This window comes from Crinia signifera, chromosome 6, assembly GCF_055691185.1.
Source record: "Crinia signifera chromosome 6, ASM5569118v1, whole genome shotgun sequence".
Classification (NCBI taxonomy): domain Eukaryota; kingdom Metazoa; phylum Chordata; class Amphibia; order Anura; family Myobatrachidae; genus Crinia; species Crinia signifera.
In genome coordinates, this window is record NC_139222.1 from 103,243,876 (window position 1) to 103,311,980 (window position 68,105).

Below are 68,105 nucleotides of genomic sequence, written 5' to 3' on the forward strand. Positions count from 1 at the left end.
TCATACAACCCTTACTTTACTCAAACTCAAATCATTGACTCCTACAGAACCAGCTCACTGATGCGCTGCAGTACTCTGTGCAGCCTATGAGAAACAAAATCATATGATCTGATTGGCTACGGGTTGTTCCAGGACACACAGACATACAGAAAAGGATGAGCTATTATATAAAAACTAAGGGAAGATTTGTGTAACAAAGTGTAAACTGTCATCTCTGAGCTAATCTAGAAGTAAATTTGACTCTTTAACATGCCACAGATGTGAGTATAAAAGTCACTGACATAGATTAAAATGTTTGTAACCCAGATGATATATCCTATTTTTGGAATTATTTTAAAATATTCATTACTATAGGTTTCCTTTTTCAACAAAAAAATCGTCCATTGGATCACCCCAATCCTTGCGGTCAGTAGCAGACTGTGTAAGCCACAGACCCTTCCCCCAATATGTATCAGTATGTCAGCCTTGAGCATTCTACTCTGACCTTGAAAGAGGAGTCAATTGCTGTTCATTTTCTCCACACTAGATAAACAGGACAGAGCAGAAAAATACACTGTATATATTGCATCAGGTAAAGCTTTCATATCCACCTCTTCTAGATTCAAAACCTATGTGTCAGCGTGCAGAGGCTTACCACAGGTGGGGGTCGCGCTGTATGTCCTGCGGGCCATGTGGTGTGGTCGGGATGTCGGGGAGCAGGGGCGCACAGGAGGCAGGTTCCGGGCAGCGTGGTGCGGCAACGGAGGCCGCCATTGTAGCACAGTGTTGTGGAGGGGCAGACTTGCTGCATGTCTGTGACTGTGAGAGGAGGTGTGCCTGGTTCTCTGCGGTGTCTCCGGTATAGAGGCAGCCATGTTGGAGACCAAGGCTTCTCCAATCCCCTTGCCAGGGGTTTCTCCAGCCAATCCGGTGTGTCTTTGCCTGATAAAAGGGGTCTGGCCCATGTCTCCCTGCCAGTGCTTCAGTCTACCTCCTGGAGAGTGGCTTTGTGCTCCACAGTGGTCCTGCCTGGCCTGCTGCCTGCTACTGGTGTTACTTAAAGGTACCAGTACCGCAGTCATCTACCAGCGTGCTGCAGGGGACCCACCTCTCTTCTGTTGGGATTGCCTTTCAACGCATCTCAGTTACCTCCAAAGTTCCACAGCGACTCTCAGCAGTTTCCAAGGTATCTCAGCTTTTACAAGTCATGTCCCAGAGAGTGCTAAAGTATCCAGTGTGTGCAAGTGCCACAGTTATTCAAAGTTATACCAGGGTGCTAAAGTATCCACAGTGTGTTCAAGTGCCACAGTGTGTTCAAAGTTATACCAGAGTGCTAAAGTATCCACTGTGTGTTCAAGTGCCACAGTGTGTTCAAAGTTATACCAGAGTGCTAAAGTATCCACAGTGTGTTCAAGTATACCAGAGTGCTAAAGTTTCCACAGTGTGTACAAATGCCACAGCTATCCTGAGTCATATTCAAGTGCCACGTGCCTCAGTTATTCTCAAGCTGTATACAAATGCCACAGTTATCCTGAGTTGTATTCAAGTGCCTCGTGCCTCAGTTATTCTCAAGTGCATATAAATGCCACAGTTATCCTGAGTTGTATCCAAGTGCCTCAGTCATACACAGTTTTTTCCCAGTGCTACAGCTTATCCCAGTCTTCACAGTAACCCAGTCTTCACAGCTCCCCATTCTTCACAGCTCCCCACAGTTGCTTCAAGTCTCCACAGTTGCTTCAAGTCTCCACAGTTCTTCACAGTTGCTTCAAGTCTCCACAGTTCTTCAGTTGCTTCAAGTCTCCACAGTTCTTCAAAGTTGCTTCAAGTCTCCACATTTCTTCACAGTTGCTTCAAGTCTCCACAGTTCTTCAGTTATCATCAAGGTCCTCATTGTCCTCTATGAACCTTTACAGTGGTCCCACAGCTCCCCATTCTTCACAGCTCCCCATTCTTCACAGCTCCCCACAGTTGCTTCAAGTCTCCACAGTTGCTTCAAGTCTCCACAGTTCTTCACAGTTGCTTCAAGTCTCCACAGTTCTTCAGTTGCTTCAAGTCTCCACAGTTCTTCACAGTTGCTTCTAGTCTCCACAGTTCTTCAGTTATCATCAAGGTCCTCATTGTCCTCTATGAACCTTTTGCAGTGGTCCCACAGCACCCCATTCTTCGCAGCTCCCCATTCTTCACAGCTCCCCACAGTTGCTTCAAGTCTCCACAGTTGCTTCAAGTCTCCACAGTTCTTCACAGTTGCTTTAAGTCTCCACAGTTCTTCAGTTGCTTCAAGTCTCCACAGTTCTTCACAGTTGCTTCAAGTCTCCACAGTTCTTCAAAGTTGCTTCAAGTCTCCACAGTTCTTCACAGTTGCTTCAAGTCTCCACAGTTCTTCAGTTTTCATCAAGGTCCTCATTGTCCGCTATGAACCTTTACAGTAGTCTCCAAAACTCTACAGTCATCTCCAACCTCTTTACAGTTGTTTATCCAAGTTCTATGCTACAGTCCATCTTTACTATACGAACTGCTACTGTTGTTATTATTTTTGCTTCATTCATTCCATTATCAGTATCTGTTGCTTGTTGCTATTTCAGTTTATTCGTGGACTGTACCGCAGACCTTATTACCATTAAAACTTCTAAACCTCACTCAACTCTCCTCCGTTTATCCTGTACTTTGGGTACATGTGAAAGCACTACATCCATCCACTCACTGCCTCAGCTACCTCTTCTCTGCCAGTCCCACCAATACCCCAAAGTGTGACACTATGCTTGTTTTATTTCCGCATTCATAAACTCTGCTTTATGAAGGAAATAGTGTGTAAAAATGGAAAGTCTGAGAGGTCCTCAAAGGGGACTATGTAAAAACTGGACCCGGACAAGACCCCGGACCATTGGACCGGACACAATATTCTGCAATCCAGAGCTTGTACTGTCCAGTCCGGGGGGTGTACCGTCCTGGGTGTGTCATGTCCGGGGGGACCCTGTGACACCAGGGACATGGGGAAGGGGAGAATACAGTCTCCCTGTGTGGTCAGGACCATTCCAGCTTTTGCTACATGCCCGGACCATACAGAGAGTCTTTATTCTCCCCTCCTCCTCTCTCTGGTGACAGCTGTAATGTGAAGCCCCCCCCCCCCCCCGGACAGGTCACCCCCCCCCCCCCCCGTGTTTTTACCCATACCCCATCAAAGCACACTGATCACTAATGCTGGATACACACTGTAGAACAGGGTAGCCTACTTTTAAAGTCCCCAGAGAGGAGACTGTCAGCAGTACTTGGGGGGGGGGGGGGCAGATGTAGAAATCAACAATCCACGCCCCCTTATTACAAGGCCACGCCACAATAATTTTGTGCGCAAAGGTCCCGCTGAGCCCAGGCACAGCAACAGGGGGGGTCAAAGGGGACAGCTGACCCAGGTCCCGACGATTGGAGGGGCCCCAGAATCAGCCACTCATCCCTGCAGTCAGCCGTCCGGCACTCGATTGCTGTGGGCGGCTGACACATAAACCAACCCCCCCTATCAAGCATTTTTGCGGCCGCGGCGCTGAAGGGACTTGGGAGGGGAAGCTGCCCCCTTCCTGGGGACGCCTGTCAGAACACGCAGCTTCCGGCTCCTGCTTACACACACTGACATGAGTGCCGCAGCAGCGGCGGCTCATGCCAGTGTGTGTAAGCGGGAGCCGGAAGCTGCATGTCCTGACAGGCATCCCCAGGCAGCTTCCCCTCCCGCGGCCACAAAAATTCTTGTTGGGGGGATATTAAGTGCCAGCCACCCACAGCAGTCCATTGCCGGGTAGCTGAATCAAGGGATGCGTGGCTGAATTTGGGGCCCCTCTGATGCACAGGCTACCCCTGGGCAAGAAGCATGTAAATTCCCCTGGGAGCAAACCTTTAACCCCCCCCCGGCAACAAGCATGTTATCCCCCTGGGCAACAAGCATTTAACTCATCTGGCAATGAGCATTCAATCCTCCCTGGGCATTGAATTGGTAAATCCCACTGGGCAATGAACATGTACTCCCCCGTGGCAAGGAACATAAAACCCAGGTAAGGGTAACCACCCTGGCACCGAGCATGTAACCCCCCTGGCACTGAGCAAGAAACCTCTGGCTTTGAGCATGCAAACCCTGGCAAAGAGCATACAACCCCTGGCAAAGAGCATGTAGGTAAGTGGCACTTATGTGGCATAATATGTATTGGGCATTATGGAATGTGGTATAATATGTAATGGCCATTATGGTGTGTGGCCTAATGTGTAATTGGCATTATGGTGTGTGGTATAAGTAATGGGCATGAACATGTATGGTATAATATGTAATGGGCATTATGGTTTGTGGCCTAATGTGTAATAGGCATTATGGTGTGTGGCATAATATGTAATGGACATCATAGTGTGTGGAAAAATATGTAATGAGCATTATAGTGTGTGTTATAATGTGTAATGGGCATTACAGTGTGTAGTAGAATGTGTAGTAGGCATTACGGTGTGTGGCATAATGTGTAGTAGCTGTCAGTTCAGAAGTGAGACTGTCTGCACTGGGGCCAGCTATTAAATGGGACTTCTTGCCACCAATATGCCCACCAACCCTCCCTGCTCCACACAACTACTAGTGCTTAAGTGGGTGGGGGACCCCCAGAAATATCAATGTATGGGACCCCAAGATTTCCATTGCCGGCCCTGGCTGAGCCACCACCGAAAGTTGGGAGATATGAAGTAGAGCTGTGTGGAGGGAGGGAGGAGGAGGAGCAGCCAGAAAGGTTATTATCCTCATTCTGACACTACCCATATTAAACGTAGATGGTGGCTGCACTGCACCCTGCGACCCAGTACCAGTACTTTGACTGGCACCTCTACAGTATTTTTCTTTTTTTTTTTATTGGGGAGGAGGAGGGGGGGATCGTCCCATTGCCTTCCCTCTTCCGGCACCTACTGAATGTATATAAGGACAATATATTTTTATGAAGATATACCGGCAAAATGCCACATATACTATACATAGAAATACAACCAGATATACACAGGCAAGACTCAAGAACTGTGGTATTCATTATATAGGCTTGCTATACTATTAATTTAAACTGGAACACAGGGTCTCTCGCTGCTTGGTTTCACGTCTGCATTTATTCAGCTTTTACATATGTAATGCATGAGTACTGGTTTAAATTAGGGGTGAGCGAGTTCGGTTTTACTCAGATCTCAAAACGGGTTCTTATTGGCTATCCAAAATATGTGAAACCAAAGAAAATTGAGTTTCTGGGCTACCTTAGAAATTTAAAGCACCATGGATGAATGTACTCACGCGGACACTCTGGATAATAATTAGTATATATTATATATATATTTATGAAAGATAAAAATTATAACACCACCTAAAAAGTTACAGTAAGTAAGTAACAACAGTACAATATAATACTAACAGGGGCGGATCCAGGATAAAATGACAGGGGGGGCACCATGATAAAAGAGGGTTTAGGTGGGGGGGGCGGTGTTAGTGGTGCCAGTGGAGAAGCAAAAAGTTCCCAAGGCCAAAGGTCAAGGGAAAGTAACAGGCGCTTGACAGGAAGTGTTTTTCGGGGTGTTAGCTGCTGCTCAAAGGGGGGATAGTCGGTCCCCACCGCAAGAAAACACAAAGACCAATCACGCCAAAGCGTGTGAGCAGCTGCTCACACGCTTTGGCGTGATTGGTCTTTGTGTTTTAGTGGTGCCAGTGTACATGCTAAGAGAGCAGCAGAGAGAGGGTGGGAATGGGATTAAAAATAGGCCCTGGCATTTAAAGTACGCAGGCCCACCATGGTGACAAAAGTGAAGGATGTAGTTTTGCGCGCGCTGAAGGTGCGCTCCGGAAAATGTGGTGTGGCCACTCAACAGGGGGCATGTCCTTGAGTGTAGTGTACAACACCATATACAACTTCTACACATTATGCAACAAAATACTAGACCCCATTATACTTGCCCCTTACACATGATACCAAATGGAATGAGCCAAAATTCACATAATGCCACACGGATTGAGTCAAAATTCACATAATGCTACATGGATTGAGCCAAAATCCAAATAGTGCCACATGGATTGTGTTAAAATTCACATAAAGCCACATGGATTGAGCCAAAATTTACATAATAACACACGGATTGAGCCAAAATTCACATAATGCCAAATGGATTGAGCCAAAATAAACATAATGCCACACGGATTGAGCCAAAATTCACATAATGCCACACGGATTGAGCCAAAATTCACATAATGCCACATGGATTGAGACAAAATTCACATAATGCCACACGTATTGAGCCAAAATTCACATAATGCCACACGGATTGTGACAAAATTCACATAATCCACACGGATTGAGCCAAAATTCACATAATGCTGTCACACGTAGCCGCGACGGAGCGCGGCGGGTACAGTACTCACCCGTCCGCGCCCGCCGCCGGCTAGCGTGTGCAGGTCCCAGGCTGCGGCGTGCGAGTAGGGGCAGCTCCAGGTAGGGATGGCAGCAGGGGAGGCCGGCGTCGCCATCTTGGTTGAGGGCAGGAGACAGATTGGCCCAGAGTGGAGGTTCCCTCCTCTTCCTGCGCTGACAGCCAATGGCAGCCGCCCCCTGGGGATATAGGGGATCTGCCTAGGCTGTTCAGTGTCAGTGCAATGAGTCTTTGGAGTCATTCACAACTCCTAGCTGTTTCCTGGATCCTGGCTCTTTCTCTCCTGACTCTGGTGCCTTGCTCCCTGCATCTTTCTACAAGGAAGTTTTCTCCTGACACCAATGCTGCAAGTCCTACCTAGTGCTTGTTCCTGCTTGTGTCCCAGAATTACCCTGCTCAGCTTTCCGCTGTCCTTCTTCATTCAACTCATTCAGTCCATCATCTTTCAGTCATCCGGATCCATTTCTTCTATCATCAAATCAACCTCTTTCCGGATCTTCCTCTATGTACTCTGGCTCATCAAGTATACGTTTCCAGATTTACCTGCCCGTTATTAGTATTGTGCTGGACTCTATTTAAGTTATCCAACTGTCACTTAAAGAAGTATTTGAGTGAAGTTTATCATTTATGAAATCCGTTATTAAACCGGCACGTTTCAATCCTACTCCTCCTGGTCCGTCTCCAGTTCCTGTGCACCACACGACTCCATCCAGCCCTTTAGCCGTGACAGTTTGCACTGACCCGATGGAATCGGGTGAAGCACAGGCCTCCATGACGGATGTTCTTCAAGGCATCATGGCTCGCTTGGAACAAGTAGAGGCTACCCAGCGTCAAGTGGCTCAATTCCTCCAGACCTTGTCACCACCTCAGGTGGCTCCCTCAGTTTCGGCAGCACCTACCTCCGGAGCTTCGGCCTCTGCTGCTTCTCCGGGGCCAGCTGCTCCTCACCATCTGCAGCTGTCAACCCCCAGTAAATATGACGGGTCCCCAAGGGGGTGTCGAGGATTCCTGAATCAATGTGACGTCCATTTTACCCTCCAGCCTTCCAATTTCCCCTCTCCCAAGACTCGAGTGGCTTACATCGTGTCCCTACTGGCGGGCCCAGCCCTGGAGTGGGTGTCCCCCCTCTGGGAGCGTGCGGATCCCATCCTCAACAACTATGAAGAATTTGTGGCTTCCTTCCGTCGCATCTTCGACGAGCCTGGCAGAGTGTCCTCCGCAGCCACGGAGATCCTAAGAATTCGTCAGGGCAGTCGCCCAGTGGGACAATATGTTGTGCAATTTCAAACCCTGGCTTCCGAACTCAGATGGAACGAAGAGGCTCTCGTCTCTGCCTTCTGGAACGGCCTAGCCGGCCGCATCAAGGACGAGTTAGCAACTCGCGATTCTCCTTCCACCCTGGCTGAACTCATTTCATTATGTAACAAGGTCGATCTGCGACTCCAAGAACGCCAACTTGAGAGGAATCGCTCTGATCGCCTTCGCCCTCGATTCCCTTCCAATGTCGCACCCGCTTCCAGACCAACCCCGCCTCCTGCGGTGTCAACAGATGAGCCCATGCAAATCAACCGCTCTCGTCTTTCTCTCGAAGAGAAGTCCCGAAGACGGCGAGAGAATCTGTGCATGTACTGTGGCTCCTCAGCTCACCTGTTGGCTTCCTGCCCGCTGCGGCCGGGAAACGACCGCTCCTAATCTCCACGAGGGAGGTCCGATTAGGAGTCTTGCTTCCATCTCCCTCTTCTTCTGATTCCACCATTCCGGTTACCCTTGTGTGTCCCCAAGGGAGAAAAAGAGTTCAGGCCCTATTGGACTCTGGGGCAGCGGGAAATTTCCTTTCGTCTTCCTTTGTCACCCAACATGCCCTGCCGGTGCAACCCCTGGATCATTCGCTGGTCCTCACTGCAGTGGATGGGAGTCGAATTCGTAGTGGACAAATCACCCATCAGACCACCCCGGTGACACTGCTCATAGGAGCTCTACATCAAGAGACCCTCGAATTCTTCATTCTTCCACAGTCCTCACATCCAATGGTCCTGGGCCTTCCCTGGCTCTCTAAACATAACCCACACATCGATTGGACCAATATGGAGGTCAAGGCCTGGGGAACAGATTGCCAGTCTACCTGCATTCCTCAGATCCTTCCGGTCTACCAGACCCATCCACAACATGAGGATAACTGTCCTTCATCCTCTTCAGCTCCACCCTTGCCTATACCCGCACCATACCGTTCATTTACAGATGTCTTCAGTAAAGGAGGTGCCGACACCCTGCCTCCTCACCGTCCTTGGGACTGCCCGATAGAACTGGTGGCCGGGAAATTCCCTCCTCGTGGCCGCATCTATCCTCTGTCGCTACCCGAGACTGAGGCCATGTCCTCGTACATTCAAGAGAACTTAAACAAAGGTTTCATTCGACCATCTACTTCTCCGGCCGGGGCCGGGTTTTTCTTTGTGAAAAAGAAGGATGGCGGTCTTCGGCCATGTATCGACTATAGGGGCCTGAACGACATCACCATTAAAAACCGCTATCCCTTACCCCTTATCGCAGAACTATTCGACAAGATTAGAGGGGCGGCAATCTTTACTAAATTGGACCTGCGAGGGGCCTACAATTTGATCCGGATCCGTCCAGGTGACGAGTGGAAGACGGCTTTTAATACGCGCGACGGTCACTATGAATACCTGGTGATGCCCTTCGGCCTTTGTAACGCCCCCGCCGTCTTCCAACAGTTTGTAAATGATATCTTTCGGGACTTGCTGTACCACTCCATCGTAGTCTATCTAGACGATATACTCATCTTCTCTCCAAATCTTCAACTTCACAGACAGACAGTGTCCGAAGTCCTACGACGTCTTCGCCAAAATCAACTGTTCTGTAAGTTGGAGAAGTGCGTTTTTGAGGTCACGTCCATTCCATTCTTGGGTCACATTCTCTCCGCCACTGGGATAGAGATGGACCCAGAGAAGGTGAGAGCCATCCAAGACTGGGCAGCCCCCACAACGCTCAAAGGAATTCAGAGATTCCTAGGGTTCTCAAACTATTACCGGCGATTTATCCGGAACTTCTCTACTATCGCTGCTCCCCTCACTGCTCTCACTTGCAAAGGAGCTGATCCAAGCCGATGGTCGCCCGAAGCATCCTCTGCCTTCCAGCAGTTAAAAAGAGCATTCGTGACGGCACCAATCCTCCTCCAACCAGACCTCGACAGGCCCTTCATTCTCGAGGTGGACGCATCCTCGGAAGGGATCGGGGCCATCTTGTCACAAAAAGGTGAGGATCAAGAATTACACCCTTGTGCCTTCCTCTCCAAAAAATTCCTTCCGGCAGAGAGGAATTACCCCATCGGGGAACAGGAGTTGCTTGCAGTCAAGGCTGCGTTAGAGGAGTGGCGATACCTTCTGGAGGGGGCACGGCATAAGATCACCGTGTATTCAGACCACAAAAATCTGTCCTTTCTTAAACAGGCTCAGTGCCTTACTGCCCGCCAAGCCCGTTGGGCGATGTTTTTTGAACGCTTTGATTTCCAAATTAAATTCCGACCTGGAACCACGAATACTAAGGCGGACGCTCTATCCCGCTCCTTTGAGACGACTTCTGACCTAGAGACACCTCCTCGTCCAATCCTCGATCCGGTGGTCTTCGCCCAAGTAACCATACAGCCATCTCCTCCTCCAGGTAAAACGTTTGTTCCCCCCGAACTCCGCAAGAAAATATTGACATGGGCACATTCTTCCCGCTTCGCAGGGCACGCAGGAGCACAAAAGACCTTGATGTTCCTGTCACGTTCTTATTGGTGGCCAACCATCCGCCACGACGTAACCAACTTCGTCGCCTCTTGTGTGAGATGTGCTCAGCATAAGGTGCCCAGAACAACTCCCGCTGGTCCTCTCCGCCCTCTAACCATTCCCACAGAACCATGGACCCATCTGTCAATGGACTTCATTTGTGAACTACCTCCCTCAAAAGGTCATACTGCAATCTGGGTAGTGGTTGACCGATTCTCTAAAATGGTCCATTTTTTCCCACTAAAAGGTCTCCCCTCTGCTCCAGTACTGGCCCAGCTGTTTATCTCAACCATTTTTAAACTCCACGGACTGCCCAAAGAGATTGTATCCGACCGCGGAGTACAGTTCGTTGCAAAGTTCTGGAGAGCTCTCTGTGCCGCGGTACAGGTCAAACTCAAGTTTTCCACTGCCTTTCACCCCCAGACCAACGGCCAGACAGAACGGGTGAATCAAGACTTGGAGGCCTTTATCCGACTGTTTGTCTCGTCTTCCCAAGATGACTGGGTGGATCTTCTCCCGTGGGCAGAATATATGCATAACAACTCCTATCACTCTTCCTCCGGAACCACTCCCTTCTTTACAGTATTCGGCAAACATCCACGGTCTCCGGATTTCTCAGAATTATCCTCTTCCGAAGTTCCTGCAGCAACCACTTCATTACAACGCTTTGCTAAAATCTGGTCAGAAGTCCACACCGCTCTTCTTAAATCTTCCGCCCGATACAAGAGGATGGCAGACAGAAAAAGAAGGGCAGCGCCCCGATTGAAAGTCGGAGACCGGGTATGGCTGTCTACCCGCCATATACGCCTCCGTCTGCCCTCTATGAAGCTGGCTCCTCGGTTCATTGGGCCATACCCTATCATCCAAGTCATTAATCCGGTCGCTTATAGACTTCAACTTCCTCCTTCCCTAAGGATTTCGAATTCCTTCCATGTGTCCCTCCTCAAGCCTTTAAGGTTGAACTCTTATCAAAATAGGATTCCCAAACTGCCCAAGATTAACTCCGAGAGTGGGGCTGAATTCGAGGTAAGACGCATTATAGACTCTCGCTGCCGCAAATCTCGTACCCAGTATCTGGTGGAATGGGTTGGGTTTGGTCCCGAAGAGAACTCTTGGGTGGATTCCATTGATCTTCACGCTCCGAAGCTGATAAAGCAATTTCTTCAGAGAAATCCTCACAAGGCCCATAGGCGCCCTGGGGTCACCCTGAAAAGGGGGGGTACTGTCACACGTAGCCGCGACGGAGCGCGGCGGGTACAGTACTCACCCGTCCGCGCCCGCCGCCGGCTAGCGTGTGCAGGTCCCAGGCTGCGGCGTGCGAGTAGGGGCAGCTCCAGGTAGGGATGGCAGCAGGGGAGGCCGGCGTCGCCATCTTGGTTGAGGGCAGGAGACAGATTGGCCCAGAGTGGAGGTTCCCTCCTCTTCCTGCGCTGACAGCCAATGGCAGCCGCCCCCTGGGGATATAGGGGATCTGCCTAGGCTGTTCAGTGTCAGTGCAATGAGTCTTTGGAGTCATTCACAACTCCTAGCTGTTTCCTGGATCCTGGCTCTTTCTCTCCTGACTCTGGTGCCTTGCTCCCTGCATCTTTCTACAAGGAAGTTTTCTCCTGACACCAATGCTGCAAGTCCTACCTAGTGCTTGTTCCTGCTTGTGTCCCAGAATTACCCTGCTCAGCTTTCCGCTGTCCTTCTTCATTCAACTCATTCAGTCCATCATCTTTCAGTCATCCGGATCCATTTCTTCTATCATCAAATCAACCTCTTTCCGGATCTTCCTCTATGTACTCTGGCTCATCAAGTATACGTTTCCAGATTTACCTGCCCGTTATTAGTATTGTGCTGGACTCTATTTAAGTTATCCAACTGTCACTTAAAGAAGTATTTGAGTGAAGTTTATCATTTATGAAATCCGTTATTAAACCGGCACGTTTCAATCCTACTCCTCCTGGTCCGTCTCCAGTTCCTGTGCACCACACGACTCCATCCAGCCCTTTAGCCGTGACAAATGCCACACGGATTGAGCCAAAATTCACATAATGCCACACAGATTAAGCCAAAATTCACAATACGTTTCATAAACAGGAACATTGTCCACCAAAGGCGCGCATTAAACATTTACACCATAATGTCCATTACACGTTAAGTTACACGCCATTATATCCATTATGTATTATGTCAAACACCATAATGCCTATTAAAAATTATGCTACATAAGTGCTGCTTATCTACATGCTCATTGCCAAGGGTTCCATGTTCATTGCCAGAGGTGCCATGCTCATTGCCATGTGGGATTACATGCTCATTGCCAAGGGGAATACATGCTCGCGGTAAATGGGGGACAGCCACCAGGCAGAAGTGATAGCCACTGACAGTGGCAGAGCGTGGCTATATTCAGAGCACTGCAGGTCCAGGCTATTTGAAATAATACCCCTCTCACACCAGAAAATGCATTCCCAGGTTGGCCCCTTTTACACCAGCCTAGTCCCAGCATTTTCTTGTGTGAGGGGGAGAGAAAACCACCCCTCCCCCCCTTTAACCAGTTATCTTATTTAACCGGCTATATCTTCGGAACCAACTGATCCATTTACATGAGACAAGTATCATATTGAAGAACTTTTGAGTGGGCTTTGATTGATTTTGGTCCAGTGAAACTGGAACGTTTGGTTCCAGAGTAATGTGCCCTCAAAGAACATGAACAGCCATGAAATTACATTTCAAAAATAAAAACATTAGTTTACACGTAATATCTCTGAAACCGATTGACCGATATGGACCAGCCTGGTATCATATTGAAGGCCCAGCGATTTGGAATTGAATGAGATCAACCATGGGTGGGGGTCGGAATTGACGGGTCCCATATTATCCTATGGGGAAAAAACGTTACAGCTTTGCCAGGCGATATCTCTGGTTCCCGGGGGGCTAGAGACATGGGGCTGGGATCGTTGGAAAGCCCTGGTCCTCAGCTACAAAATGAAATGACAGGGGGGGCACGTGCCCGGGTGCCCCCCCCCTGAATCCGCCACTGAATACTAAAATAAATTAATATAATCTATAAAAAAATATTCATATGATTAGAATTGAGCCTTGAAATGATTTCATATATAAAAAATCACTGTATATATTCTTTATGAATAAATAGCACCCGGTCCATATTCCAGCAACAGGTTAAATTACATCTGTATATTATGTTTGCTTTCACAAGTATGGATGAATATATTTCCAAAGAAATAATTATTTTGCCAAGTCACAACCGCAGTGGTGCCGGGCTGCGGCACCCACAGCAGGGAGTCTTTTATTATATTACTGTTCACCAATTTAGAAAGTTTTGCATATGAATGATGCTGTATGCGCATCTCTCACCTGCACCGCCATGCGCCAATGATCCGGCCGGTAATGTATGTTATACCCGTTTCACACCGCACTTGTTAAAGGGTATATTGCCGTTTTTTTTTTTTTTTTCATTTTAAAACATTTAAGGCTGCAGTTTAAAAAGCAGTCCTACACGTTTCAAAGCCAATTTTATTCAGTGAGAATGGCTCTGAAACGGTATTTAGTAAAAACAACAGACTACAGACCTGTGATAGGCTGTACCCTGCATTCTGCCTTGAAACGTGTTCAGGGGATTAAACGGGTTGACTGATGTGAATGGTATTTAAACGATATTTAAAACGGTAATCTACTGCAATGTGAAGGCTCAGACCCGTTTTAAATACCGTTTCAAAATACCGTTTTTTTTAAACGTTTAGGCAGTGTGAAAGCGGTATTAGAGTGTCCCTCCAGTGAGAGAAGCAGGGAGAAGCCTTGTAGATGGTGAGACTGGCGTGTCTCTAACCCACGCTGCCAGAGGCAATGTTACAAAGGAGCGGCTAGCGTGGCTCTCACCTGCGCTGCCGCGTGCTCCCACTCTCGCTGGAGTCTTCTAGGCAGGGCCGTTTCTACAGGCGGACAAGCCGTGCAGCAGCCCGGGGCGCCGCACGGCTTGTCCACCTGTTACACAGCCAGGGCGCCCGGCCGGCAGCTGAGCTTCCACAACGCTGCCTCCAAGTCCCGCCGCCGCCGCCCGCCTCCAAGTCCCCCGCTTCCCGTCCGCAATGAACAGGCACAGGTGAGCCCCAGGGGAGGGGAGCGCATCGCGCGTATCTCCTTCCCCTCGCTCACTGTGTCATTGGGCTGGCAGCCAATCAGAGGACCTTGCGGGCTGGCAGCCAATCAGGAGCCAGCCCGCTCGGTATGAATGGCTGACGGCTCAGGGACACATGAGTGAAAGCAAAGCACCGGCAGCAGCATGCAGCGGCGGGGGACTGGAGGGGGAGACCTAGAGAGATAGTGAGTTGTGCTGCTGGCACTTTGGGGGAATGTGTGGCACTGTGGGGGCATATTTGGCACTGTGGGGGCATATATGTGGCACTTTGGGGGCATATCTGTGGCACTGGGGACATATCTATGGCACTAGGGGCATATTTGGCACTGTGGGGGCATGTATATGTGGCATTGTGGGGGCATATCTGGCACTGTATGGGCATATGTGTGTCACTGTGGGGGCATATCTGGCACTGGGGACATATCTGTGGCACTGTGGGGGCATATATATGTGGCACTGTGGAGGCATAGCTGTCACTGTGGGGGCATATGTGTGGCACTGTGGGGACATATCTGGCACTGGGGACATATCTGTGGCACTATGGGGGCATATATACTGTATGTGGCACTGTGGGGGCATATATATATGTGGCACTGTGGGGGCATATATGTATGTGGCACTGTGGGGGCATAGCTGTCACTGTGGGGGCATATATGTGTGGCACTGTGGGGGCATATGTGTGGCACTGTGGGGGCATATCTGGCACTGGGGACATATCTGTGGCACTGTGGAGGCATATATATATATGTGGCACTGTGGGGGCATAGCTGTCACTGTGGGGGCATATATGTGTGGCACTGTGGGGGCATATGTGTGGCACTGTGGGGGCATATTAGTAAACGGCATGAGTTGTGCGGCAGCGGAGTGTGGGGCATAATGTGTAATAGGCATTACGGTGTGTAGAGTATTGTGTAATTGCCATCACAGTGTGGGGTGTAACGGGCATCATAATGTGTAATTGTCATCATGGTGTGCGGCGTAATGTGTAATTGTCATCACGGTGTGCGACATAATGTGTAATTATCATCAAGGTGTGCGACAATGTGTAATTGTCATCACTGTGTGCGGCGTCATGTGTAATTGGCATCACGGATAAATAGTGTATAATGATTCAAGTAGCCTGTCATTGTTTGGCCTTGATCTGTGAGGCGTACTAGGTCACTGTGTGGGCCTTTATATTTTTATGTCACTGTGTGGCCTTCAGCCCGCCAACTAAAGTGCGGGAGTACAATGACAATTCCCGTGGTAACCAATGTCTGGACATGCAGGTTGCAAAGGTGAGATGTAAGGTAATTGTTTTCCTGCTAGACCACGCCCTTTTATTAAGCCACACCTTTCTAAAAATAAACCACGCCCCTATTTCGACGCGCGCGCCTCCGGCGCGTGCAATTTCTTCTATGTCATGTTAACTTTTTTTTTTTTTGGGGGGGGGGGGGGGGCGCAATTTTATTCCTTTGCCCTGGGAGCTAAATTGTCTAGAAACGGCCCTGCTTCTAGGGACTATGACTGTGCGTAATGACATCGGATTTCCACCGGTGTTCTTCCAAGTAATGGATGGTGTAGTCTCCAACTTGGACGGATGCAGGGATGAATAAAGCTGGTTTCTGGACTAATAATCCGGGGTGCCTCTAGTCATATGAATGTTTTTTTTATATATATTATATTAATTTATTTTAGTATTATTGTACTGTTGTTTTTGCGCAGAAACTCAATTGTCTTTGGTTTTGCAGTTTTTCCTGTCCATACCCTGTACCTGTAAATTATAGGTCCAGGTGAAAGGCAGGCCCTTGTAACCTACACTTGCACATGTAGAGGACTGCAGCTGAGCTTTATTAAAATTATTGTGGAATAATTATATATTTATGCGGGCATTTTGTATTACTTTTTTTTCAATATTTATTTTGCTAGCGCCCAATACAACACTAGAATATAGTGGTCTTCTGTTTTATCCAAAACACGTGACAGCCGATAGCCAATTGGAAAAAAAACAGAAATTGTTATAATTTGGTGAAAAGAACCGAGTAAATCCGAATAAAACCGAATCCGCTCACCCCTAGTTTAAATTAATGGTTTGGTAAGCCTAAGAAATACTGTGTGAAATCTGAAAAATCCCATTCCTAGTACTGCATGCATTTTTGCGCTAGTATAATTTTATCATGTACAATTCCACAATCTTTATTCTGTGCTTGTCCCTTCTACCCCTGGCCTTCACACAGTATATTATGTTCTAGTGTTGTATAGCTGACCACTGTAATGTTGCAGCCCCCTCTATTATTCCTGTTGCTCTCGGATAAGAGATAAAGATCTTCTATTTAAAGAGTGACAGAAACGTAAGAGAACATCTTCTGTTACATATCAGAAAATAGTCTGCCGGGACCTGGAGATAAATACATTCATCCTCCGCTTTAGAGGATAAATCAAATGGTTGTGCTGCTCAGCAAAGCCAGAAACCAACAGTTCCATTTTCAGTCCAGACTCCTGTTTGTGTTTTTAGTCAGTGGATAATTCCAGCCTTTCACGAGATCTGTGTTACAGAGTAATTATTAACAGCACGTGCTGTGTCAGCAAACTATTCCTTGGGAAGCTGACTCAATACAGAATATTGAGGTATTTCATATGATGAAGAGCATTGGGAATTATTTCTCCAGTGTCTTATTTTCCTCTAAGTCTTGCAAAGCTTGTTATTATTTTTATGTTGATATTTGCAGAATTGTGATTTGGCTGCATCCCAGGTCTTTAAAAATCAAAACTGAATCTGAGGGAGACCAGTAACCATACTATTATGTACATATGCAATTACAGCCACTGGTTTGTACACACTATATCTTCGGTGCAGACTAGAGGGTTTGTTCAGGCTTGATCGCATGGCTGATAATATGCAGGCCGGGCTAATGGGGTAACCATAGGGGAGGAGGGGGGCGTACAACTTTGTGCAGGGTTTGTACCTAATTGCAACAGGGATGGGGTTTCTTCCATCACAATTAGGAGCTGTGGCATCCCTGAATCTTGGGGACCCTTTGAACCTTAGGGCCTGGGATATACCCTTTGTTGTCCCCCCTGTTGTCAGGCCTTGCAAGCAGTGAATAGATTCATGCATTCATCTACTCACAGGAGAGATGGTCTGGGGTCATAGATAGCACCTCCTGGATTCTAGGCATGTTGAAACTGGGGGCGTGACTTTCAGGTTTGGCTTTTTCGACCCAAAACCACACCCCTTACCATGACATACCTCCCAAATTCTGAATGACGAGATGCGTACCTGGGAAGTTGAGGGTGTGGCCTAGTAACATTTTTTGCAGCTGTGGGGGAATGGCCAGTGGCTCTGTGAGCCGCTGACCATGCCCCAGCTCCTCTGTCTCTGAGAATAGACTTTGCGCACATGCGCACAGCATCTATTCACCGCTGCTCTACGGCAGGGGGTACTCCCAGCAATCCTCCCCATCCCCCCACCGAAGGACACTTCCGGCCCCGTGCAGGACACGGGACTGTTCGGGGGAAAAAACAGGACTATCTTGTGAAAATCGGGACAGTTCGGAGGTATGCCATTTTTTCTTTGGCACACACAAATGTACAAACCTCAACTTTTAATGAAATGATTAAATATACTGCAATTTGTTCTCTTAATCATATTCCTATTCATCCCTGTACATTGTTATATTGTATATATCTGGTGTAGAGTAACCTTTCCTTATACAGTATGGGGGTTATTCAAATCCATTCGGTCCTCTGTGCTTTCGCATGGAGGACCAATGGTGCGCGTCTGTGCATGCACAGGCGCGTTTCTGCGCATGTGCAGACGTAGGGTGCGTGCACCCACGGCAAACTTTCGGTTCGCTGGGTGCAAGCACCCATGATGGCGTGCGGGGGGCGGAGAACGCTCAGCGTTCCATGGGCGTTCCCATGAAAACGCTGGGCGTTCTCATGGTAATGAGGCAGTGACACAGGTGCGGGGGGCGGGCAGCCAGTTCATTCCCCGGGCGGGGTTTGGTGGACTCGCAAGGCTGGGAATTCACAGCCTTGCGAATCAACCAGAATAACCCTCTATGTGTCATAGTGTCCTTAAATAATTAATAACCTTCCACAGGTTGATATGTGTAAGCATATGCTGTATGAGTCCAATTCTTGGTATACAGATCACATTTCTCACAGCGACCTGTGTATACCTAATGAAGGTCAGGAAAAGTACAGAGGTTAAGAGGTATTTGAATATTTCTCACATTTGTCTTGCTGCATCCAGGTTAAAGGGTGTGTGAAGGGGGAGGGTGGCAGAGGACAGCAGTCTATGAGCAGATGGGAGGAAAATGGCCTCTCCACCCCTCCAGGCTGAACCAGGAGCTCATGAGAACATTCGATGACCAGGTGGTGGCAAACCCCTGACCAGCTGCAACTCAGGATCCATCTGACAGGCTGAGGGAAGCAAGCATTGTCACACAGCACTTTGCATCTCAATACAGACTGCTGCACTGCTACAAAAGAGCAAAATGAGCATTTTATTGTATGTGAGTTCATTATCCTTGGCCATCATAATAGGAAAGTGAAAGAGAAACTCCCATGTGGCTGGTGGACAGGACTCACATCCCTAAATGGCCATTTACACTGATGGTTTTTACATTATTTACATGTTTCTTCTCAAGTTTAGTTCTTCCCCATAGAAAATAACCTCCCATTTTAAAGTGGGGTATTTGTGGAGAGTTTAATAATGATTTAAAGTCCTACTGCGGGCTGCAAAAATCAGATTTGAATTTCTTTAGTTGCACGTACTGGTCTTTTTATTTGAATTCAAATGTGTTTATTCTATTAGATACTATGGGGAAAATTTACTAAGATGGGAGTTCTATTTCACACGGGATGTTGCTATGGGCAACCAATCAGAAACTATTATTTTCTAGAAGGTGAATAAGAAGTAGTTTCTGATTGGTTGCCCATGGTAACATCCCATGTGAAATAGACCTCTGGTCTTAGTCAATTTCCCCCTATATGTTTTAATGGGCTGCTGGGACAAGCTGTACTTCCATAATCACATGCATACACACATAGGGGTCGATCCTATGAGCCACTATGAATTTGCGGGTGCGAATCAATGATGCAGCGTCGCAATTTACGGTAGCCCGAATTCGACAAAAAATACCTGCTGCGCCATTGGGTAGTGAGCAATTTTGTATGAATTCGGGGTGAAACCAGCCTGCAAAGGGCTCAAGATCAGGTGCCGTTGCCAGGGTTTAAACGCTGTTGGAACGGCACCTCACACCCATTGCAATAACAGTCTGGGGTTGCAGGAACTATTGGTGTAATAACAGTATTTAATCTGTTTGTAACTTTTCACTAGCACCTCAACATCCACAATAGGAGTGATGCCAGGAAAAGCCCTACATCTATTCTGTACAAGACTGGCTGCCCATGGGTTGGGCATAAACATTTGTGAAAGCCTATTCAGCCAAGAGTTTTATATCCGTGCGCTGATGCTAGTTCACATTTGAGACTCGGGGGGTGATTCTGGATCACACGCAGTGATCCGTATTTGTCCCCTGCCTCAATGGTCGGGGTTTGCACATGCACATTTCTGCGTGCGTGCAAACCCGAGAGCAAATGGCGAGTGACACACTCGCCGGGCCATTCGCAGCGGGGTGGGAGGACTGGAGGCGGTCGGAGGCGTGGACTGGAACCTCCCATGGGAACATGCAGCGTTTTATGGGCATCCCCATGAAAAAGCGGGTGTTTCAATGGGTACATGGGTGGGCCGATGTATGCCGGGGGCACATTCAAATAAAAGTCAGTTCAGACTTTTATTTGTGATGGCAGGTGAATCATCGATGGTTGGCGACCATCAAATGATTACTTCTGCAATGGCGGCATGCAAGGGGATATGTCTTTGTTACGAGGGGCAGTGTGTGTGTGGGGGGGGCAACCAGAATCAGGCCCTCCGTGCATTAGTGTGACCAGGAAAGCCTGGTGCAGGGAAAATCCCAGTCTCATTTGGCCTTATTCTGATCGGTGCGGCCCGATCAGAATATGCGGCCGCGACCGTGCAGGCGAATCCCCGCCTTCCATACGGATCGCCACCTGCCGTCCGTACGCGGATATGTGGTGATCCGCATGAAATTGGACGGGGATACGCCTCCTCCGTCTTGGGAGCAGCCCCTGCATTCGATGGTCGCCGAACATTGAATGCAGGGCCGCACGCTCCACCAGGTCCCGCCACACAAGACCACACGGACACTTGTCCGTGTGAAATCATGTATGGGGGCGGGCAGCTGACATCCGGCGATGTCAGATGCCCGCCCCGTACCCACGCGTCACGGCCTCATTACCATGCATACGCCCCGCGTTTGCATGGGAACGCCCATGAAACGCGGGGCGTATGCATAGGGTAATGAGGCTAAGTAGCCCCTCACGCCCCTCTACGCCCCCTGTGCGGCGTATAAAGAATCCGTGCGGCGAAATCGCCTGCACATGCGCAGAGTGACCTCTGCACATGCGCAGACGATCAACATCGGCGGTCCGTCCGCATGCGGGAATATCCGCACCGATCAGAATAAGGCCCATTGTCTCACTGCATTAGTGGAAATCAGGCTCTAGCCATGGTACTGGTCATCACCTTAGGCTTAGATGGATACATGTCCATTTGTTTATTTACAGTACTTATTTATTTCTAAAGATCAACGGCTTTACTATGACCACATGTATATGCGAGATTGTAAAATCTGGGATTAGACTGTTTATACAATCCTACTGCAGACCTGCTCGCAGATTCTACATTCACCTCCAATCTGTGTCTGTTGAAGTAATCTGCTAAAAATATAAACTGTCTGTGGGGGGGAAATGGGGATTTTTTTTATTGATAATGAGGTGGGGAAAGGGAGGAATATATTAAGAACAATGGTCAAAGGGGGAGGCTGAGAATGATTAATATCCTGGGGAATAGGGTCAGGGGATTTTAAAGTTTTCCATAATATAAAAAAAAAGTGGAGCCTACCGCACCCCAAAATCCAGCCCTGGATCCCGCACCTTTTTTGTTAATTGAAATAAAGTGTAAAAAAACAGCGAGGGGTATCATGCCAAAGCCGGGGACTGTCAGAGTTGGGGTCTCCTTGCCATCACACTAAAAAAAAAGGTCAGCCCAGGGCAGAAATTCTTTGGAAAGTGGGGACCCCCAAAACAAAATGGGGTTCCCCCTCCTGAGCAGCAACCAACTTTCAGCCTTGGTTGGCGGTGGGTGTAAGTTTTAAAATTGTTCTTTATATCTGTAAAGTTCACCTGTTGGTTGGCAGCATGTAGGATCACTTTCACGCCCGCCAGACTTCTGGTATTTTTTTGCTGGTTGGCAGCAACCTTTAAGCCCTTTTGCATGGACCTGGATTTTCTCCAGCATCTTCAGTCTTCATATAAGCTGTTCCTTGCTCCTCCTCAGACATAAGTCTGACAGCTGCTGCCTCGCACTGGCTAATACTAGCTTGTACAAGTGGGCAGAATAATGAGGTGTTGAGCCGAGTCATTTAAACTGGGAACCGCCACAGCACGCTTGCTTCCGAACTCTGCCTTGGACTCCAGGGCCACCGCCATGTCCACTATGTCCTACTGCATGAATGGATGGTGTCAGGATCCTAGTGTGCAATGCTGTCAGGACCGGAAATGGGTCGCCTACTTCAGACAGCAGTCTACTCACTTGTATAATGGTTGGCTGGTCGTGGCCAGATCTGGTATATAAGCAAGTTTAAAAGCCAGGTGACCCGGTAGGAAAAACCAGTTGGTTGGATCTGCTGAGGATAGACCAATTGTGTATGGCCAACTGCACATAGTATTTATTGTATTTTAAATTCACCTGTGTGGATGTATGATTTGTACCCAGAGTTAGACTACATGTGGGCCACATTTTTGCAGTTAACTGAAAACCAGAGAGAGGAGGAATCAGCAAGCAGTTTCCTTTGTCATCATAGAAAGCGTTTTACTGTGTTCACCTGCAGACACAGCTCTGCTCTTGCAACCATGAACTCAGCGAGGCATTTAATTATTGAGCTGATAATTGTCATGGAACGATGCATATCACCTCAACACAGCTTGTAATTGATAAACAGAGGCCTACAGCTGAAGCTGTCATATACTCTGATTAAGGACAAGGTGTAGGCTCAGATCTCCTATTGTGTCCCGCTTTGATCCCATTTCAGAAAAAGGGCATCTCATATAGAGGGTCTCAGCTGCACCTAGGATTGTGATGACCAGATCCCCCTCTCTCCAGGGGATTGCAAATGCTTTCTGTCAGGACAGTTAGGGTTAACGTCTGCTCCATATCTACTTAATGAGAAAACTACCCCTGGCAGATGAGACACGAAGGCAGTTTATTTATCACTATTTAGGGGAATCCACAGAGGTGATGGTTGATATGTGGTGACAATGCCTATTGGCAATGGTGTATTATGCTTCACAACCATATTAATGTAAAGGATTAGCTCTACCAAAGGAGAGAAGCCAAGGTTATAATATAATATAACCTCATTGATTTCATGTTTTAATTTAAAGGGCGGGATGTTGTAACATCCGCGCCCATTATCGCCGGACATCGCATTTTTAATAACGGCATATGCTATAACATATGCCGTTATTCATGCAAGGGACAGCTCTTGCGGTAAGAGCTGTCCCTTGCGATGCGGTGCCGGCGCTGGACTTCCGGGTCTGTGACCCGGGAGTCCATCTGCGCATGCGCAGACCCCGGCGCCGGCCGCAGGGCACGCTGGGAGGGATCCGTGACGGATCCCTCAAACAGCGCTGCGGTAAGAAGCCCATAGGCTTCTGCAGGGATTCGCCAGCTTTAGCTGGCGATTCCCTCCGCAGCGCTGACATTGCGGAGGCGCCATATAGCATATAGAAATGCGGTAGAAACCCCGAAAACGGGGTTTTTACCGCATTTCTGCTATATAGCATCCCGCCCAAAATGTGTTCTAAATTCTGAAGTCCTCTTGTAGCACAATATTTATTGTTACATAGAATGTGGAATAGAAGATCTACAGTGCCATTAGGTCAACCCTTATGTTTGACATGCTGTAGGTTAACAAGGTCAAAAGGTCAACAGGTTAAAGGTAGAGAGTAGGTAAGGTTGACAGGTACAAAAGATTTAAGTCAAAGGGGTTTATTTACTAAGATGGGAGTTCTATAGTAGATGGGCTGTTGCTATGGGCAACCAATCAGCATCTACTTCTTATTAATTTAGCACCTTCCAGAAGATAATAGGTACAATCTGATTGGTTGCCCTTAGCCACATACCATCTTCAATAGAACTAGAACTTAGTAAATAAACCCCAAAGGATCGACATGGCAAAAGTCAAAACAGATATGGTCAACACAAGTATTTGGGGTGTTATTTTGTATTTTTTATTATATGTGACCTCAGTATGCTCTCTAGCCTTCGGCCAAGATTACTATTCCCAATATTAATCCATAAATCAAGCGGAAGTTTGGAAAACATGAGAAACCCCCCCAAAAAAAAACCCTGTGTGTAATGACCATTGTCATGTTGACCTTTCACTTTGTTTTTATAGCTGCTGATCACTATGGCAGTCAGCCATGTATTCTGGAAAACATCTGTTACTGGACCTAGCTGGTTCTGGCAGCAACTTTACAGTCATTGCAATAAAGTTATGACACAACATTTTCCAAAGCTGCCACGTCTATGGTGGTTTGTGACAATAGATTTTATATTATTGACCCTTGAATCCAGTGGACGAAACCAAAAGAGATGCAGCAGCTTTGAAAAGTGCTGCTTAGGAAATGTAGACTAGGGTTAAGTAGGTTTGAGGTCACTACGGAGGAGGATTGGCAGTAGAAGGAACATGTTTTAGTGAGTTTTGTCATTATGTGCTGTAGCGGGTAACATACAATGGTATAAATACATTTTATGCACTTATTATAAATAGGTTTTTACCAGTGGTTATTGAAAATGTCGAAAGGGGTTATTATGAAAAAATAACTCTATGTTTAGCAAAGAGGTGACTTGGATTTTGAGGACATCTAAGTCACCATAAATGACAGCAAGGGAGATATATTTATTTATTTATTTACAGTTTCTTATATAGCGCAGCAGATTCCGTTGCGCTTTACAATAGTATACATATCAAGCTTTGTGGCGTGTACACCGATACCAATCTGATATAGACTGCCGCCAGGACCTGACGGGTTGCTGGAATCGAACAGGAAGGAGGGAGGGCGGCGAGTGGGGGGAGAGAGGCAGAAATAGATCAAAGCAGACATAGACTTGCCAAGTCTATTACTGCGTTCGATCCTGGGGCCGTGCACCAGGATCGAAAGCAAGAGCAAAATAAAAAACGGTGGGTGTATGCCCCATTAGAGAGAGATAAAGTGAACAATTTGTCCAAAGCAACCAATCACGTTCTGTAATTTATATAGAACAGGTTTTGAAATGACTTTGAGAAGTTGATTGGTTGTTTTTGGCAATTACTCCACTATATCTCTCCAAATCTTGATACAACTCTGTATCAAGATTTGATACACTGGTAACCAAGTAGGCCAGTAATGGATACTTTATGGTTCAAATGTACTGTAGTGCAAAAAAACATAAGAACTATGAATAGGGCCTGATAGTGTAGGAGCAGGATCTTGTACTGTACTTGCTCTGTATCAAACCTCTTTGGCCATAGCTATAGGTTTAGCAAGGGTTACTCATGGGACAAACCTTCCGGTGGTCTGTTGATATGGTGTTGCCTGCTGCAAGAAGGTAGTGGTTCTAATAAGAGGGATAATCTCTCTCTGTAGTTACTGTATCCACCTTTTATCCCGATAACATTGTTTTGCAGTCCTGCAGCTTCCACACTGGGTAGTAGTAGCAGCGGTGGCAGTTTTGTTAGTAGCCCTATAATAAGCCTGAATTCCATCCCTGCATTTTTACGCAAGATCTGACAAGGGCCAGTGTAGGTTTCTCTTCATACTTGGCAAAACTTCAACCTACTGTACTACCCCCAACCTAACATTGCTGCCAATACCCAGAGTCAAGCCCCTCAGGTGAAGGTGTGGAGGTGGCACAGCTGCCACCTGCATTAAGTAGTACCCTAAGGATGACTGCCTTCCTTCCTGTGGTAGACCTGGTGCCCCCAACCCTCCCCCTGCCCCCCGACAACCTGGCACCCTAGGCTACTGCCTAAAGCTGGCTAATGACAAAGCTGACCCCAGAAGTTACATAATTTCTCTCTTTTTCATATATTTTCGGAATGGACCTTTGGTCTTTTGTAGTTGTCTTTCTTATGCTTTGACCAATGGTGCAAAAAGTTAGTCATCTTCTCTCTAGCAGTATGGCAGTGCTTCCTGAACATTTTTGAATTACAGTGCCCTAGAGTATCAGAGATTTCACTTTGGTTTCGTCCAAATATTATATTTTATGATTGGAAGCCACAAGCACCAATTTTGTTTATTAAATTGGGAAACAGTCGTTAGGGTTGACACCATTGAGGTCGACATACATTGGGTCGATCACTAAAGACTGACAGGCCTTAGGTCGACACAGACAAAAGGTTGACATGCCTAAGCCTCACTACCCAGGCCCACCAATAGGGGGGTGCTGTGGGGAGAGCTGTCCCGGGCCCGGCCTCTCTGAGAGAGAGGAAAAGGCCCGGGCAACTAATTTTGCCCACCACCCGCTGTGCTGCCTGCACTCTCAGTGCGCCGAATGAAGCCCTGCAGAGTCCTGGAGGCTTCTTCACCTCCAGGCGCTGGCAGCCAATCAGAGCTCACGTACTGCTGGCTGTGCCACATTTTAATTGGCTGCCAGCATCCGGAGGCAAAGAAGCCTGCTCTCTGGGAGCAGAGCTTCATTCAGCCACAGTGCACTGAGCAGGAGGCAGCACAGCGGAGGGGGTTGGGACCCGGTGCCGGGGGCGTTAAGTGAGGGGGGGAGCCAGATAGTAAGTGAGGGGGAGGCCTGGACTAAAAATCAGTCCGGGGCCCCAAAATTCCAAGCAGCAGCCCTGTCACTACCACTGAAACCCCCCCCCCCCCCCAACCCTCCACCTGCCACCAGTGCCGCCCATATCCCATTGGTAACATGCAAGGGGATGTGTCTGAGAGCATGCAGCCAAAGGGGAGAGAAATCATTCTAATTATTTCAGTTGCCTTCAGAAATAAAAGTCAATTTAAACTGACAGTTATTTCCGTCGGAGTGAACCGAAGAGGTGGTGGGTGCTGATGTCGTGTGACATCAGCGCCCTGCCCCCGGCAGGCATCGGAAAGCACAGCGTTTTAATTGGGTCTCCCTTGAAATGCTGGGTGTTCTCCTGCCCGCCCCCCACCCTCCTCTATTCGTGCGAATGACTCGCAACTGTGATAGTCGCTGAAGTTGTTCACGCAGCGGCCCTGCACATGCGTATAATTGCCCATCTTTTCAAGCTCGAATTATATTTTGTTAGTAGAAACCTACAGTAGATATATTCAAAAGACGTGAGTATCATTTGGGAGATATTATTAAAACAATTGTGTCAACTTCTTTCTAGATTCTAATTCTCTGGCATAAGAGGTAAAGATGCATACAGTATGTGGTCTTCATTTTCTGATTCTGTGAGTTGACACTTAGCTAGGGCAGTTTATATTGCAGAGATCGGCTGATTTGAAAAATCCATATACATTGACCAACGGAAACATTATGAGTGCCCCAATCATGGATCCAAGCTGCACTACCGCACCACACCACACAAGGGCACTGTGACTTTGGCTGCGTAGAATCACTCCAATCATTACTTTTACATAACTAAGTGCTCCAATAAAGAGAATCCAGGAGAGTACCTGAAAAGACAGATTCAGGATATCAGGTATTGGTACTTATTATTATTATTTATTAACAGTTTCTTATATAGCGCACACGCATTCCACAGTGCTTTACAGAGTAGTCTTCACTGGGGCAGTCCCTGGCCAAGTGAAGATAACAATCTACATTCCCTACCACATGTACACGCACACACAGAGCCAATTAGTCTTCCAGTATATTTGATCACTTTTTGAAGCTAAGTGCATCTGGCCCACAGTATACTGTCTCAGTACAGTGCATCATCCCATGCAGTATGCCAGATCAGGCTGTGCCAATCCTATTGTCTGATAGTTAGTATACATGCCAGGATACCATTCCCTGGTGGGATATTCCAGATTCCCTGGTGGCTTATGTGAAGTATAGAGCTATTGCCTAGCACATAGCACTATTATGTGTTATGGCTGGCATGTAATAGATAACTCATCGCCTAGTAGCTAGTGTTCAGTACAAAACAATTACAATGGGGCTAGTGTACATTGCAAGAATAATTGCCTGATTTACTAGCATACAATACAAATAAAATGTAATGGTAGTAAGTATGTACTCTCCCACCCATGCCCCTTTGCTATATAAGCTTCTCTTCTAATTAGCTTCTTCTTACAGATAACTGGCATTCAGGATAGAACAAGCAACCAAATACACAGAACAGTATTGCACTGGACTCCACTGTGACATCTAGTGCCACTACTCACAGTGGAGTTTATTGCCATACATAGTGACTAGACTAAGTATAAGTGCTGGCCAGTGGTGTCACTTAACCATTTGGCTCCCGGTGCGGCAAGTGTAGTCCACTAAGGGGGTGTGGCTTTTGGGTTCGTGGCCATTGGGTTTATCTGGTTGATTGGAAGGGAATTTAACATTGTTCCCTATGTAAAATCGGGTCCATTGGGTTGATCTGGTTGATTGGAAGGTAATTTAACATTACAAACACATAAGATGCATGCGATGCCTGCGATTTGCGGCAAGATACCCGCGATATAGATCGTGGGCGCCGTTCTAGGTAAACAGTACCAAAAAAAATAAACTCATGTCAACCATGCTACTGTCGACCACGTTCCAGTCGATCACTCACAGGCCTCAATCTCCCGTCACTAACTATACGCGTTCCACCACTAGTGGTTGATCATGGTATTGTCGACCCGAACATGGTCGAGCCTATATCCCAGAACCGCTGCCTGTGCCTCCCTTGTGAAGCTATTGGTATTGATGCAGAATCTGAGTATTTTTGACAGGTCATAAGTGTTTTAATGGCCCATTTATCAAGGTTTGCATTTACAATGTGATCTGCCAGGGCTACTGGGCCTGTGCGGCACCGTAATGGTAGCCATAGCCAGAGAGGGTCCCAGGGGAATTTTTCATTAACTAAAGGTGTGTACACATGGTGCGATTGCCTTGTGATTCAATCGGGATCAAATCGCACAGCACTGTGTACAGATTCGATTTTTACTATATAGTACTATATATAGTACTATATACTATACAGATCTGTACAATTCAGTCCTGCCTGCACAGATTTTTTATATTTTAATTATATAGTCAAAATAGAATTGCACCGTGTGTACACTACATAACTATGCAAAGTGTAGCCCATAGGCTACAATGGGCTACCACCATCTTTAGATGTGGTAGCCAATCTCCGGAATGCTTTGCATCCCATAAATTGGTCATTCGAAACCTACAAAGTTTGCGGATGCCCGGAGGAATGGAGGAATCCCACCGATAGTCTGCAGAATTCAAACAGCCTTCACCAAGAACAGTATCTGAGGAGAGGTGGTGGTGGTGGTGGTGGTAGTGAGGGTCTGGTATATAGTATCACTGCATCCTGCAGTGATACTTTCATGACACCAGCCCAGGCATAGCCAGATTAGGGAAGGGGAATGGTGTGCAGGGGGTCCCACTGGGCCTCCCTGGGCCTCCCACTTTCAGGGGGTCCTCTCTGAGCACTGTAATAAATAGCTCTCCTGATTCCTGTCTTAGGGCCAGATGCACTAAGCTTCAAAAGTGATAAACCAGACAGTGATAAACAACCAGCCAATCAGCTCCTACCTGACAGTTTTCAAACACAGCCTGTGACATGGCAGGGAGGAGCTGATTGGTTGGTTATTTATCACTCTCAAGTTTATCACTTTTGAAGCTTAGTGCACCTGGCCCTTAGTGTGTAAGTAGTACAGAGGCTGCTCGCGCCAATCATATAATGAGGGAAGTCCAGATAGAGAACATTTTGTCCCTCCTGTAATGGGTCATGTTTGGAGGTATGCACAATCTTGTATACTCCCACCCCCCTTCACAAGTCCCCCCTGTCTGAGGTGTCACATGTGCAGAGAGAGTTTTGGTGTTATTTTTGCAGAGTAAATACTGGCTGCTTTATTTTTACACTACACTATAGATATCAGTTTGAAGAACAAACCCCACCCGTGACCCAAATCCAACTCTCTGCACATGTTACATCAGCCCCACCTGCAGTGCACAGGTTTTGTCCATTAGAGAGAGAATTAGCTTTTGCAAGTGAACCAGAAATAGGCCCTATGTCCTTTCCTGTGTGGGATGGAGGAAGTAAGCTCATTTTGGCTGTCCATCATCATGCTGTGATGTCAGCGCACTGCCGTGCAGTTTGCGAGTCTCGGTGGTTCGAGAGGAGACAGTGCAAAGTGCTCTCCTCTGGTATGATCAATAGTTATTATTATTCTGTAGACAGAGCATGAGCAGGATAAATAGATGGCTGCAGTCACTACAACCATTTGCATTGAGAGATCCTTATGAAATGATGTCATCCACATACAGTGAGACACAGCAAATTTCAACTTTTTTTAAATTAAATAAATTAAAGATTAATCCATGATCCAAATGGGATTGGTACTAAATACCAGCGGTCGGAATCCTGGCGTTCAAAATCCAGACCGCCGGAATCCCGACCACCGGGGATGTGGATCCCCCCTTGCAGGCTCGCCAGGCCGGGCCGGTGCCTCGCTACGCACGGCACACTAATTTATTCTCACTCTATGGGTGTCGTGGACACCCATAGAGGGAGAATGTGTTGGTATTTCGGCGGTCGGGATTCCGGCGTCAGGATTTTGACAGCCGGGATTCTAACTGCATCCCATCCAAATATCTACCTGGAGCCCTGTTTAACTAATACCCCTTTCACTTTGCACCTAATTACTGGGTTCATGCCGGTTTCTTGCCAGTAATTGGTGCGATGTGAAAGGGGTTACCGATACAGCTAACCGGTAGCAACACGGCAATATGAACCGGGTAAAAGTAAGGGTTCTTACCGGTCGTTGCCATGTTGCTGTGCATTGTGAATGGGTTAATCAGGTCGAGCGACCCATTTCCCATTCACAGTAATGGAGGAGGCAGCACTTGGAGCAGCGCCAGCTCTAAGCGCTGCCTTCTTCCCCGCTTCCGATGACGCTCCGATGCTCCACCACGCCACCACATGACGTCAGCGAACTGGCAATATTGCTGGATCACTGATGCACTCTGAACAGACCGCAAATGCAGGGTTGCACCGGGACTGAATCGTTTCAAAGTCCCAGTGAAACCCAGCATTTGTGGTCTGAACGTGGTATAAATAATCACCGGTTTATGAAACACACAGACTAAAAATAGTTATCATTGCCTTAAAATTAGGAAAAGTTATAATATTAGATTTGAATTAAACCCATACAGTTAATCAACAGGTATCTTGATTTAACTGTAGTCTGTATTTAAACATATATTATAATGGATCATAACTCCTGGTTTGGATAGTGCTGTTATTAAATTATTTGAAAGAGTGTCTATATATTATGCTAATTATGTAGCGTTAAAATAATTGAGTTCAGACCTGATTGCACTGCTCGGAATTCCCAGGCCAGGCGATTATCGATAGACTACACTTACGTATGGCCCATAGAACGCATGCGCGATGCCATTCTACGATAAAAAACTGCTACTTTTTTATTGCTGGCTGTACGCAAGGTGATTGACAGAAAGCTGGCATTTGGGGGTGGTAACCGGACATTTTCTGGGAGTGTCAGGAAAAACCCATGCGTGTCCAGGTGTTTGAGGGGAAGTCGTATGATGTCAGCTCCGGCCCCGATCAGCCTGTTTCTGGCACAGCCGTCAAATAAGTCCTGGGCTACGCACAGACTGTACACAGTGGGAAAATCATTAGATGGTGAGTGGATTTGCAGCTAATCGCAGGCCTACAATATTATTGTAAGCCCTGCTAGGCAATCGCTTTCACAGGGGTGGGGGGATTTTACTTTGTTGGGGTGGCGTATACCTGATCACAGGGTTCCAATAATTCACAGCCCAGCAATCAGGTGTGAATCAGGCCCATAGTTGCATTCTGCAGGAGACTCCCTGAAATAGAAGCAAACTCCCTTTCTCCCTGAAGAGTGTAGTAATATCCTGATTTCACCTAACCCACATTTTGCAGCTGCTACATTTAAATAAAGTAGAGATATAATATATTTCAATGGGATCATCAGTTGCAAGTCCCTGTATAGGTTATAAAGCACAATGATCCATATGATCCATCTGGCATTAGCTACATGCATTTTAAATAAGGTTCCTTATGGCCACTTGTATAGAACCACTTGTAAAACACAATAAATGAACAAGCTCTGACACCTATCAGTGTCTTTCCTTCAACAAGTACATTAGATCTTACCAACTGCTTTGGGGCTCATCAACATTTGGATGTAAGTCATTTTGAGGCCTATTTATTATTGGATCGAAGATGCGATGCAGTCTGGGCGACATTTACCGCCCAGGAGCGCATTGAAATATGCAAACTTTTCAGGTGACTGTATTACCCTGCAGACACAGGGACAGGGATCTGATAGGAGCCGGTCCCTGCTCTCTGCTTCGCCTGGTGCCGGGGTGTCTGCACAGGGGGGTTAGTGCTCACCCCCCTCCTGCCGACCCCACTGACTGCACTGCCCCACTGGCAGTGTGGTCCGTAGCCCATAGGCTACAATGGCCTACCATCATCTCAGAATGGTGGTAGCCCAGGAACCCACTGTGATGCTGCCCAATGTTGATACATCTGGCATCATCGCATCCCTTATTGAAACCTATATATTGGAGATTCCTGCTGCCATCCCTCCTACATACATTCGGGGGATACTTAATATTTATGACTAAGACCCAAAAATGGGTGTTTATGGGGAATTAGCCTCAAACATTACATGATAAATGGGTCCCTATATGAAATGACTCTCAGATGTATTAGTACATGTCCACTCTTCGAGGTGCCTTCTTCACAGTCTCTATGAATATAGATCTAAAGTCATCAGGTAGATTTGAATTGTCATGCCTTGTTGCAGTTGCAACAGTGAGGTCTGGCCACTATTGTGCACAGGAGAAATCAGGAACTGCAGTGCCACCTTGTGATGGCATAAAGGAACTACTGCTTTAAATGCCTTATAGGTGTTATAAAGCATAAACATTTAAACCTCAAAAATGGTGTTATCTCTAACGTGACAGAAGGCGACAAATGGTTTATGTAACAAACACAACCAACGACCTGCTAGATTTAACAAGTAGAGATCTCAACGCCTTTAAAAATACCACAGGAACACCTGCAAAAGATTTAATATTATTCTGCCTTTTAAAATGTATTCAAACATATACATAGATAAATATCTTTTTGCATTATTTAAGCATCACCTGAATGCATTAAAGGGCTTTTGGAGCAGTTTCGGGAAAAACTGACCAGACTCTTTAATTCACTTTTTTTTAGTAACCAGATCACATTACCTATACTTATAACGAGAAATGCAATCTAGCTGTAAAAAAAAAATGCATTGAGCCCTGTGTAATAACGTAAAGCTGATGATTCAAATGTGAATTTGGGCTTCTGAGGTGCCTTCTGTGCCCCCTAGGCAGAGCAAGGACAGGGCTAGTGATCGGTGTTCCGGTGAGAGCTGCCAGTCTCCAGGGCTTCCTGCTGCTCTGTGGCCTCCATACAGAATAGAGATGCTGAGGGTTGGTGAGTATAACCAATGGCGGGGTTGCGGTGTAGGAGTGGTCATTGGAACAGGTAGGGTGTGCTGCCAGCAGCGCTAGCGGTGAAGTCGATGGCGGTGCATTTGCAGCACTGCATTGGGGTATTTTTCATGAAAAAAAACCCGATAGTAATGCAGACACCCATCCCAAAGACACAGCTTACTTGCTCTGTCCTTGCATGCTCCCCACCGGGCACTCCGCGCTGCCAGGCAAAAGCTCATGGCCGCCCAGGCAGCTCCGGAATTCCCCAAGTGGCGGCTCGGGGCAGCTGCTGGTATTTCTGGCTGCAGCACTACCCGCAGAAGGCAGCATAGCTGGTGGATTTTCCTGGGGCAGGACAAACCTGTCACTTGCTTCACCGCGAGGAGTCCAGAATGGGGCAAAGATACTGTTGGAAGGCATGTCCATAACTGTGTCCCTGGCTTGTCTCTAACTATGATTATATAAACTTAACCCTTTGAGTGCCAAGTGAATTTGTCAAAATTGTTGTGAAAATTGCCAAGCAAACATTTTTATTCATCATAATGACCTATATATAGGTAATATAATTTTTATTTTGACACAACAGTTTTTAATTTATATAACAAATGTGGGTACTCTTTACCTAGCACGGCGCCCATCGCGGCGACGCGATGCCCGCGATTTCCCATTGAAACCCATGTTAAACATGGAAATCGCGTCGGTCGCGTCGCGGCCGGCCATAAATGTACCCGCGATGCCCGCGACGCGACGCGATGCTCCCGATTTGCCATAGGAATCAATGTTAAAAGGCCCGATGGACACGATTTTACTGTTAAATGCCTCAATGGACCCGATGTGGCCATAGGAAACAATGTTAAATGGGCCTTAGAGCCCAAATAGTTACCCTGAACTCTGAAATGGCCCCCCCAATTGTTTACGCCACCCCACGATCAACGTCAACCCGAAGCGTGGCGAGCGCAGCGAGCCCGCGAGGGGCGGCGGTACGCGTCCTCCGACCTTTTCATACCCCCACTATCCACGTCGGCGTGGAGTTGAGAATAGAATAGTGTGGCGAGCGCAGCGAGCCACCGAGCCCGAAGCGTGGCGAGCGCAGCGTGCCCCGCGAGGACATCGCGTCGGTCGCGTCGCGGCCGGGCATCTTTAGCCCGCATACGACGCGACCGACGCGATTTTTTACCTCACGATGCCCACGATCAAGATCGTGGGCGCCGTGCTAGGTAAAGAGTACCCAAATGTGAGTGAAGCTGGCATTTTTTAGTGGATATTTTGCACTTCTCTGTAGTTACATAAATGTTGGCACTCAAAGGGTTAAACTCTCTCCTGAGTACTATCCTATTTGGTAATTAACTTAGCCACTAGACCGTAAGGTTCTTGCCTTCAGGAATTACACTATTATTAACCACTTACCTGACTAATATTGTTTCCAAAAACAGCACAGACATTTTTCTTATGATTAAATTAGGTTCAAAATATCTTTATAACATATCCAATATGAATTTTTTAAAACATTGATGGTAAATATATTGGACTACGGATGATTTGACCATCACAACATTGTGGCTGTACATATTTCCCGGCAGCTGCTCCTCCCTGCAACCACCGGTTTACATATCCCCAGCGGCTACTAATATCTGCAAGCGCGGTGTGATGGTATAGGGAACAAGGATACAAAGAGGCGTGGTGCCTGAAAGATTTGCACATGGAATATTATTTTTCAGCAGCTACCCAGTGGGTGTTTCTGACTGGCCGCTACTAAGGGGCTATTGGCATCTGGATATTGCTCATGCTGTATGTGCATGCCAGCATACACAAACCACCTGGGAAGCACAAGATCTTCTGAGGCACCACAAAAGTTTACTGTAATTAATGGGACTGCAGAAAAACACATGTATTAGAAATTGACCTAATAACAGCCGGTGTAAAGTTGTTACTTACAATAAGTGCCACGCCCCAGTTTGAGCTCTGTAGAATAGGACATGGGCTCATTACTGCTGTCATCATGTTATATGCTCCAAATCCTGTCCCAATCAGTGACATGAGCACAAGGAACACAAGGGACCTGCGGAGTGGAAGATGTACACCATGGATGAAAGGTTAGTAAATGTCCCTCACATCTTCATTACTTGTTATCTGTCTACACAAAGTGGATGTAGCAATATTGTGGGCTGAACTAATATTCATGAAAATATAATAATTATAATAATAATAATAATAATAATAATTACTAAATACACTGCAATCCAAGATCACGGCTGTCGGTCCCTCCCAACATCCCTGATCCTGGCCCTTTTCGGTGTGACCGAGAGCAAATTGGCAGGCAGGGTTCAATGTCCCACCTGCTGATCGTCGAAAAGGGGTCAAGTCAAGTAAAAGGCTGTGGACTGTCAATATACGGCCGGGATCGAGACAATCCATGGCCGTTATCGGCAGAACGGGCTTGACAGCTTTTGAAGTTGGGCTCGTTCTGCTGTGATGCCTCTTTAATGCTGGCAGTAAAGACAGCATTGAATCGGGCCCCGCCGACATTCCCCCCTTTGTCTCATATGGGTAGACAACGGGTGTTTCTACCACCAGCAACAAAAAATTGTGACTGCCCCATGAAAATTGGGACAGTTTGGAGCAGCGGCGTAGCTTTGTTTGGCTGGCCGGCCCCCTGTGCCCCCTCCCCCCATTGCCGCATGCTTACCTGTCCACGCGTCCCGGCTCCCCTCCTGGCTTCAATAAATTCTATGCAGACGGACCACGATAAAATGGCCGCCCCCATAAAGCAGACAGTTTCAGAGAACAGTCTGCTTTATGGGGCGGCCATTTTATCGTGGTCCGTCTCCATAGCAATGATTGAAGCCAGGAGGGGAGCCGGGACGCGCGGACAGGTAAGCATGCGGGGGATGGGGGGCGGGGGGATTACTATAGCACCGCAGCCCCCCCAGCGCCCCCATATGCACAGCGCCCGCCCCCCCCCCCCCCCCCCCCCGCGACCGTGGGGGCTGCGATGCTATAGTTACGCCACTGGTTTGGAGGTATGTAACATTGGGCCTTATTCTAGTTCACTCTTTCTGACAAAATCCTTCTTAGATGGACAAAACCATGTGCACTGCAGGGGGACAGATGTAAAATGTGCAGAGAGAATTAGATTTGGGTGAGTTATTTTGTTTCTGTGCAGGGTAAATACTGGCTGCTTTATTTTTACACAGCAATATAGATCTCACTTTGAAGTAAACCCCCACCCAAATCTAATTCTCTCTGCACAAGTAACATCTGACCCATCTGCACATGGTTTTGTCCATCTAAGAAGGATTTTGTCAGAAAGAGTGAACTAGAATAAGGCCCATAGTAACATAGTAACAAAGTAATTAAGCTGAGTACAACCTATCTCACTTGTAATTACTGACTTGAGTAAGTCATATCTATAGGATTCCCTTAGTGGCCAAAAATGTATCCAGTTTTGATTTACATTCATTAACAGTAGTTTCTGTAATCACCCCCACCGGGAATAATTTTCCAGAATATTACTGCTTGAATGGTGAAGAATCCTCTTCTTAATTCAGTACGGAATTTATTTTCCTCGAGCCTCAGTACATGTCCTAAGTATAGGCCTGTTAGTGAACAAATCATGTCCCAGTTCCATATGATTCCCAATCCTATATATATATGAACATACTAATCATATCTCCTCTCAACATCCGTTTTTCCAGTGAAAATATATTCAACCTATCTTTGTATTCTAGTGATTCGAGACCATTTACTAGCTTAGTCGCCCTTCTCTGTACCTGTTCCAATGCATTTATGTTCTTTTTAAGGTGTGGTACCCAGAACTGAACACAATATTCCAAGTGTGGTCTCACCTATGCCTTGTAAAGAGGCATTATCACATTGGCATCCATTGAATCCATTTCCTTTTTAATGCATGCCAGTGTCCGGTTTGCTTTTACTGCTGCACTGGAGTGTGCACTATTACCCAATTTTTCATCTATGATGACCCCCAAGTCCTTCTCTACAGCAGAATTCCCTATAATAACTCCATTTAGCCTGTAAGTAGCTTGTTCATTTTTGTTCCCATAATGAATTACTTTACATTTATCAACGTTAAACTGCATTTTCCACCTTTCCACCAGTTTAATTAAGTTACTTTGTAGTGTATCTACATCCTCTCCTGAGTTAATTTCCTTACTCAATTTTGTGTCGTCCACAAATATTGTAATTTTACTCACTATTTCACTTCCAATATCATTATAGCGGCGGGGCCCTATTCAATGCTGCCTTTACCGACAGCATTGAAGAGGCATCATGGCAGAACGAGCCCAACTTTAAAAGCTGTCGGGCCCATTCTGCCAATAATGGCCGTGGATTGTCACGATCCCAGCTGGGTTGTAATTAACAAAAAAGGTTTGGAGAATTTGGTCAGGCCCTGAGTTTTTAGGACAACCGTGCAAAGCTAAGGCTTATACAGGGCAGTAGAGGGTGGTACCAGCCCAGTTACTTTAGGGGGATAGGTCCAATTAATGTGTGGCCATGCCACCTAAATAATATTTAATCAATAAAATAATAATTGTAGGGCTGCAAAGCTGCACAAGGGGTTCTGGTGTCCACACAGGGGGACAATGGTCACTCTCAGCAGCCAGGGGTAATTCTGCCAGCAGCAGCAGCACGTTATTGCATCTGCCATCCCCCATCACCCCTCTCCAAGAAGACCCGGGCCAGAATAAGTAGTACCCACTCCCCCTCCCATCTCTGCGCCTCTGGGATTATATACAGTAAAACCCTGGACAAAGCAAGTGGTGTACAGAAAAACTATTTAGAAATGAAATATATATGAATTACTCTGGCATTTCTCATTGCTTTTTCCATACTGCTTATAAGGTAATTTTAATCAATCAATGAATGTTCTTGGCAAATCAGTTTGCGATGTTTTATGTAGTGAATGTATTGGAGAAGTGGACCAGGGGAGAGGTAACCCATAGCAACCAATCAGCTTTGATGTAGCACTTTATCAATTACATTCTACAAAATGATAGATACAGTAGAAGCTGATTGGTTGCTTCCATCCTAGTCCACTTCTCTGTTCCTATTGCAGTTCCTACCTCTCCCCCTGGGGTGTGGTATATGAGGTCAACAATGTCTACGTCGACACAAGGTCATCAGTGACAAAAGTTGACAAAAGGAAAAGGTCAAAACATAAAAAAAAGTTTGACATAAGTTTTTCACTTTTTTTGGTGTCAGGTGTCAACACCTTAGTACATCACTCAACTAGTGTACCGTGTCCCCTCGCCTGGCTCACTTTGCAGGTAATGTTGTCACGCATTGTCCACGTGGATGGTAACGTATGGAAAGGTAACAAAAATGTCAAAAAATACAAAAAAAAACAATGTTGACTTTTTCACATCTCGACCACAGTCATGTCGACCTTTTTACCATGTTGACTACATGCATGTTGACCATATGGTGTCATTCTATTGACTTTTGGCCTAAGTACTGTCAACCTACCATCCGGATTACTCCCCCTGAATGCAGAAATATTGTTTGTTAAAGTTGCAAAGTGTATCTGTAGCACAGGAAAACATAGCAATAAGACTTTGCGACATAATTGGGTTTCTTTACGCAGCGTTTATTACCTTTCCTTATTAGCGCGATTTGATCTGTCCATAATGAGCTTCAACCAGAGTGGTTCATTAAAATGATCTTGCTATTATATCAGTACATTAGGCTGAGCAATTAGGAAATATATTGATTTAGCTCTTATTTGTATCTTAATGATTGATATGTAATGGTGTCTATCTTGCAGTAAGTTTTATCTATTACAATGGTTTTCTAGCTTCACGTACGATAAATGAAAAACCATATCAATAACTCAGTGCTGTGTATTTGGATTTGGTATGTTGGACATACAGGCTAAATGCCTCCACCTCTTTAGTACTGCAGTAACTCCTGGCAGACTCGGGTTACAGGCACTGTGATAGAGATAAGCAGCCACATGCTGCAGATGCTGCTATCACATTAGAAGGAATTCAAACAGTCAGCTCGAATAACCCCCGTACTGTGGCATTTTTAGACAACCCCCCTACTGAGGCTAAAGAGATACATAATAATAGTGTCTGCCCTAATGGTAATTGTATGGGGTATAACATGCCTAGCAAAGTAAGATATTATGGAATGGAATGTAAAGACAGCAAATCACAATGACCAAGCAACTGTGTTTTCCTGAAGGACTCTGTACTCTGCCCTCTGCAGAGTATCATGATGTACTAAGCCTTGAATAGTGATAAAGTAGAGAGTGATAAATAACCCATACCTCCCAACTTCCGTCCGGAGGAAATAGCCGCGCGAGCGCCCGAAAAGGGGGTGGGGCGTATGCAAATGAGGGCTCGGCTTATGCTAATTAGCCGCGACCTCATTATCATACGAGAATAGACGCTGTGCGCATGCGCACAGCGTCTATTCCAGGGACGTGCAGTCAGGGGAGGCAGGGGAGGCAGAGCCTCCCCTGTCATTAATGATTAAAATAATACAAAGAAGATACTTATGACACTTAGTCTGTGTCATAAGTATTTTCTTTATGTTAATTTAATCCTTCTCATTGTTGCTAGATTTTTTATGTAACTTCGGAGGCACCGAAGGCGGTGCCTCCAGCTGCCCCTTACAAAAGGCTGGAAGCAGGGGGCGGGCATGGGGTGGGGACATGCAGAGGGCTGTAAAAGCCCATTTAAAAAACTAGTCGAAGCGGCACCACTACAAGTGCCGCAGTGACAGGGGCGTGCATTCAGCCCTGTCACTGCAGCCATCGGAAAGCCACCCCCCCCTTCCCTCCCTCTCCCCTCGCTGTTGGTACCCGCCATAGGCGTGCATACGGGGGGTGCCGGGGGTGCACAGGCACCTCCTAATGCACAGGCACCCCCCGCTAGGTTGGAGCACCAGTTCGGCAGCAGAAGTGCTGATGCGGCTCGGCCGGGCTAGATGGATGCTGGCCAGTGGTGCGGCCGCGGCCGCGCATTGTAGTCCCCGCTGCAGCCCGCCCACCCGTGTACAGCAGCCTCCTTCTCCTGAAAAAATGTCCCCGGTTATCTGAAGGTAAGGAGGGGGAAAGGGGAGAAGTAGCCCGCATACATCAGGCACCAGCAGCCGTCCGTCCACCTGTCCACACTGTGCTCCTGTCCTTCTGTGCACCAGCATGAAACATGCCAGCGGTGCTGAGGAGCCGACATAAGCAACATGGAGCTGTACTGTATGTGTCTGTGTGTATGCGTATATATGTATGTATTTGACATGTATTTGATATGTTTGGCTGCATATATATGCATGTGCTGTGTGTTTGTGTATTATATGGATGACAGAGGCATGTTATATATGCGGCTGTATTTTAAATCTACAGTGAAATGCTTCTTGTTTGTTTCATATATAATTTGGTAGCAGTTCCATACAGCATTGTTGGTGTTGGGGGGCAGTTGGCCACCAGGGAGCTGGAGTGTTTAACCGATGTGATAGCATTCCATGCCCAGAGCCGGATCAGATCATGGTTGGATTGTGCCACCAACAAAGATCTTTCTCAGATAATCCCTGCAGGTCCAGCTCAAATCATCCCGCTCTGGTACATAGTTCGGTGTCTGTGATTGCGTCTCCCGGGGCACTGTAGGTCCCCTGGGCAATGAGCATGTAACCCCCACCTGGGCAATGAGCATGTAACCCCCACCTGGGCAATGAGCACGTAATCCCCGCTGGACAATGAGCATGTAATCCTCCGCTGGCCAATGAGCATGTAATCCCCCTTGGGCAACGAGCATGTAATCCCCCTTGGGCAACGAGCATGTAATCCCCCTTGGGCAACAAGCATGAAATCCCCATGGCAACAAGCATGAATACCCTGGCATCATGCATGTAACTCCTAGCAACGAGCATCTAGGTAAGCAGCATTTATTTGGCATAATATGTAATGGGCACCATGTGTGTCAAATAATGTGTAATGGGCATCAATCACAGTGTGTGAAATAATGTGTTATGGGCATCATGGTAAGGCGTAATGGGCATCATCATCTGTGGTGTAACATGTAAGGGGCATCAGAGTGCTAGGCGTAATGTGTAATGGACATCACAGTGTGAGGCACAATGTGTAATGGGCATCACGTTGTGAGGTGCAATGTGTAATGGGCAGTACAGTGTTTGGTATAATGTGTAATGGGCATTATAGTGTGCAGCGGTGTCCTGAAGCCCTCCACCCGCCTGGCCCGCTGCATGGATGGACATTGGCTGCCCTGCCGGACATGGTGGAGAGGCCACAGTCCAGGCTGCCGACGAAGGTCTTCACCTGTCAATCAATCAACTTGTGTGTCATCACCATGCTGGAGCTGCAGGCCTTGGAGGAGGAGGGTGAGTATGCACTAATGCCTCTTGTTGTCAAATTCTACCCAGTGTCAGCCAGCCATAACCCCCATAGCATCAAGCATGTAAACCCCATGGCAATGAGCATGTAACCCCCATGGCAACAAGCATGTAACCCCCATGGCAACAAGCATGTAACCCCCATGGCAACAAGCATGTAAACTCCATGGCAACAAGCATGTAACCCCCATGGAAATGAGCATGTAACCTCCATGGCAACAAGCATGTAGGATGTTAAGTCCTACTAGAGGCATTATTTTAAGCAACAAAAGTGGGGCATTATGCATCTAACCCACACTGCAGGGGGTATTCTGCATTTAAATGACACTAATATTCCATGAAAGGGCCCAAAATGTATTATTACACCATTGCATGTGTAGTAATACCCGGAAGTGCTGCCGCTGCTGGGAGAAGATGCAGAAAGCTGCATCTTTTGCCAAGAAACTCAGGGCAATGAGTAATTAGAAACCTTACTATTGGGGCATAATTTGCTTGGGGCATTTTTGTGTGTGGGACATAAAAAGGTGTCAGCGGCATACCTATGTGTGGCATAATGTCCAAATGGGCATTACGGTGTGTGGCATAATGTTTTATTGGCATTACGCTGTGTGGCATATTCTGTCATTGCCATTATGGTGTGTGGCACAATATTTAATGGGCATTGCAGTGTGGCATAATATGTAATGGGCAATATGTTGTGTTGTATAATATGCAATAGTCATTACAGTGTGTGGTGTGATATGTAATGGGCATTATGTAGTGTGGTATTATATGTACTGGGTATTACCTTGTGTGGCATAATGTGTCATGGGTATTACGGTATGTGGCATATTGTGTCATGGGCATTACAGTGTGTGTCATAATGTTTAAGGGGCATTACTGTGTTTGGCATAATGTGACCATGCCGCTATTGTTATGAAACTTGACCACAACTATTTTTGGTACCACCTAAGAAAAAAATTGTACTTGCACCACTGCTTACAGACCAGTGCCTCACCAGCCACTGACCTCACCGCACGTCACTGGTCTATTCTACTAGATTGGGGGGTCTCCCAACTGCCACCCCCCGCAGCGGGACAATGCCTGCCGCGGGTGGGACGTCGGGACAGGACCCGAAAATCGGGACTGTCCCGACGGAATCGTGACAGTTGGGAGGTATGAATAACCAACCAATCAGCTCCTAACTGCCATGCTACAGGCTGCGTTTGAAAAATGACAGATAGGAGCTGGTTGTTTATCACTCTCCGTTTTATAACTTTTAAAGCTTAGTGCATCTGTCCCGATGTCTGTATTAATAATTCCCCTATTTGTTAAAGAAAGGTAATTCCTCCCACAAGCAGAATTGGGTGCCTTCTCCCTGACTACTGAAGGGCTTCCATCAGATATTGGCCTCAGTAGTGCACACTGAAGGGGGGGGGGGGGGGGGTCTGAGTATCCAGAAACCCCCCCCCCCCCACACACACACAGTGGCGTAACTCCCGGAGGCAATGGAGACATTGGCCGCCGGGCGTTAGCCACTAGGGGGGGCACAGAGAGAGGAGCATGGTGCAGTGCACTCAGCATTAAAGAAAATGAAAATAAACTACAGCTCCTAGCAGACCTTGCTGCAGGAAGCTCAGAGCTGCTGGGAGCATAATTTTACTTTCAGTTTCTGTAATGTGTGCACTACACATCCTTCCTTGCAGCCAGACAAGAGGGAGCGAGTGGCTCCGGAGGAGCAGCCCGAAAAGGGGGCGTGGCTACACGGCACAGGACTGTACTGTACACACAGTGATTGTCAGCCAGGCCCTTCAGCAGTAGCATGGTGAGTGTGACTGTTATATCCAGTATGTATTTATCTGTGTGTGTGTGTGTGTGTGTGTGTGTGTGTGTGTGTGTGTGTGTGTGTGTGTGTAACTATTGTGTACAGTATGTATTTCTGTGTGTGTAACTATTATGTACAGTATGTATTTCTGTGTGTATGTGTGTGTAACTATTATGTACAGTATGTATTTCTGTGTGTGTATGTGTGTAAATATTGTGTACAGTATGCATAGGCGTGCGCAAGGGGGGTGCCGGGGGTGCACAGGCACCTCCTAATGACCCCCAGCACAATTGCAGGCAGCACCTCCTATGACAGGCAGTGCCTCCTCCCCTGGCCGGCTAGCAGTTGCTGCGTTGGGCTGGCCTGGCTGGCTGGGCTCCTTCAGGATTCAGCAGTCAGCACGAGTCTATTCAAAAGGGGGCGGGGCCACGGGGGGTCCGTGATTAGGCCACGCCCCCTGTATTTTCCTGTGCCCGGGTGGACTCGTGCAGCAGCTGCAGGCTTAGCTGGCTCCTGGCTGAAGATGTGTGCAGAGACTGGGGACCAGTGAGTAAGTGTGTGTGAGTGTGACATATATTGTGATGGAGTGGGCTGTGTGTGAGAATGTAGTGAGGGGAACAGGGGGCCTAATTCAGGATTGCTCACTAAGCAGCAATCTTTTGCTGCTTAGCAAGCAGAACAGTAGCGTAACTATGCCTCCGCAGCCCCCGCCGTGGCGGGGAGGCGCAGAGTAACTATGGGCGTCGGGGGGGCTGCGGTGCTATAGTTACCCACTGCACTGCTGCCCGGCCGCATCTGCGGTCACTGTCCCGTCACTCGCTCCCGGCGCCGGCTCCTGCTGATAATGAAAACTGACACTTAGAAAATGGCTGCCCCCGTATTGCAGACAGTTTTGGCAGCCATTTTCTAAGAGTCACTTTTCATTATCAGCCGGCGCCGGGAGACTGGACGGGACAGTGACCGCAGATGCGGCTCTGTCAGGTATGGGCATGGGGAGGGGCGCCGATGGGAGGGAGAGAGAGGGGGGGAGGGGGGCGCCAAAAAGTTTGGCGGGGGGGCGCAAAATATATAGTTACGCCACTGAAGCAGAACACCGCCTGCCTGTTTGGCGGGGGGGCGCAAAATAGAGAGAGGGGGAGGGGGGCGCCAAAAAAGTTTGGCTGGGGGGGGGGCGCAAAATATATAGTTACGCCACTGAAGCAGAACACCGCCTGCCTGTTTGGCGGGGGGGGGGGGGGGGGCGCAAAATATATAGTTACGCCACTGAAGCAGAACACCCCTGTGTAATGTGAATATGGGTCAGTATGTGCTAATATTATTCACTACGCTCTGTGTAAAGTGAATATGGGTCACTATGTGCTAATATTAGTCACTATGTGCTGTGTAATATGAATATGGGTCACTACGTGCGAATATTGGTCACTGCGCACTGTATAATGTAAATATGTGTCACTATGCGCAGTGTAATGTGAATATCGGTCACTATGTGCGAATATTGGTCATTACATGCTGTGTAATGTGAATATCAGTGAATATCGGTCAATATTGGTCACTGCGCACTGTGTAATGTGACTATGGGCCCAAGCGCTGTGTAATGTGACATTTACCGCTGCTCTGCCGGACCGATGATGAGGTGAGTAGAATTAAATGGGTGAACAGTGTACAGCGTGTGGGGCCCCCAGCGACATTTATGTGGTAGCATATGTAATAGCCATTACAGTGTGTAATATAATATGTAATGGGCATTATGGTGTGTGGCATAATGTGTAATGGGCATTATGGCACAATGTGTAATGGGCATCACGGTGTGAGGAGTAATGTGTAATGGGCATGGCATAATGTGTAATGGGCATCACGGTGTGAGGCGTAATGGGCATCACGGTATGAGGCATAATGTGTAATGGGCATCACGGTGTGAGGCGTAATGGGCATCATGGTCTGAGTCATAATATGTAAGGGGCATCATGGTGTGAGGTGTAATGGGCATCACAGTGTGAGGTGCAACATGTAATGGGAATCACAGTGTGTGGCGCAACATGTAACGGGCAACACAGTGTGAGGTGTAACGGGCATCACGGTGTGAGGCATAATATGTAATGGGCCTTACAGTGTGTGGCATAATGTGTAATGGGAATTACAGTGTTTGGTATGTTTATTGGGAATTACAGTGTGTGGCATAATGTGTATTGGGCATTATGGCATGTGGTATACTATGTAATGGATGTGTGACGTGTAATAGGCATTACGTTGTAAATTTTTATTGTTCCTCAGTGAGAAAAACAAAATAGCAATCTAGCAAATATGATACCTTTTAATGGCTAACAAAAATAAATGTTGTTAAAATGCAAGCTTTTTTGGCACGCGCCTTCAGCACGCACTGTCCCTATTATCCCTATTTTACAAAAATTTGTCAACCCCTGGCATAATGTGGAATGTCCATTACTGTGTGTGGCATTATGTTTGATGGGCATTACGGTGAGTGGCATTATGTGTAATGGGCATTACAGTGTGTGGCATTATGTGTAATGGGCATTACTGTGGGGTTGGGATCGTTTGGTCGAATGCATTATGGTCGAATGTCATTACATCGAATCCATTAGGTCGAATTGCTAAAAGGTCGACATGATTCTAGGTCGACATGGGAAAAGGTCGAAATGATTCTAGGTCGAAAGGTCATTAGTTCGACAGGTCATTAGGTCGACAAGGTCATTAGTTCGACATTGTCTAGGTCGACATTCACAAAGTCGACATGGGGTTTTTCACTGTTTTTTTACCTGAATGTCAACACAGTCGACATGGACACAGTTTAAAGTGCACTGCATCCCCTCGCATCGCTCGCTGCGCTCGCTATGCGTCGGGCACGGTGCCTCGCTACGCTCGGCACACTATTTTATTCTCCCACCACGCCCTAGTGGATGGTACGGCATGAAATACCGCCTGTCAGCACATGTCGGCTCAAAAAACAGTGAAAAACCCCATGTCGACTTTGTGAATGTCGACCTAGACAATGTCGAACTAATGACCTTGTCGACCTAATGACCTGTCGAACTAATGACCTTTCGACCTAGAATCATTTCGACCTTTTCCCATGTCGACCTAGAATCATGCCGACCTTTTAGCAATTCGACCTAATGGATTCGATGTAATGACATTCGACCATAATGCATTCGACCAAATGACCGCATCCCTTACTGTGATAGGCATTATGTGTGATAGGCATTATGGTGTGTGGCATTATGTGTAATGGGCATTACGGTGAGTGGCATTATGTGTAATGGGCAGTACAGATGGTGTAATGGTTAACATTACTGCCTCACAATCCTGAGATCATGGGTTCAATTCCCACAATGGCTCTAACTGTGCAGAGTTTGTATATTCTCCCCGTACTTGCGTGGGTTTACTCCGGGTATTCTGGTTTCCTCCCACAATCCAAAAATATACTGGTAGATTCATTGGCTCACAACAAAATTTAACCCTAGAATGTCTGTGTGTGCGTGTATATGTGTTAGGGTGTTTCTGGTGTGTCTGGTGGGAATGATTAATTCTGAAGCCCATATACATAAATAAGTCACCTTCTATTTAGTTTGCATTGGTGCCCAGTAGGCGGTGATGGACACGCCCAGTAGGCGTGATGTACACACCCCTCCAATGGTGCACCCCCTAATAAAATGGGCTGCGCACACCTATGTCAGTATGTATTTCTGTGTGTGTGTGTGTGTGTGTGTGTGTGTGTGTGAAACTATTGTGTACAGTATGTATTTCTGTGTGTGTAACTATTATGTACAGTATGTATTTCTGTGTGTGTGTATGTGTGTGTAACTATTACGTACAGTATTTATTTCTGTGTGTGTATGTGTGTAAATATTGTGTACAGTATGTATTTCTGTGTGTGTGTGTGTAACTATTATGTACAATATGTATTTATCTGTGTGTGTGTGTGTGTGTGTGTGTGTGTGTGTGTGTGTGTGTGTGTAACTATTATATACTGTATGTATTTATCTGTGTGTATAATGCATGCCACATTCATTCTCATGGGCTGCAAAAATGGATGTTTAACATAAACATCCATTTGCAGGCTATGTGGAAACACCCACATGATTCGATGGTCACCGACCATCCAATGATGTGGAACGTGCACGCATATCTAAGTGACTCTCAGGATAATTAGATATGCGTGCACGCTGGAGAGGAACTTGGCAGGCAGCTGACATCCGGTGATGTCAGCTGTCCACCCCTGGCACCCACGTCAAGGGCCAATTACCATGGGAACACCCATAAAATGCTGAGCATTCCCATGGGTGTGAATATACGCAGCCACCCCTGCCCGCAGTCTTGGGTGCCTGCGCTTGGTGAACAGTGTGGCGATTCACATGCGCCAGCGCATACGCACATCAGTTCCTCGTGCAAACGCACGGTGGATGCAAATAAATTAGAATGACCCCCTTTATGTAGGTATATGTGTACCCATATCTGCAGCCCAAATAAATGGGTACATTTATGCAAATAATGTGAGATGTGCCAGGGGGCGTTTTTAATAAGTAAGCAGTCTGTGTGCGTGGATGTTTGTAAGTGTATGTGTGTATTTTTGTTAGTGACAGAAGTGTATGTGTGTATTTTTGTTAGTGACAGAAGTGTATGTTTGTATTTTTGTTAGTGATAGAAGTGTAAGAGGTGTGTGTGTTTTCAGTGAAACAGGTTTGTGGATGTTTTTAAGTGACAGAGATGTGTGTGTCTGTTAAGTGTAAGGTGTTTGCGCATGTGCATGTTTGAGTGAAACAGGTGTGTGTTTGTGTTGAGTGACAGAGAAAGTGGCGGATTTCGGAAGGCCACCAAGGGACGTGAACAAGTAACCTGTGTCGTTTAAGTGATTTTTTTTTTTACATATTGAACAGCCGACCCGCATATCACAGAAGCCGGAAGACCCGCATATCACCTCACACAGAAGCAGGCCGACCCGTATACCACTCTTGGAGGGAGCCAGGACGCATACAGGGAGCTGCAACACCTCCGTGGGACATTGGGCACCCAACCCCCCGACCCCCCCCCCTGTGCACTCCCATTCTTAAGGGGATCCAGTGACACAGAGAAGGTAATGTTGATCTGTATGCTGCTCCCTGCACACTTCTATCAATGCTCTCTTTCTTCTCTCCCTCTTTCGCACACTCCCTCTCCCCCCTCCCCCTCTAACTTTCTCCCTTTTTTCACACTCACTCCCGCCTCCTCTCTCTTCTCTCCCTCTTTCTCACACTCATTCTCCCCTCAACCTCCCCTCTATTCTTCTCCTCTCTCACACTTACTCCCCCCCTCCATTACTCTCACCCTTCTCTCCCACTCACTCCTTTTCTCACCCCTATCTCTCTTCTCTACCTTTTTCACTCCCCCCCCTCTCACACACTCACTCTTCCGCTCTCATCCTCCTCTCTCACTCCTCTCTCTCCTCTTCACCCTCTCACCCATCTCCTCTCTTGGTACTTGTTTCCTAGCACGGCCACACCGATTTACATCGGGGTGGTCGTGTCGGAAAAATCGGGTCGATCGCATCGCATGCGATTTGGTCGCATGCGATGCGATCGACGCGACCGACCGATTTTGGACCCTATTTTTTTTTTTTTAATGAAATGTAAATCGGGTCCCTGGGACCCGATTTTACATTGGATTCAATGTAAAATATTCCCAACCCCCCCAAATGTCACGGCGTACACCCCACCCCACGATAGACGCCAACCCGAAGCGTGGCGACCGCAGCGAGCCCGCGAGGGGCGGCGGTGCGCGTCCTCCGACCTTTTCATTCCCCTACTATCCACGTCGGCGTGGAGTTGAGAATAGAATAGTGTGGCGAGCGCAGCGAGCCACCGAGCCCAAAGCGTGGCGAGCGCAGCGAGCCACCGAGCCCGAAGCGTGGCGAGCGGACGCGTATACCTGTGAAGTTATACGCGTCCCCTCGCGGGGCTCGCTGCGCTCGCCACGCTTCGGGCGCGGTGGCTCGCTGCGCTCGCCACACTATTCTATTCTCAACTCCACGCCGACGTGGATAGTAGGGGAATGAAAAGGTCGGAGGACGCGCACCGCCGCCCCTCGCGGGCTCGCTGCGCTCGCCACGCTTCGGGTTGGCGTCTATCGTGGGGTGACGACGGGGACATCTATAATGTGAAATGGGTCATATTGGCCCATTTCACATTTTTCACATTTTTTCAGGATTTCAATGTTAAAAAATCTTTTAACATTGAAGCCTATGGAAAAATCGGGGGCATCGCGTCGGGACCTATGTTAATGGTCCCGACCGACGCGATGCCCCCGATATTTTACCTTTCCCGACACGATTTCAATGTTAAAATATTTTTTAACATTGAAGCCTATGGGGAAATCGCGGGCATCGCGTCGGTCGCGTCGGGACCATTGTTAACGGTCCCGACCGACGCGATGCCCCCGATATTTTGTCCTAGCCGGCCAAATGGACCTGATTTCAAAGGAAATCGGGTCCATCGTATGGATCGTGTACCTTAACTTAAAGGTACATGATCCATACGATTGTGGCCGTGCTAGGAAACAAGTACCCCTCTCTCTTTAACCCCCTCTGTCTTGCTTCCAGCTCACACTCTCTCCCCCCTTTCTTTCAACTCTGTCTCTTCACGCTCTCTCACACTCACCCCCTCTCACCCTCCCTCTTTCACCCCCCTTTCTACGCTCAGCCCTCTCCACCTAGAACCCTCTCTATCTCACACACTCTCTTCCCCTCTCACGCTCTCAGCCTCCCCAACTTCTCACACTTACTTTCACCCTTTTCTCCCCTCTTTCACACTCCCCCACTCTCTATGTCCAAAACTCAACCCTTCCTCCTCTCTCTCACTCCCCCACTCTCTCTGTCCAAAACTCCACCCCATCCACCCTTCTCTCTTCACCCTCTCACTCACTCCCCCTTTCGTTCTCACTCTCCCCTTTTACTGTACCTCTCACTCCCCACTCCATCACTGCCTCCCTTCCTTCTACAACCCCATCACCTTTTCACTTTTCACCACTGCTTCTCCTCATCATGCCTTCAGAGGCCAAGAAATAGTTGTGAGGCTGCACCCATTGTTTTGGGAGCACGCACAAATAACCCCTCCCCCTGTCATGGTCCCCCCCCCCCTGTTGTTTTGTTCTGAATCCACCCCTGTGTCTGTTTTTATTGCGTGAAAGAGGTGTGTATGTGTATGTATTAGGAGGGGGGGCACCAACATTTATCTTGCCTCCGGGCACTTGGGACGAACTTACGCCACTGCACACACACACACACACACACACACTCTACCGAGTCCACGCAGGTGGTAAAGCATAAAACAAAATTAAGACTAAGGAACATTTCATTTCGACCTTTTCATGTGTCGACCTTTGCCATGTCAACTTTTTGCTTGTGTTGACCTTTTGTCTAGGTCGACCAAGACACTGTTGACCCATCAACCAGATATCAAAAGGGTGAGGGCACAATATTACAATAGCCAGTCCCTCATGGCAAATTGCCATGATTTGTGGGTCAATGGAGAGAGAGAGAGAGAGAGAGAGAGAGTGGATCCAATGACTATTTTAGAATTGTGCCATTCTAGCCCTGTCCCTTCCCAATAGACCCCCCCTTCTCCCACTCTGCTTCCCATCTACAACATGCAGCTGCTGTAAGGAGACAGTGTGTGTGCTTGCTTGTTTATATGTTGGTATGTGTGTACAGTATATGTTTATATGTGTGTACAGGGCTGCCACTAGAAATTGTGGGGCCCTTGGCGTGAGGTGTGACAGACAGTCAATACTGAGTGCTTGGTGTCGGCATCTCATAGTCTGTCTTGTGCGGCATCACACCTCGTGATGGGGGCGTCGGCCAGCAGGCTGGGGGCTTCGGGCAGCAGGCGGTGGCACTCCGCTGATTAGCAATTAAAGTTGAAGCCACCACGCTCTGGCCACGGGGCTGACCTCTGTATGTGCAGCAGGGCAGGCTGCAGATTAACCGCGGCTTGCCACCGAGGTCAGGGGAGCAGGGGGTGTTGTCGGACATGCGGGGAGAGCTGCCCGGGCCCTTAGCCTCTGTCAGAGCAGCCGGGCCCCGGGACAGCATTCCCCATAGCACCCCCCTGATGGCAGCCCTGTGTGTGTAGGTATATGTGTGGAATGCCAGCAGTCCGGATTCCAGCATTGGCATTCTCACCAATGTCGACATTCCAGCACTGGTCTCCTGGCGGTAGTCAGGGTGCTGGCATCAGTATTGTGACTGCCGGCATCCATGTCTGAGCCACCGTCTGCATCTTTGTACACAGTTATAAAGGCACTGACGGCTCATGTGCACCAGACATCTGTAAGTTTTCCTTTATAGTTTTGATGGCGTGACTGATAGTGAGTCTTTGTAAGCAAGTGGCAACGAGAGACACCATCAGCAGTTGTCTGTCAAAATCCCTGCATCATTTGTATAGTTTCACAGATCTACTGTATCTGAATACAAGTTGCAAAAGTGTCTGCATACACTTTAGAATGAAGCCCATAGGGCGGGATGTGATACAGTACGAGTCCGGCGCACTGTATCACATTTTAAAAGTGACAGTTACTTACAAAGGTATTGTTTTGCATTGTAAATGATTGCTGCTTTAATAAAGCCTCTGAGTTCAGCCAGCTTGCATACGGCTGCCGGGCTCGCACCGCATTACATCCTGCCCCTGGTCTTTACTTACTACTAACTGATTACACCATGTTAAAAAATATCATCATTACGCCTAATGCCTGGTAACACCTATTCTATACATAGCGGTACTATACATCGTGGTAATATTTTAGTTTGCTAAGAATTTTTTTTTTTATATATATATATATATATATATATATATATAAATTCCAGGTAGTTCCGCACCTATCACAAAAAGAGTCACCACGGCGGTGCTCACTCCAAGGATAAATATCCGAACAATAAAGAGCAAAAAGAAGAGGGCACTCACCAATTGTAGAATGTAGTTTGAAGAGAAAAATTTATTTATGCTTACATGACAGGGCTAACGTTTCGGTCTTGTACAGACCTTTGTCAAAGCCAAGCAATACAGAGAGCAGGTCCTTCCACCATGAACACCCCTTGTTCATGGTGGAAGGACCTGCTCTCTGTATTGCTTGGCTTTGACAAAGGTCTGTACAAGACCGAAACGTTAGCCCTGTCATGTAAGCATAAATAAATTTTTCTCTTCAAACTACATTCTACAATTGGTGAGTGCCCTCTTCTTTTTGCTCTATATATATATATATATATATATACAGTTGAAGGATTCCACTGTAATACGGTGTATTGCGCAAAGAAGATAGTGAAAGGCCACATGCGCAGCGATATAAATAACAATGAGTTTATCATACACAAATAAAAAGCAACCTGTAAACATGTGGGGGGGAAATTCATAGAACAAAGTGAATCATACCCTATGTGGGTAATCAGCAGGGACAATCAATAAAGAGTCCAGGGATTTTGTGACACTCACAGACTTGATAGGGATAAATAAATGTAGACAGTCTGTGCAGTTTAAAATGAAAAAAGTCACTCCAATGCCATAATGAATATGTGGGTAACACAATTGAATCCTACCATTTTGTGGAGGTGAGTGTCAGTAGATATAATCAATAAGGAGTCTGACGTAACTGCCTATCATCTTATCCTCTGACATCTCCACCATCATCCTGGGTGACTTCAATATCGCTATTGACAGTCCACAATCACTGCATGCATCCAAACTCCTCTCTCTAACGTCCTCTCTCTCAGCCTCTCCCAGTGATCTGGATCCTCTACTCATGAAGAGGGTCACTGCCTTGATCTTGTTTTCACCAGGCTATGTTCAGCCTCTGATTTTACTAACAACCCATTCACTCTATCTGATCACTATCTCATTACCCTCTCGCTCTCCTCCATTAGCCCAAGCTCAATGACACTGAAAGCATATAAGCCTACTCTAACCCGCAGAAATACCAATGCTATTAACTTTCCACAACTAGTTTCCACCTCTCTGTAACAACAACCCTTACCAATTTCTACATTTACCTCTCCTGACTCTGCTACAGTATTTCTCACCTGTACCAGACTCTAGAAACAGCCTTTGATGAAGTGGCTCCAGCTTCCCATTACCCTAATGCAGGCTAAGATGCCAGCCGTGGCACACCAAAATAACAAGAGTGATTTCTTCACATATAAGACTATCTACTATTCCTACAGCAATGCTTTGGACACAGCCAAACAAACGTACTTCTAATCTCTCATTTCTTCTCATGTCACCAATCCTAAGTGACTTTATATAACATTTAAGTCTCTTCTGTATCTACCCCCACATTCCCACACCAGCTACCATCAGTGCACAAGAACTTGCCTCCTACTTTAAGGACAAGATTGATAACATCCGAGATTAACTGGTATGCTTTTCTGCAGCCTCTAACCTACTTTCTTCCCCACCTGAACCCTCTGGCACTACCTCTTCATTTGAGCCCACAAATGAAAAGGAAGGATCCAATCTCTTTTTATCCTCCTACTCCACTACCTCTCCTCTTGATCCTACACCTGCAAAAGTCATTCAAACTCTATCTCCTGTGCTTATCCCAACCTTAACTAAAATTTGCAATCTCTCTTGCTACTGGAACTTTTCCATCTCTGTTCAAACATACAGTGATTACTCCCATTCTGAAAAAAAAACTAAATTCTGACCCTTTATAACTACTATCATATCTCTCAGCTCCCATGCATCTCCAAGCTGCTCATGAGACTTGCCTACTCTTGCCTCACACACTTTCTTAACTCTCACACCTTATTAGACCCACTTCAGTCAGGCTTTCATTCCCAACACTCCAGTGAGACAGCACTGACTAAAGTGGTGCATGATCTGGTAACTGCTGAGTCTAAAGGCCATTACTCACTACTTATTCTTCTAGAACTTTCTGCTGCATTGACACTGTTGATCACACTCTTCTCATACAAACACTGCACTCCCTAGGTCTTAATGATACAGCCCTTTCCTGGTTCTCATCTTACCTTTATGATTGCTCTTTCAGTGTTCGCTTCAGTGTTCACTTCTCTGACTCTACCTCCTCTTCTCTTCAGTCAGTTGGAGTTCTGCAAGGCTCAGTCTTAGATTATCTGCTTTTCTCAAGCTATACCTCATCCATTGGCAAACTAATCAGCTTATTCGCATTTCAGTATCACTTGTATGCGGAAGATACTCAAATCTATCTGTCAACCCCAGATTTGTCACCAGTGGTTTTGGGACAAGTTTCTGGATGCCTCTCTGCTATCTCATCTTGGATGTCTTCTCGCCACCTCAAACTCAACATTTCCAAAACAGAATTAATTATATTCCCACGCGCCAAGACCAGTTACCATCCTGATATCTCCATAACTGTTTACAGCTCGACAATCTACCCTACCCCACAAGCTCGTTGCCTAGGGGTCATCCTCAACTCTGAACTGTGTATTGTTCCTTTAAAAACATATCCGAAATACGACCCTATCTCACACAAGACACTACTAAATCTCTTATCCATGCATTCATTATATCCCGCATTGACTATTGCAATAGTCTCCTTACTGGTCTTCCCAAGAACAGACTCTCACTACTGTAATCCATTTTAAATGTTGCTGCTAGGCTGATCTTCCTAGCAAGTCATTGGCTGTTCTGCTCTGCCAGTCCCTCCATTGGTTGCCTGTATTTCACTGTATTCAATATAAAATACTTATACTCGCATACAAAGCCATTAACCATACTGCACCAGCATACAGATGGGTCAGGTCCCATCCTTGCTGGCGGGTCGCCAGAACGTCCGCGCTGGCGACCCGCCAGCAGCCACGCCAGCGAATACACTGAGACGCGCGTGCGTCTCACGCGCACGCGCGTCTTAGTCTCCGTCGCCAGCGCGACGGAAACCCTGTCCGTCTCCGCCTCAGGGAGACAGGGGGGGTTAGGGGGGGTGCGGGCAGGCGGCGGGGACCCCGGGTTACCGCCGGCAAGCCGGCGGGGACCCGGGGGAACGGATGGAAGCGCCGTCGGAAGGGGACGCGCGCGCCTCTCGTGCGCGCGCGTCCCCTTCTCACCATCGCCATGGCGCTGGCGGGGGATGGCGGCTGGCGACGCCAGCGCCATCCCCTGCCAAGATGGGACCTGACCCATCTGTATATCTCTTTACTTATCACAAAATATCTCCCATCTCGACCACTCTGCTCTGCACAAGATCTGCGTCTCTCTTCTGCACGGATTACTAGCTCCCATTCACTATTACTGGACTTTCATCATGCTGCTCCCACCCCATGGAATGCCCTTCCACTCCCAATTAGACTCTTCACTAGCCTCCAAACTTTCACGTGTTCCCTGAAAACTCACCTCTTCAGGCAAGCCTATAGTAGTTAAGTTCTACACGCATAACCCTCTGAGGCTCTTATGTATCTTAAAGCTTCCCTTCTGGACTTGCTATTACTGGTGCCTGTCCCTCCTGTGTCCCTATAGATTGTAAGCTTGCAGCAGGGCCCTCCTACCTCCAAGTCTATCTGTTGTTACCCAGTTTGTTCTATCACTGTCTACAATTGTAAAGCGCAAAAGAATCTGCTGCGCTATATAAGAAACTGTAAATATATAAATAATAAATACATATTGTGACACTCACAGACTTGTTCATGGTATGTTGTAGATCAATGGATTTCCAATAGCTGGATAGCTGAAGACAAGATCCAGATGATGGGAATCCACAACATATAGTGTTCAATGCGTTTCAGGCCCTTTATCGAGGATGTCTCATCCCCCCACATGTTTACAGTTGTATTTAATTTGTGTATAATAAATTAATTGTTATTTATATCACTGAGCCAGTGGCCTCTCACTATCTTCTTGACTGCATAATACTTCTAGGGTATAGGGAACACCCCAGTGAGAAAGCCTAGGCTGTTGCTGTTGGAGAACAAGTAGACACCTCACACATCGGTTTATGTTCTAATGATAAATAGCTACAATACTTTACCATGTATTTGTGAAACATTTTGAACTTAATCCTAAAACCCATCAGAATTGCTCAGATCTAACCAGGACACTACAATGTAGTCCTGGTCATTCAGCGGCTGAGCAATCATGCTTGTGTACAGTGGCACTCACCTGCAGGGTAAGAACATGGCAATCAGACAGGCCAGAGGATTAGCCATTAAGCCCAGTGCTGCTGAAAGATGGTAGGCCAAATTCCCATATGGCATGCACGAGTATGTCTGTATAGAAGGAAGGACTCCATTGGTCAGGGCATTTACCCATCCAGTAAGTAAGTATATTAGTGTGTAGTGACCATAAGAATATTTTGCTTTATTGATTTCTGGGTCTGGAACACTACCTATGTTATTAATGGTGTCTTCACCATTCTTGCTTGTCTCAGGCGGTCCTGGGTTTTGCGATTGGTTCAAGTCACTTGTTGAATGAGAAGTGAGGGTGACCATGCTTTGAAGCAATGCAGTATTAGCGCCATCTTTCTTAGACAGTCTTGTTAAGAAGAAAAAAGCCACCAGGCAGAAAACCATCATAATGGTTAAAAGAAACAAGAACACCTGAACAGAGAAGTTGGCCTGAAGGTATTGAGTTTCTATGTAGTGGTCACTTCCAGTAACATTCAGCCAATCTGATGTAGAGTTGTCATTCTTTGTAGCGTTCACACACTTTATCATCCCTACACCTTGAATCAAGGATAGTAAGCCTGGGATTAGCCCACTCAGGCCTTCACCAATGAAGTAAGTAGTCATGTACTTGGGTTGCAGCTGCATCATGAATGGCAGAAAAGTCACTGAGGAGGTGCAATCCACAAGTGACAAGAAAAAGGTTAAGATCATGAATCCAGTGCTGTGTAGCTGGCCTGATATCCATGTAGTTTGTTTCCAGAAAAATGCCAGAAGAAACAGAGCCACAACTCCCAAAACGATAATGGTGTATATCACAGCAACCTCATTCAATCGGCCTGGCTTTAACTTGTGCATTATGGTAACAAAAATAGGCCCAATGTTAGCCATTTGGATGATAATGGTGAGGTAAGATGGTAAATACCATCCTTCGGGAAGATCATTAACAATAAGCGGAAGTTCCGCCCATAGGCCATTAATGGCAACCCATGCTCCAGTTCCAAAGAGGCATGCCAGAAGATGGAGAACCAGAGCCATCTTTGACCACTGTCCCTAGGATGCAACACGTCCATGCAGTAATGGTATCCAAATCCTATGCAAAGTCAAAGGGTCATCGAAGATGGGAAGTAGATACCTGTGTTTTGCCTGTATCTTCTTCTTGAGAGCTTTCTTCCCAATGTAAATAAATATCAGCTGCCTGACATCCATTCAGTTCATTAAAAGAAAACAATAAAATCATATTAATATAGGATTTCACTAAGAGCATTGGAGCATAACAGTTTCTATAAAAGCATGTGACAATTGTGAGTATATTTCTGGTTGTGTGAAGAAAAACATCTGGTTCAGTACTATGAGCAGTATGTAATGGTGGTCGATATCACCCGGCGTGTGCAATGCCAGCCAATATCACACTTTCTTTTAAGGGAGAAATTAGTTTCAAGAGGCATGGTTTGCCTTGTAAATGATTGGCTCTTTAAAAACCGTTCGAGATCGGCATCCCACAGGTCTGGTGATCTTGGACTCCATTACATCCCGCTCATAGTATTGAACCTTTTCACATATTACAGACAAATGTGTTAGAAATGAACAGTTAAGGGGTAAATGAATGAGAAAAGGAGTCATGGCAGATATAGCTTTCAATTTGTGGAAACTGGCATGAGATAATGAACAAAGAATATAAAAGTATAAGAACCCTCCATGAAAAACGCTGCTAAATTGGGAAGACAAAGAGCGTGGGGGTCCCCCAAAAATATGAATTAGCAGCTAGGGCTGGTGCCATTATAGCAGGAATACACATACCATACAGTTACTCTGCCATTGCGCTAACCAGCCCTAGGCTAGTCAAAATGTGGCTGTATTCTCAAGGGAGATTGGTCTGGCAAATAATGCAGCCCCACTACCAGCACTATTAAAAAGTGGCAGTGGGTTAATAAAGGAGTTAGCAGAATAAATATATGTTTTTACTGGTGCACTACAGATCCCAGCAAGCTCTGTAATGCTCAAATGTAAGGTCTGCCAGAGAGTGCTGACCCCAGGAGAACCAGAATTGCCAGCATGCTACTGACTCCCTGCTATAGTTGCACCAGCTTATTTGCAATTACTAGTGCTGGTAATGAAAAATTTGGGACAATGGAAAATCTTACAACGTGCTGCAAATTCACATCCTACTGTATTCTAGCCTGGGTTCTAATGGGACCTTCCCTGGCCCTGTCTGTTCTTACAAAATACATACTGTGCATCTTATCTCTACCTCCACAACCAAAGTCCATTGCATTATGAACCACTTTAACTCCTGACCTTGTAATATTTCACTAGGAAGTATACCTAGTGGAATTAGGTGTAAGTCCATGGAATTAATAGTGCATGGCATGAATATTTGTGAAGAAGAAAAAAAAAGCATATACAAACCTATTCTCTAGTAACAGTCTATGGTGTATTATGTTTACATCTCTCTTCTAGGAGATTATTTCAGAACATGATAGATACTGTATTTCTGGTTGTTTCTGCTCTGCACTGTAACAGGTAAGTTTTGAATAATATATTGATTTTGCCAATTTAGCTGTCAGATATCCTGGGCTGCCCTTAACCATAACTGGTCCCTGTCAAAGACTTTTTAAAGGTGTTTAAGAATAGGAGGTGCAATCCCATTCCCAAGGCTACTACTGAAATACGCGTGGCATACGTACTGGGAAAATCGGGACATTTGGCCAAGACTGCATGTTTTTTTTTTTTAAAGCAGTAATCAGTTACAACTTTACAAGGCAATCAAGCGCAGACTCGCACAAAGATCCTGCACCTCCGGAACACAGAAGCTATTACCTTTATAGTAAACGCTACTGTACTGGACAGATAATCTTCCCTATGTCTCTGTGCAGACACTAAACATTTATGGAGCTATTCCATAAGACAAAGTCAATGAAATAAATAGTAAATAAATATGACATTGCTTACTCACTAAGATGAATTCCATTAAAACAAAAATCACCCTGGCGTTCATCCCAGTTTTATGAAAGAAGCCACTGTAGTCCTTTCACGTGTGAGCCAGAGGTCCTGACATCAGAAGTAATTAGTCACTAATACAGCACTGGAGGTACAGGCTAGTATCTGTCACACTGAGCTGTTGCACCGCCTACTGATACTCTGTGGTGTGCACTTTGTCTTTCAATTTGTTGATATTTCATACACAGATTCACACATTGTTATTGCATCAGCCTTTAAAGGATCACTGGCAACAATCTGTGGGTGAAATTTAATAGGGTGAGAGGTTCAGAAAGTGAGAGACTTGGTAAGAAGTTTTTTTCTAAAGCGGCAATCATTTACATCAGGGTTGCCAACCCTCCCGGAATGGCCGGGAGGATCCCGAAAATCGGGTCCCCCTCCCGGCCCCCCGGAAAGGTGGGCAACCCTCCCGGATTCCGGCAGTCCCCTTTGCCCCCCCCCCCCCCCCCCACCTCATTTACCTGGGGCAAAAGCTTGAAATTGCCACGATTCATGGAGTTTCGCCTGAAGGGGCGGGGCTAAATATGCAAATATGGTATATTTAGCTCCGCCCCTCATCTGAGACCCGCATATTGCGGGATTTGCATCACTGGGGGCAGAGACTGATGATGTCTCCATCAGGCCCCGCCCCCAGAAGTGATGCTGACAGTCTCCTCTCCGGGGTTCTCCCGGAGAGGAGATTGTAAAAGTCGGCAACCCTGATTTACATGGCAAAACCAGTTTGATATTGCAGTGTAAATGATTGCCGCTTTAAAAAAACCTGGAGATTTCTTCCCAAATCTCTCACTTTCTGAATTTCTCATCCTATTAAATTTCACCCTGTATCTTTTATGTTGGCATGGTATAGCTATTCACACAGATAAAGACCACTTATAGTATTCATGCAGATACCAATTTAACATTAAGCACATCCGAGTTTGTAATACATAGAGGGGGTCATTTTAATTAATTCGGATGGGGCTGAATTCAGCCTCGTTCCAATGTTTGGGGGTCTGCGCGTGCGCACAGTCTTTTGCGTACATGTGCAGCTCACCTTTGTGAAATGCTCCAGCGACTTGCAAGGTCGCCAAGCCGTTTGCAAGGTTTGGGGCGGACGGTGCCGGGGATGGGGGTCGGCCATGGGAACGCCCAGCGTTTTATGGGTGTCCTCATAGAGAGTAGAAAGAGTAAGTAATCAGTGCACATAAACCTATTGTCCAGCTATAGGTCGGATTGCATGCAAATGACTTCAAACATTTGAACAAGATATAGAGGACAAATAGCAAACTGACACCGTAGCACTCATAAGGTGACCATGTATATATGAAGAAAGGGCTTCACACTGAATACATGAAAATGAGTACTGTCCCTTTAATTGATTGTAATCCAGCAATGAAAAAACAACAACAATATCCTTCAGCAAGAATTTAGGATGGTTGATCTCCCTATTAAATAGCTCAAACAGCAGAAGTCGCTGTCTGCACACCCACAGCCTTGCGCAGTGGCACTTCCTGAAGGTGGCTCATCGCGGGAACTGGAGATGAGCCACCTGCAGGAAGTGCCACTGGGGGTGTGCAGACAGCGACTTCTGCTAGGGTCTGACTGAGCTATTTAATAGGGAGATCAACCATCCTAAATTCTTGCTGAAGGATATTGTTGTTTTTTCATAACTAGATTACAGCGATGAATCTCGATCTGCCTCTACAATCCGAGAAGCAAGAGACCACACTCCTCAGAATGGAGTCGGAGGAAAATGACATGCTATGTGACACTTTTCATCTGATCCCTAATTCCAAAAGCTCGCAATCAGATGAAAAGTGGCCAATATCTTACAAGTGGATGGGGGCCCTTTGTGTAACAGTAACTAATCTATCTAAATGAGATTTTCTTTACCTGTAATCAACCCGTGGTCTTATTAGATACACAGGTTGGCCATAGAAGCTGGCTCTCATCTCCTTGTCAGCATGCAGAAAGGGCATTATGTCATAAGATGGCATTATTATCAGGCTTCGTTCAGTATTATTTTAATGTTTGGCTTTAGTAAATCTGAACAGATTGTATTACCATTACAACATGAGAAATGTGATTTGTTGACTAAAAAAATATGATTTAAAATGTATTTTTTTATAAAACTCTTTTAAAAGCCCTTTGACACATTTAGTTGATATTATTGAACCATTTTCACATTATTTTAGTAGAGAAAAAGACTGATAAAGTCACATTTTGTGTTTATCCTCCAATAATGTTCTCTCCTGCATGCATCTTCCCTCTATCCTCTATCTGTGGGGACCATGTATTAAAGCCAATTATACTGTAAACAGTATATAAATTTGCCAGAACATCCCTTTAATCCAGGATGTCCTATAATTTATTCTAGGTAGCTGGGTTGGTCCCGCTCTGAGTTATAGGATAGTCATAGTTATCTTATATTACACTATCACAAACCAATGACTATAAGGAGTACAAGATAATACCAATTTGACCATATCTCTATTATTGGTGGTGCATCCAGAGTCAGTAGCAATACATAGTATGAGGGAAAGAGAGAAGAAATACACTTTGCACTCTTGAAAAGAATGGTTTACTTAAAACATAGCATTTAATTAATTCTTAAAAAATGTGAATATTCATATCCATGACAGATTAAATGGTATTGATATCTTGTTAAAAGATGTATAAGTAGTAGCCACAGGATTAGCGGTCAATGAGGTGCAGGGTGTAATTTTTCACAATTAGGGAGCAGGGAACTACTCTTCCAACATGAGTTATTCAATTCCTGAGGTCTATGGTTCCCTATTATAGAGGTCATGTGACGTATATGTGATTGGCTGCTGGTGAAATATTCACACAGTATAATTAGCTCAGAATATTCAGAATACCACTTTCCATATGTACAAGCTTTTATTAATATATACAACAACAAAGGGTATTTATTGCTTAGCTGAATAATAAAATAGGAAATAAGCAGATTATTTATGTAACTATATAATTTTATTGGTCAGATCCTATATTTCAATATAGTACAATATCAGTAAGCCGAGTTCAATAAACATACAGAAACAAATATTTGGGTGAGGGTTCAATGATCAGACACTAAGAAAGGTTCAGTAACAATTACAATGTATTACAAATTATTTAACAATAGCACCCTGGTTAGAATACAGGGGGGAAAAAAAACCATATACAGTATATACAGGATATATGTGCCTACTATCCCAGAAGATTAGGGAGACTCACAATTTTACAGGTAGTGTCCCGCATCCTGGGAGGTGTAGGTAGATTTCCCACATCCCACCCACTTCCTCGGCAATGGCATGATGTGGAGATAAGGGACCTTTGGGTCCATATGTAGAAGTCTTTGCTAAATGATAAAGCAGCTGGCTTAAACACACACGCGAATTGTGGCATTTTCACGCCCCAGGAGTGGGACCTAGTAATGTGTCTGGTACCGCCCCCAAAGCTGTCAGCTGCTTCGCCTCCCTCCTCCTGGAAAGGAGACACGTAAGATTCAAGAGAGTAGAAAGACATGTATGGTATTGGTTTTGTCCACAAAAATGGCTGCTTCCACTGTGCGTAGATGATGGTTTGACTATAAACAGAAAACTGGACATAGAATGGGGGATTTCTAAAAATATTGAAGCTAAGTAATTTTTTTCAACTTAATAGTGTAAGAATAGTCTAAGGATAAAACACAGAAATGGAAATGCTACAAATACAGACATCAATTAGAAATAATCAGGCAGCTGTTATGTTTCATTACAGCTCTCTCATACCCCTTTCAGATTGCTGCACGGGGTTGGACCCGGGATATAGATCCTGGCTTGGACCCAGGTCTGGCGCTTTCACATTAAACCCGGGTCGCTCAATGTACAGAAGGCGACCTAGGATAAACCCTTCTTATAACCCAGGTATAATTGCTGGGTTGGATGACCCAGGTTATAAGCTTTGGAGCTTTTACACCGCACGTGGACCTGGGTCGACACATCAGCAACCTGGCAATTGCCCGGATCCGAGGTGCGATGTGTGAAAGGGGTATTTTAGTTCACAGTTACATAAATCATAACTCCTTCATAGTGCGGCCTAAACCAGTGGGTGGCATGTACTAAAAGCAAAATGCCAAAGCTCCAAAAAATTAAGTTTTGGAGGTTCGATCACATTTTCCATATGTACCAAGCTTTAGAATGCATTACATTCCAGTACTTGGACCCATTAGGTATCTATATATGGCATTGTCCAATAAAAGCCTTTAGGCTTCTTTCCGCATTGGATAGGATTCCTCCCACTGTCCCCACGGCTCACACATGGACAGAAGGACTCCTGGTTCATAAACCTGCAAGTCCTATAATCGCAAAGGACTAGCTCCTTTTGTAAGTTGTCTGTTGCGACTTTAATTGCAATTATACATGTATAAAAAAGTTATCAACTCCGCTATGCATGAGGCAAGTGCCAGGATGTATCACACCCAAGTTGCAATGCTAAATACCAGTGGCGGCTCCAGAGGTGAGGCTGCAGCACAGTTCAGATAAGCAAGAAACACTTCCAGTGAGTCAGTTTTGAATAATAATAATAACGATAATGATATTTATATAGCACTTGTTTCCCAATAGGATTCAAAGTGCAGTTGGTGTGGCTCCCGTATTTAAATTTGAACTGTGCTACTGTGCCTCTGGAGTCTCCTCTACGAAATACATCCCACCCTGAATCTTTTCTCTACATGACCACAAGTTAATTTTTGATAATTGTTTTTTTTTTTTTTTATCTCAGGGTTCTGGTTTAATTTTGTCACCAAATTCCGTTGTGAACTATTTATCCTTATACAATTAGGGGCATGTAATTGTAAGTCCAGTAGGGGGAGCCATATAAATCATTCTGATGTTTCGTTTTGTGTTCCTCTTTACTGTATTTGAATTCACTGGCATTATATATAAATGTAGCACGTAGTGTAATCTAAAACATTAAAAATAGTACAAAACTCAAACATTTGTATAATAAAAAGCACTAAGCGTGTGCTAAGCCAAAATTTAGGACAGGGCAGCCAATCAACTCAATGGGTTCAGTAAGAATGCTGAGACATGAAGCACAAATGCCTCATACTGTATATCTCAGTGACATCATTAGTTTCTAGCGAACTGATTGGCTACAGGTACCACCCTGAAAATGGGTGACATCACTTTGTGTGTGTGTGGGGGGGGGGGGGGAGGGGGGAGTTGGGTGCACATTCAACTCTAAATACTATTTACCTACTCTTTTCATAAATATTTAGTCAGTGATTATTCTGTAATATTTTGTCAGACCTTCAATGGCCAGATTATCCAATGAAAATGTAGACAATGGCTTAGAAACAGGCTTGAGAGAATAATTTCTCAGACATGTGAAGCCACATGAAATGTACAGTAATGTATATAAGTGTGTGTTTTTTTTTAAAGTTATTCTAGAAGAGTAATAATAACATTATCATGGACTCCTTTCCACAGCATTTCTCCTTCAAATTCCAGCCGTCCATGTTTTCTAGCCCTCATGAGGATCCCCACCACTTTGTCTGAAATCTGGACATATGTTTCGAACAACCTCCCGAATTTAACTCTGATCCTCCCATCTTTGCCTCTTACTCCCATGTCTCTTATAATGAGGCACATCTCCTCAATCTCTTTGTGTATATGCTGAAGTTCTCTCTTCCCCCTTTCTTCTGTCTTGCTACCTTCCTCTGGCCTGCCGTAACCATGATCCCCCTTCCGTAGTCGCACTTCCATGGCATGTTCGTGGTCAAAATCCTCACTGAAAGGATTGAGCTTCTGCTTCTCTGCATGCTCCTCAGACCGCAGCTGCCACTCCTTCCTCAAGTCAGATATGGTTAGAATTTTTATCTGCGGGAAGAGAAAATTTGAATCTTGTTTGATAAAACGGCCCCAAGGAGAAAGCAAAGTCCATTACGTCCTGAATTTCCAATAGCGCTAGAGGATAACATACTGCTTTGAGGTGATATTTATAGGTGTGTGAGGTTAAGGTCTAAGAGTTTATCTATCAAATGCATTGACTGAACATCAGAGCCGAATTTCCCATTAGGCACGTGAGGCACCGGCCTAGGGGCGGCACATGTTTGGGGGCAGCACTTGGATGCCTGTGATAGTACTGTCAGCCCAAAATGTACCAATAACTGCAAAATATCCACTGTACTGTACTATATTCCATCTTAAATAGAGTGTAAATGGATAGGACATGCAGATACTGCCCCTATAAACTGTCCTACTTAGTAAACATTATTGTTATGCCTAGGGGCGCCCTCATCCCTAAATCCGCCCCTGCTGAACATTCCACTAACTGGACAGCAGCCATATTGGTTTGCTGCCAACAGATTTGACTTGGGCATCTATTATTTGTAAATAAATGTGCCATAAAAAAATCATTAAATAGTGTTTTAACTATAATGGGCATCTTAATAACTTAATTGTACCCCTACTTGTTATCCTGATAGATAAATTATATGGGTTGAATAAGGTTTATGATAAACTTTAGTGTTCAAAGACAACAGCAACATAAATCGGTAGCCATAACAAAAGCACAGTAAATAATTAAACCCAATACATTTTTAGTAAACAAATATTTTGGGTTACACTTATTTATTCTTATTATTACTATGTGACATTTTAGGCAGTTAAAACTATAGGTGAGCGGGTTTGGATTTACTAAAGGTGCGACAGGGCAGTGCGATGAGATGCACTATCCTGTGCACATCCCATCGCCCAGCACATAAAGTCTGTTCAGCCCGTGCGTTTAATACTATATTGCATGGTATCTAGTACAAAAAGTATGGTGCTGTAGCACATTGTATGCTTTTGGTACTAGATGCTATGCAATCTAGTTCTAAAAGCACGGAGTTCATTGCACTGTGTGTGTTTTACTCAAATTTCAAAAAAGGCAGCTTATCAGCTCTCTGTTTTGAATAGCGAATAAGATATATTGGGTTAGAAGCTTGCACTAGTTTGGTGGACAGAACACAGTAAATCCGAACTCGCTCATCTCTAGTTAAATCAAGGTGGCTGATGGGTACTGTAATGTGTAAGTGATACCCACTAATGAATGTCTACAGCTAATCTGTACCTTTCAGCTGTGTTGGACTACACCTCCCATCATCCTCATGCCTTTGCAGTTGGAATTAAGGACAAATGGAGAGTGAGCATATTTATATGTGTATAGCTGGGGGGGGGGGTGGATCATTGGGTTGACAAATCTTAGGTTGACATACATTGGGTCATCCATGGAAGGTCGACGTGGCTTAGATCTACACCTGAAATAGGCCGACATGCCTAAGGTTGACATGGTTGGAAGATCAACACAAGCATTAGGTCAACAATAGCAAGGTCGACAGTGAAAAGGTCGACATGAGTTTTTCACTTTTTTTTGTCCCCGAATGTGAAAACGTTGACATGGACACCGTCTAAGTGTATCGCGCCCCCTCGCATGGCTCTCTAAGCTCGGCACACTATTTTATTCTCCTACCACACCGTAGGGGATGGTAGGGCATGAAATACTGGCTGTCGGCACGTCGGCTCAAAAAAACTTGAAAACTTATGTCGACCTTTTGTCTGTTGACCTTGCTATCGTTGAACAAGCACTTGTGTCGACCTTCCACCCATGTCGACCTTAGGCATGTCAATCTATTTCAGGTGTCGACCTAAGCTATGTTGACTGTCAATGGTCGAGGTAATGTATGTCGACCTAAGATGTGTCGACCAAGTGACCGTATACCATAGCTAGTAATCCTGTCCTAACATTCTCTAGTTGTTAACAGTGACCCAACGCCAGATAAATGCTAAAGGCTAACATTGAAATAAATATTGGGCAGTAATATAGGGGGAAATTTACCAATATGGATTCGTAAAAAATAGGTGTATTCGTAGGCAGAAATACACCTATTTTTTACACATTTGTATTTTCGGGATTTACTATCCCGAAAATACAGCAATTCGTATTCCTAATGATGGGACATTTGTATTTGTATTTACAAATACGAATGTCTACACCATCGATAGAATACGACAGGAATCACCATTCAAAAGAATGGTGGTTCCTGATGTACTAAGCAGCCGTATTGATAATACGGCTGCTAATTGGTGTAAAACAGGCTTGCAAATACGACAGGAAAATACACCTTGATGTTCCTGTCGTATTTGCCTTTAGCCTGCACGGATCAGTCAGATCGGTGCAGGCTTTAGTGTAAAAAAAATAGAAAAATAAATAAATATTTAAGAAAAACAGCATGGGGTCCCCCCCACAGCTGTAACCAGCACCAGGCTGAAAGAGCCGGGGCCGGTAATTAAAAATCAGGGGACCCGACAAATAGGGGTTCCCTGATTTTTAACAACCAGCCCCAGGCTCCAGGTCCGGGGCTGGTTCCCAAAATACGGGGGACAAAATGACTAGGGGTCCCCCGTATTTTAAGAACGAGCCCCAGGCCAAACCAGCCAGCAGGGTAATGTCACAGCCGGGGGACACTTATTATATAAGTTCCCGCGGCCAAAACATTAACCCCCTGACCGGTCAGCATGGCCAGGGGCCCTGGGGGAGTGGGGACCCCCCCAATAAAGGGGTCCCCCCCCCTCCAGGACTTACCCTTACCTGACCAGGCTGAAGCCTGGTGCTGTCCCCGTTGACCCTGGGCTGTGGTCACCGGGCTGATCTTGGTGTAAAAAAAAGATGAATAAACTATTGTTTTAAACTGTGGAACTATGAGTCCCAGCAAGCCT

At 46.1% G+C, this 68,105-nt stretch overlaps 1 protein-coding gene across 1 annotated transcript; it reads right to left on the reverse strand.

The window, feature by feature from the left end:
• Positions 1 to 26,673: 26,673 nt before the first annotated feature.
• SLC52A3 (solute carrier family 52 member 3) lies at positions 26,674 to 59,450 on the reverse strand. Its single transcript, XM_083146635.1, has 4 exons — positions 59,339 to 59,450; positions 56,381 to 57,580; positions 35,033 to 35,156; positions 26,674 to 27,096 (listed from the first exon to the last, which is right to left on the reverse strand). The coding sequence occupies exons 2-4, from the start codon at positions 57,418 to 57,420 to the stop codon at positions 26,884 to 26,886; spliced, it is 1,377 nt and encodes a 458-aa protein (XP_083002761.1). The 5' UTR covers positions 57,421 to 57,580; positions 59,339 to 59,450; the 3' UTR covers positions 26,674 to 26,883.
• Between the last annotated feature and the right edge of the window lie 8,655 nt (positions 59,451 to 68,105).

What these genes read in the sequence shown, in the direction of transcription:
- SLC52A3 (XM_083146635.1), bottom strand. Translation starts at nt 57,420, where the DNA reads ATGGCTCTGGTTCTCCATCTTCTGGCATGCCTCTTTGGAACTGGAGCA. An exon ending in GCCATGTTCTTACCCTGCAG is followed by an intron (nt 35,157 to 56,380) that starts GTGAGTGCCACT and finishes TCCACTCCGCAG; the next exon opens with GTCCCTTGTGTTCCTTGTGC. An exon ending in ACTGGGGCGTGGCACTTATT is followed by an intron (nt 27,097 to 35,032) that starts GTAAGTAACAAC and finishes CTGTCTTTTCAG; the next exon opens with GTACTCTCCTGGATTCTCTT.